At 39.6% G+C, this 60948-nt stretch overlaps 3 protein-coding genes across 7 annotated transcripts; 1 reads left to right on the forward strand and 2 right to left on the reverse strand.

Moving 5' to 3' along the window:
• Positions 1 to 5677: 5677 nt before the first annotated feature.
• Positions 5678 to 20607, reverse strand: LOC108014078 (dipeptidase 1). The gene is made up of 8 exons (XM_036819637.3): positions 20286 to 20607; positions 13381 to 14114; positions 12772 to 12841; positions 12529 to 12705; positions 12341 to 12425; positions 12179 to 12254; positions 11899 to 12037; positions 5678 to 6278 (listed from the first exon to the last, which is right to left on the reverse strand). Exons 2-8 carry the CDS (start codon positions 14034 to 14036, stop codon positions 6171 to 6173), a joined length of 1311 nt encoding a protein of 436 aa, XP_036675532.1. The 5' UTR covers positions 14037 to 14114; positions 20286 to 20607; the 3' UTR covers positions 5678 to 6170.
• A 1406-nt stretch (positions 20608 to 22013) lies between these two features.
• On the forward strand, positions 22014 to 30692 carry Ald1 (fructose-bisphosphate aldolase). 5 transcript variants are annotated; one of them, XR_010654170.2, is made up of 5 exons: positions 22014 to 22294; positions 26111 to 26927; positions 27186 to 27385; positions 27957 to 28107; positions 28285 to 28664. XR_010654170.2 is itself a non-coding variant. In XM_070996074.1 (5 exons), the coding sequence occupies exons 2-5, from the start codon at positions 26132 to 26134 to the stop codon at positions 29457 to 29459; spliced, it is 1161 nt and encodes a 386-aa protein (XP_070852175.1). In that variant the 5' UTR covers positions 22014 to 22294; positions 26111 to 26131; the 3' UTR covers positions 29460 to 30692. The 5 variants fall into 5 exon arrangements, 4 of the variants coding, with proteins under 4 accessions (XP_070852175.1, XP_036675298.1, XP_070852174.1 ...); XM_070996074.1 differs by lacking the exon at positions 27957 to 28107 and adding an exon at positions 29370 to 30692 and having other exon boundaries at positions 28285 to 28359; XM_036819403.3 differs by lacking the exon at positions 27957 to 28107.
• A 24569-nt stretch (positions 30693 to 55261) lies between these two features.
• Positions 55262 to 60235, reverse strand: LOC118878129 (uncharacterized). Its single transcript, XM_070996041.1, has one exon. It carries the CDS (start codon positions 59377 to 59379, stop codon positions 56944 to 56946), a length of 2436 nt encoding a protein of 811 aa, XP_070852142.1. The 5' UTR covers positions 59380 to 60235; the 3' UTR covers positions 55262 to 56943.
• Between the last annotated feature and the right edge of the window lie 713 nt (positions 60236 to 60948).

The raw sequence follows: 60948 nt of genomic DNA on the forward strand, positions 1-60948 counted from the left end.
TTCCCGTTGTCAACGTCGTTCGACCGCTTTCTCCCCCCGAAGTCCACACCCATGGATGCCTTCCTGGTTGGGGCTTCTTAGTGATTAAGCACATAATTGGATTCATTCCGGCGTAGAGCTCGTCTTCTCTCTTCTGAAACTTTTTGATATTTTACGATGCTGCGGCAGGATTTGTGGGGCTAAGCATTAATTGCCTTGCGGTTGTCAACAGCATATGTCGGTTCTGGGCAGATTTCTCACTTTTAAGCCACGGAAGTAAAAATTGTCATGCCTAACACTGAAAAAATATTGTCATGGCAACAAAGACATCATTCTGAAAAGGTGGTAAAGTTATACAGATTAGTGTTCATAATTTAAGGATACTAAATTGATAATAAACGCATGTGGACTTCATGGGAAAATGTTGTACTTTAGGAATATATTCATTGACTCATTGTTTCTCACCCTTATCAAATATTGTAAAATACTATATTAAAATATTACATTTAGTGTTACTTTACCATTCCTTCGCTCAGTGATTAAAATCTCCCCCCGCTTCCGAAGAATTTAAATTATCCAAAATTCGGTGAGCTCTGCCGAAGGACATCTAAAAGCGGAACAAAGCCTCAGACAGTGGTCATTTTTGGAGAGGGTGATGGGAGATGGCAGGATACAAGGACATCTGTTCGCAGCTTAGCAGGAGCTTAACCCAAATAGCGCCCGATTGTCTGAAATATGAAAATTGGTCATCACATGGAGACCCCAGCTGCCAGCAGGATATGAATGTGGATTCTATCTAAATGTCCCGTGACTGCATTATAAATTATTCAATTTACTTAATACAAAATCAATTCTTATAAATTGAAATGAGCTTTGGCGGAGCTATGAAAAAATCATGATACCATCATCATCGTCGCTTCATCATCATAACAATCAAAGGGCCATGTGGGTGAGTGTATTACACAATAAACATCATCATTAAATATAATTGCATGTAACAGTTACTCAGTTTCAGTTTGGATCGAAACTCTGCCCGTTTCCCTCAGTCGAAGGGGAGGGTGTCCTGTGGTTTTTCCGGGTGGTATTTCTCTGGTTGAACCAATGTGGAAAACCGCATTTGTTATGCAAACGCTCATTAAAATGTTTGCCGCGTTACGCATACGCGTTGGACGAAAATAAAATCGCATACAGTTTACTTTTTCTCCCCCTCAAATTCCATTCGATTTGTGTGATTTTCATTTCCAGTTTTCGCTTTTTTCCGGCTCCACACAGCATGACCACTTTTCTCGTTTTAACTTTTCACCGTTCTAAAGAAGACATTTTCACCTGCTGTTCTGCACTTTCCACTTCAACTGCAGTGAGGCCAAGAAAGGTTGAGTTGTTGTGCACTGACACACTGAATATTTCAGGAATTTCTTAATTGTTTAACTGGCAGCCAGAGAAAACAAAACAATCCTCGCATTGCCACTTTTTCTGCAATCCTTGTGTCCATTTAATAATTCAAAATATAATCGTTTGTTTGCTTGCACTGGGGAAAAATATTATTTATTTATATAAGTTTGTTTTGGGCATATATTCCTGATAAAGATTAGAGTACAATTTTAGATCAAATAGTTTTTCTAAAATATTTTTGTTTTATTAGTGAATACAATATTTATTTTGAACTAAATGGTATTAGTAATACTTTTATTCCCAGTGATTTTTGCAGTGTGCGCGTGTCTGTGCTTATATTTTATATTTGAAAAACAATTTTCCAGCAACGACAATGAAAATGTCGGCCAAGTTTGTGCGGAGGTCCTGTTCTTGGTCCAGTTGACCGGGACAACTCAGCATGTGGCTCAAAGTGCCCGAAAAAACTCGAAACGAAGCACTAGATGAAGCATAAGCAACACAGCGCGGAAAAACCATAGAAGGCGAAAAGAAACACAGAAAAATAATAAAAAGAAATTGGACAATAAAATACAACAATTTATGGCGTAGAGCAATCCTTTCTGGTGGCACTTTCTAGGGGAAATGGCGGCTGTGGCACCAAAAGTCGGAAAAAGGCGGCAACATTGTTTGCGGTGGGTGGGTGGTTCAGCAAATCGTCATTGGAAACTAAACGAAAATGTTTAGTATGATTTTTTATTTCACTTTGCCATTTTTCTTCCTTGTCCGCCCACTCACATACTTCTTTTTTATATTTATTTATTATTGCCGAGGTTTTTTGCTTTCATATTTTTGTTCCCCTCAGGGTTGGCAAGTCCAGATTTATTTTAAGAGGATTTGGAGTGGAACTAGTGCCCAAAGTATTTCGGGATGTCAAATCAAAATTAATGCTATAATAAGTTAACAGGGTTGGTTTTGTGGGGGAAATGAGTCTGGGAAGAAAGTATGTATTTGCAGAAAAGGGTAAAGCTAAATTGATAGTGAGTAATGTAAGTGTTATATACCTAAATACTGTTCGTGAAATAAACACTTTTCCCAACTTTTTTATATTTTACTAACTATTTTATATTTTAAATATTTATCTTTTGTTGTACAAGGATTTATCCCTCTTCATCCACAACCATTATACCATAATACGTACTTGGCTTTCGCTTCGAATCGCTCTGGTTCGATTTTTCCGCACTCGGTTTTTATTACTTTTATTAGTTTCCACTGGTAAGTGATGGCTGGTGGGGCTGCCAGTGGAATGGCTGCTGGTAACAAATGTTTAACAAAAGTTGTTGCCACTGCGGGTTGCGCTCCAGCTGCCAGCGAGATGATTTAAACGAGACGTGCGTTGCCAGCCCCCGGCAATCGGGTCCTTTTAGTGCCAAGGACGAGTTGCGAGTCCCGAAAACCGAAACTTTATTTCATTTAATTGAAATTTTATGTAAAACACACATTTCGTTTCGTTTGATGCATAGTTTTTTAACGCTCGCAGCGCTCCACCCCCACTGCCTCGACCAGAAACGATACAAATGTGAAATATTTGCAAGTTTTACGAGCATTGAGTTATGTGGTTTTGCGGCAAGCGGGATTCCGGCTGCTTGACCTTCGCCCCAAATAATAAAAATAAAAAAAAGCCAAAAAGCGGGAGATAAATTCCATGATTTCTCACTGTTTGAACTGTTTTGGCCACCAAAGAGCAAATAAATTACATTGGCAAGCACGGGAGTTTTATCTACCCCAGCTTAGGGCGTACAAAATGCGCTGATATAAACAAACTGGAACTGCAAATCCTTTTATTTTTACGTTCGAATTGACAAGCCAACCCCTGACAGATAAATGGGTGGGACAAGGACGTGGGATTGGGATCCGAGTGCCGGCAGGATGTGTGTTTCGAGTGCTATCATCGCAATAAGAATGTACCAAAAACAATGGGAAGTGCTGATGGTTGTTGAAGAGTCTCACTTACATTCAGTGATTTCCTCGAGAGTAGAGCTTCTTTTCCTGTACACACAACACCAAAAAGAATAAATCATCACTTAGTTAGTTTTATAATTTTTATGAATTTATTTATATTCCGTTTTGGTATTTTTCTGCTGGCCACTTACGACATCTTCCAATTTACACATATGAATTAATTTATTTATTCTCTGTTTGTTTTTGGTTATTTTCCAATTCACAACTTGACATACTTTCCATACAATTATTATTACTATTTGATCATTATCCATACAAATATTTACAGGGTGTTAAAACGCTGTCAGCATTTCTCAAGTATTTTCCTATACGGTTACAGTTAGGTTTTCCACTTTATTATAGGCTAATTGTAATCGATAAATTGTAGTTTTCTTTTCAATTTCCATCAGCAGTAAAAATGGTTGAATTTCTTTGTATTTTCGGTTTTTGTCAGTTTTTGTATGTTGTTAAACATTAAATAATTTAGTTATATATAAGTAGTAATAATATAGATCTGTAATTTAATTTTAGTTTTGATCACATGTGTTATTCTTTGCCTTTTTGTTTTGTTCGCCTCTCGTTTAACCATTAAATATGTTTTGGATTTGGATCTATTTCAACGTTTTTCTCTAAACAAAACAGTTTCATTTAATTTGTAGGTTGAGCTGCAAAAAGTTGGAGGCCAACTTCTTTTTGCCTATGCAAATTTGATGACTAAATTAAAACCAAATATTTGAATGTACATATCTATACATGAGTGAGTGATATAGGTGAGTATGTGTAGGTATACGAGTTAAATGGTTCTTGAACAAACGCGTTTACAGTTTTCCCATTTGCTCTCTATACAATTGATTTTTAATATTATTTCTCGCTTAATTGGTTTGCTTGTGAACTTATTTGCAATTTTGGCGGGTTGAATTTTGTATGGATCTATTAATTATACAATATGTTTACCATTCGCTGCTTTTCGTTTGCAATGGCAACGCTTTACTTGAATATTGATTAAAAGATTGGTATTTAAGCCTTACAAATGATGCAAAAAATGTGGTTACATTCAACTCGTGCATTGAATTACATTCCTTTTTTCGGTTGTCCTCGATTCCGCATTAAACCTTGGCTAATTAAATGTTTAATGTTAATTAACTAATTAAATGGGAATTTCATTTAGGTTAATAACGAAATTAAAAACTCTTTAAACGCATAATGTATTATAATTAAATCGTTTTGCTGTGCGTGCCGGCTAATGAATTCAGATTAACGAACTGCATTCGCTATCTGATCCGAATAAGCCCGGCAAAAGTCGCACGTTCGTATGAATTCAACATTTATTTCATTAACTATTAGCTATATTCTTTGTAAACTTTAATAACTTTTTCATAGAAAAAATACACGATGAAAAATTAGATTTTCCTTCTGTGCTAACATTGAGCTTGACTTTTGTGATTAGCCTCGGCTTTGCTTCGAATTCGCTTTCCACTCTGTTTTCGGTTTATTAATTTCAGGCTAAATGTGCTTTACTTTCGCTATTATAGGCTTTACTTTCTCTAGCTTTTGTGTGCTATGGTTTTTCTGTTTCGCATTCTTAATCCTCCTTGTTCTGCTTTCTTTTTTGCCTGACTTAGAACTAGAGCTAGAGATAAAAATAAACATGGCAATGATATTTACACAATGTTGGCCAGTTCGGGAATGGGAATGGTGATGGAGGGGGGCTAGGGGGTTCTTGGGGGCGTTTGTTGGTGGTGGCGGTCTCCTCTTGCCACTTTGTATTTGTTTACGGGCAGAGCCCAGCTGTGCACAAAGTTGTATGCACTGAGAAAAAACTATTTAAACTTTTAGATTTTTAAGAAATTATTGAATGAATGAATTCTGACGTTCTCATCTGAGCTGAAAATGTTCTTAAAAACAGAACGAAATTTTTGAAGTTGAAAGTGTTTTCATTGTTCTTGAATCAAGTTGAACTGGCGGTATTAATTATTATAATTTATATATTAATTAATTAATACCTCAATTCCAAATCTATTAGTTCAGCCAGTAGAGTATACTTATTAAGAAGTTGTTAAATAAACTCTATTTATCTGTTCTTCTCTCACCATTTCGTTTTAGTATTGAGAACTTTGATACCAAAATGTACTTACACGGTTTTTAAGAACGAATGTTCTCAATTCAAGAACAATGTACTTTCTTGAATAATTCTCTCTGTGATCTGTAAAATCTGTGCTTCTAAAGCCTTAACAGTCGCCATTTTTAATTTAAATTCTTATTAAATATTATTAGAATTTAAACAATATTAAAAATGTTTTTATTTTAATTTTTTTTGTCACAAATAAACCCCTTTATAAAAAGTTCTCTACATAATAATGAGTCTTAAATTTCACTGGTTGGTCATGAATTAGTCAAAATTATATTAACAATTAATTAGAAAGGGAACGTTTCTTACCATAATGTCGAGATGATGTTCAGTAACTAAGATTGTATCTAAATTATTAAAAAATTTAAAAGTGATTTTGAATCTACTTAATTATTTTTTCTCAGTGCAGCAACAGCAGTTGGCCAGCTGCTCGACTCCGAGCGATTGCAAAATGTCGGCGTTTTTTGCGAATGTGTGTGGTGGGCATGCGTTTGTGCAGCATCATGCCACACACAAACACACAAACAATCACAAAAACAAAAACATCAGAGGAGGAAAACTTTGTCAATTAACCTAAAACAAGTTTCACTTTACAACACGTACGCTTGACATAATTTTTTGCCATTTTCGCCACGGGGCTGCGATGAATGAGACGCTGTGTGCATATGGGTGAGCTCTACAAATGGAGAAATTATCACGTTCTTGGTCCTTGATAACGACAATAGGATCGGCCCATAATGTCTTCGGCTGGAATTGACTGATCAATGGGTGCCACTCGCAGAAGTTCCATCTGATCGCGCACCTGTAAGTAAATCGAATTATATATCCTTTGATGAAATTACCATTAGCCATTTAATAATTATTTATGCATGCGTGTGTGTGGGTGGTGTGTGGGAGTGACGACAGCTGCATTTGATTGATGAAAATTGATTGCATCGCGCCATTGCCAAGCTGGCACAACTTACAAAAGTTATTTAGCGTAATTGCCAAAGTTTTGTTTGAATTTTCAAATGCAGAAATGATTTCTTGGAACTTCTCGTGTACTCCTCATATGGCATTAATATTGTTCGCAAGTTTTTGCGCGGCGCTTAGGCAAGCAAATTGGACTTGGATATTAGTTATGGTAAACAAATTCAGGGAAATTACCAAATGGGTTTTACAAAGATTTATTACGCACTCTGCTTGTGTTTGAATTTTGAAGTGATTGTTTTTGAATGTTTTTAAATTTTCTAGATTTAACAACTAAATTGGAGACTAATTCAAAGTACATAATAATTTTTTAATAATTAGTGGTTAACTTTTTGTATCCTTTTTTATTTTTTAAATTTTTTAAATCATATTTTCCGCATATTTCTTATTTATTTTCTATTTTAAATATTTGGTTCACCATATTTGCTGCATAAATCTTCAAGCCCCTTAATGCCACAAACACATTTGCCTTTTTTGAAATATGGGAGGATTTGATTAAGTACTAAAGTGAAATGCTGTCACCCGACACGAGAACCAAGAATACAAAGAGTCAAATGTTTGTAGAGAAACCTCTTCCGCATGTCTAACTCGCCTGGCACTCACACAAACGTCCTGAATCCTTAAAGAGAGGCCCAAATCTGAATGCCAAACAGGCAGCTCTTAGTCCTGGCAAAAGTTGAAGCACATTTAATGCCACAAACACATAAAAAAGATTGCAGAAAAGGCAGAAAAGAGAGGGTGGGCGGAAAAACGAAATAAAATGAGAGAAAATGTTTTGTTTTCAACACCAAACACCTTTTGAGGGGCGGGCGGGGAGGCCTAGGTCGGCTGGGCCCATTTCCTGGGTTTTGTTTGCCATACAACAATCGAATTTACGACTTTTTTATGAGGCTTTATGTGCGCCCTGCCACACAAACAACAATAAAACGTCAGCTTTGGCTCAGTCATTGCACTTTGTGTGCATGACCCACTCACACAAACAGTCCCAAACACAACAACTATGGGAACTTTGAGCCATTTGCCTTTTGGCTAGACTCTTCCGGCCTTTGAGCTGGATTTCCCCACTCGCAGCCCTCCATTCAGTGGAAATGAAAAGCCCAGTTCACAGTTACAGTTTGAGTGAAGAGCTCAAAGCGGAAAATAAATTCCCACGCCACCACAAGGCAACGCATTTCCCAGCTAAAAGAACCCAAAGCCAAATCAATTGTAAGAAGGTCAGCGGTAACACTTTCACAATTTCACACACACAAAAATAACACCAGAAACTGATGATTATTAAGATGAGATTATCCAAAGATCATTTTTATGTTGGCCTAAATTATTTGGAGCACAACTTTTGCCCTCTTAGTTCTTAAAGATATATCTTTAATACTTTTAAAGTAATCAAGATATTGAATTTTATTGGAATATACTGATATTATACATTTATTTTATGTTATGAAAGCATTACATCTTAAGGATTGAAAATTCCAATATTACAAATCAGATTCTTAGAAAAACCTTCAAGCTATCTTTATTTATTTCAGTGAGTGTGCGTAATAAAAATTATCTTGTAACTCAGAGTTCTCCCTCCTTTTTTACAACAGGATCAGATTGACCCCCATTTCGAATCACTTTATTTTGCAGTGCACACAAGGCCTGCAAAAGATATTTAAATGAATTTGTCTCTCACAAATTGCTGCCATTTGCCGGGGACATTTGGCCATCCCCTCCCTGTCCCCAGACCCATCCCAATCCTCATCCCAAACCTATCCTATCCCTCAGATGAGGGACGAGGCCTGAGTCTCCGTTGCCGCCACTTGGGCTATGTGTCGTGCCAAATGCCGTTCCTCGCTCTCGCATTAGATATAAAAGGCTAAAATAAAAGATACATTTACACAAACACACAAGTGGGTCCAGGGGAGGGGACCCCAGAAATCCTTGGCTTTTCTTTGCCCCGACGAAGCTGCCTTTGTGTAGATAAAAACTGGCGTCGAGAAAATTATCATGTTCATGGGCTATGGCTATGGCAATGGCTCTCGGATCCGCAGATCCACTGGCCGCCTCCCACGCCCACAAATTTGCGGCCATCCTTGTTGTTCCTAATGTCCTTGGAAATGTGTTCCCAGAACCGGTTACTTTTTGCTAAATCTGATCGGAACGAAGCTAGTTTTCAACTGCTGCCCAGATATGCACTAAGTTTTGAAGCATTTTAAAATTTATGGGGTCATAAACCAACTCTGACACATAAAATCATTTTAAAGTGTTGGCAATCTTTTAAGAACGGTTTAAGTTCTCAGAAAATGTGCATTAAGCGACAAGCGTCTGAAAGACTTTTGTAATCTTTTAAGATGTTTTTGGGTAATTTAAAAAAATATACCTTATAATACGTCAAAAATAAATGTTTTATCTAAAAAGTATTTTAAAAACTGTCAAATATGTATACAAAGCTTAAAAAATAGTACAAAACTATATAAATATATATCAAATTTAGTTGTTAGTTAGTTATTATAATAAAATGTTTACTATACATACTTCCTAAAAAATTAAATAATTTCTTATATTGAACACAATAAATCCACTTGAGTTTCGTTACAATTCTTTCCTTAGCTTCATAGAATATTAAAATATATACACACTAATTTTTCATCGCTTTCGTAAATCCCCAGAAATCCCCTCGAAAGAGATTACGAGAACGCGCCGCCTTGAATTTTGAGCGAGTGCGTGTCCAGCCTAAAAGGGTATTATATATGTGCTGGGCCGTGCTCGTCCTCATTTTCTTGGGAGCGTTTGTGCGAGAGATGGCAATCATTAAAATGGCCTTTTGCCTAATTTCTATGACTTGCTTAATTATCACAGCCATGACCGACCCAGTCCTCCCCTGGGTACACACACACAACCCAAAACAGCATTAGGCTTCTAATAATTGAACATTTGACCCGCTTTCCGTTATTATTTAATTGCATTACGAGGCGAGCTCTTGGCGAAGTCCATAAGTAGGCTATAACGTATTTTATTTCACTGGTCTCGGAACTGAAACGGGGTATTGGGGACTGTGAGCTCGGTTCAATGAACTGGAGACTCCGGAAACAAAAGCAAATGTCATTGGGATAAGTGTATGTATATGGCCTGGCTTAAATTCCAATGCTCTGGGCTTTTTGGTCAAAGATAAAAGGCGTTGGGTAACATTTTTAATTACTTTTTACCGCAAACGGCGGAAAAAAGCGGGGTGGAAGCAAAAAAAAAACAGAAACAAACAGAAACGTATTAAAATACAATTCTTAATGAGCATTATGGCCATGTAATAAACAGCAGTAAAAAAAGAGTATTGTGTATATGGCTGGTGGCTGAGTGCAAAGCGCAATAAAAGCCCTGCGATTTTAATCAGTCGCAAGGACTGCAAAGTAGGCAATACTTTTGTGGCCTTATTTTTATGTTGTTACGATTATGCCATTTCATTTCTTCCCCGATGATGGGGATGATGGGGATGGCGTAAGAGCGGCCTGTAATAACGGACATTAAGTATTTCTATGCATTATATACACGCCCTGAACTAAAACTAATTACAATGTAGAGACTGCGGAGAAGGCGCGAGAATATGATTAAAGTTTGCCTGGGTCGTCTCTCAGTCAGCGCGAGACAAGGGCTAAATTAAAAAATGCTGCGGCATCTCTTTCTCAACTTGGTCAAAAGGGGTGGCTTAGGGGGTCCTACAGGGGGTGTCGAGTGGGCGGAACTTGAAGGAGGTTTTTATAATCAGCAAAAGCAATAAAATCTACGAGCACGGCCAGTGTTCAAGGGGCGTATGATTTATTTTTGTTATTAAATCTTTAAATTGGTTCAGCCAAAGGAGCTGCCAGCTTCCAAGATGAAAGGGGCAATTATTCAACTATTTTGATTTAGAGAGCAACGAGTAATCTTCATATAAATGGGTCTATCCAGTAACTAATCAGGCGAGATATCTACGAAATGTATAAATTACTTTTCCCCATTGATTAGAGATATGATAATATGAAATAGGTATTTAATCTGTAGAAACCTCTACTTTAATTCTTTAAAATTGCTATAATACTAACACTTTCATCTAAATACCTGACCATTTAATTACCACTCTACTTTGCCTACCAGTTAATTTGAAGAACTTTTTTATTTCCAATTCAAGAGCAGTAAACACACATCCTTTGATAGGAAAACCAGAGTACTGTCTGCATCGTTTAGCCGTACATCTATCTATCCATTCATGCGTCCAAGCACCGAACTATCCAACCGTTCGACTGAAAAACAAACCCACTTGCAGGCCTTTGAATGGCACTAGTCTCCGCTCGAGTGCCGTTCAATGCCGAGGAGTAACTTCCTCGAGAGGGGCTCCGGCCCAGGCCCATCCTATATTGATCTAAATTGAATGCTGCTTGAGCTTGGAGTGCCCAGACATGGTCGTCGTCGTCGTGGAGCAGTAAAAGAAATCCCCAAGCCAAGCCAAGCCAAATCCCAATCCCATTCGCATTCGCATTCGCAGGACTATAAGCTGTATATCCGAGCGCAGAGCAGACGGCAAACAAGCTGACCGCATCCTGCAAACAAACTGCAGACTGAAGCTGTTGCTTCGGTTGCGATGGTCAGGCTCGTGTATAAATATCGGAATAAGCATTTGAAAATCCTTTTAAAATTATTTCACAACTTGCGTCTTTTCGACGTCAGCCAATGTCCTGCCAGTGGACAGTGTTCCAGCTCCAGCTCCTGTTTCCCCATTATCCTTGCCTGCCCGTCTTCCATTCCAAGTATGTGCAAATTCCATTGCAAAGCCACATTATTCCTTTTATCCTTGCGAAAGGAATTTTCCAACTGCAATAACAACCGGGAGAAGGAGACGGCGAGGATACCATACCAAAGTCCTTTTCCAACTTCTTTGTTTGTTTGCTGTGAAATGTGTGTTTAGTTCTGGGGACTAGCTTCGACTTTAAGTCGGTCAGGTACGCGACTAATACCAAGAAAAAATAGCACAAAAATAATAACGCTGGGACAAAATTTGTAATACTCTCGCAACGCACTCAAAAGTCGGGCTAGTTTCCATTCGACCTCTATTCTCAAGAGGCTTAGGATCAATATTTGGAGTGTCAAAAAGTATGCTATGAATTATGTATTTTATGCAGCTAATAATAACACCTTAAAATATTTTTGAAGCACAGCTACAGCAAAATACACTGAGGTTCTCTTGTTATTTTATACATTTAACAAATATGCTGCATCCTTGGAGTTTCAATTAGAGCTACCCTTTCCCTAGGTAACTCTAGAACAGATAGGATTATCTTTCCATCACAAGTGTTTTGTTTTTTTGAAAATGTCAGACTCTAGAAAACAAAATTCAATACCCTTTGTCAGAGTATCTAAGTATCCTTCAGGGGCAGAATGTTGAACAATAGAAAAATGCCAGAGAAAAGTGAGCAATTTCTATGTGTTTTTTGCTGTGGACTCACCGCTTCGACTTCCTTGAATACACGTATTAGATTCCTGCCAGCCAACTTGGCAATATCCTCCTCCGACCATTTATCAGACTCAAGCAGGGCAGCAAAAAGATGCGGATATTTGGACACATCCTCCAGTCCTTTGGGCACTCTTAAGAGGAAAGCAGAGAAAGCGGCGAAAGTAGAGAAAAGCACAGAGAAAAGAGAGTTAGAGAGCGACCATAATTTGGCAAATGAAATGAAATGTAATTGGAGCTGCAGCAGAAAGCTGGCCGAATGTTGCCGCACTTACAAGTTGACTCCGTCGTAGCCAGCTCCAATGCCAACATGATCGATGCCGGCCACCTCCCTTATGTGGTTGATGTGCGCTGCGGGGTCAAAGGGTGGCCCGAAAAAGCACAAGTTTAAAGATTAATAGTGCGACCGGAAAGGGCCCCATGAAAAAACCACCTACCCACAACATCGTGCAATGTCGCCTGTCCCGAGCAGCTGACGAAATGCGGATAGAAGGCCACCATAACCAGACCGCCGTTTATTGCCTGCATTGTATGTGGAATGAGAAGCGGAAAGGGATCGGAATCGGAATCGGGGTATATGGATTAATGGGTGCCCCCGGAATTAATGTCGCCATAATGGACTCACAATGCGCTGCAGGACGTGGTCGGGAACGTTGCGGGAACTGTTGCAGATGGCGTGCGCCGAGGAGTGCGAGAATATTAGCGGGGCCCTCGAGGCGGCCAGGGCGTCCAGCATCGTGGGCACCGAGACGTGCGACAGATCAACAATCATGCCCAGTCGGTTCATCTCCTTGACCACCAGCTGCTCGATAAAGATGGGGATTTATTGGGATTTTACTAACTATATGGTCTTTGGGGCGCCTCTCACCTTGCCGAACTGCGAGAGGCCGCCTATGTGCGGGTACTTCCCCGGTTCGTCAACTTTGCAGCAGTCCGCCCTGGAAAATTATTTATTTTCAAATAATATTTTTCAAAAATTTTGAACAATTAAATAATAAGTAACATGCCAACGCCTAATGATAACAAGAAAAGGTCAAAATATTTCCTTACAAATTATTACTACTCACTAAAAACATAAATAGTATGGTATCCTTACAGAAGTGGGCCCTAAAATCACTTTTGGAAGTGTCTAAAAGTATGCAACAATATTTTTGCAAATCGAAAAAAGATGGCTTCATTCCAAAAGATGACGACCTACATTGCATACTTTTTTACACTCATAATGGAAATTTGTGAAATCGTATTATTTTTTGTAGATTCCAAGAAATATTCCTAGAGCATGTGTAATTTCCATTTCCTGGAAAATTGTGACATTTTAATTTCACTGCATAAGTGAGGTTTTAAAACGATATAACCAATTTGTAGGTTCCTAGAAATTATATTACGGATGGAAATCATATCCATTTTCCTAGAAATCATGTTTTCTTACACAGCCTGCTTTTAAATGATGCATTTTTCATTGTTCTGATGAACTTACCAAGGTGTATTGCAGGTGTGTGTGAGAGTCAGGTATCTGGCGCCCAGTTGGTAGAACATTCGCAGGACACTCAGGCTGGTGCCGATGGCATGCCCGCCCTCCACGCCAATGAGACTGGCGATCTTGCCAGTCCGATGGGTCTGTTCGATTCCCGAGGCCGTCGTGACCAGCGCCATGTGATGCGGATACAGCTGGACCAGTCGTCGGATCAGGTCGATCTGCTCCAGGGTCAGCTGCACTGCATCCAGGTGCTGGGATGAGCAGGGGGCGTAGGCGGACCAGAACTGGGCGGAGACCATGCCCTCTTTGAGACGGCGCAGATCCGTGTGACTCCAGGCACTCGAGGACCAGGGAGCCAACTCCCGCAGGTCGCCGCCAAAGTGAAAGTCCTTCAGCTGGTTCTTGAGGAACTTGCGGATATTCCACGGCAGATCGTTGTGTCCGTCGATTAGGGGCACTTCCTTCAGGACATTGCGCACACGCTGCATCCGGAAGTCGAAGTCGTCGGCGGTCTTTGAGCCCCCTGACCCGCCGGACGCCCCTGCTGCAGCTCCGGCCGAGCATCGCAGGATGGGCAGGACGAGCGGAAAGTAGACGAAGGTCAAACAGTTGAGGCCACAAAGCACGAAGCCCTTTGGCAGCTTCCGCGATTTCATTGCCCCCGAGCGGCACGGAGCTCTAGTGGAAGAGCACACAGTCCGCAGCACTCACATTGATGGTGTTTCGCCTTCTAGCTGGAAAAGGGATAATGAGAATTAATGTAGATCTAGTGCTTGGATAGAAATGTGTGTGGAGAGTAGGGACTTTATGTTCAACTTTTTAAAGGAAATCTAATACTTAGTAAATTAATCCTATAGACATTGAAAGAATTAGTATAAGTATATAGGGAATTCAACAAAAATCCCTTGAAAAGTTTATTTAAGGTGTCAAGAAGTATGCAGTGAATTAATAAATTTAAACTAATTTGTTGCATACTTATAGGCATTTACAATAAAGTACTTTATAACCAATGTTAAGCAAACTCACAATATCTTCAATCGTAGCGTCACACTATTAAATATTAATTTCAAACATCAAGCAATCTTAAATCAGAATACTTGTTTCTTTGCTTTTAGAAGGGGTTCTTCTTCCCCATATTCGATGCCTCAAAGGCGGGGAATTGGTTTAGCCTATCGCATGTGCGGGTGGCGTGATTGAGCTATTGAAAGTTGTTGGCAAACAAATGTCATAAATATAACGCCCACGGCTGTGCTACCGAATAACCCCGGCTCCTGACCCCGAACACAAACGAGCCCCAAAGCCACGCCCCCTTTAGCCCGGCTTTGCCACCCCACAAACATAAATAAAACTTTTCATATTTATTTCAGAGCCCAACTTCAAATCGAAATCGCGCACAAAATGCATAAAATGCACAATAAAAATGCAAAATTATTTATAGCAAAGTTTCCTCTCGATTTATATGCTTTTTTCCTTTTTAGCCAGCATATCACCGAACCCCAAAAAAGAATCATAGAAAATTTAAATAGTTTCCCCTGCTGTTCGGTGGAAAAGTTCCAGAAGAGAAATACTTTATCCATCGGTTTTATTTTGGTTGTTTTTCTTATTCGCATACGACATAAAGTTTGGCTTGAGCCTGGCAGGTGGCAGAAAACTAAGCGCCGAAGCCAGGGGAAAATCGAGAAAGCGAAGTTCTAAATATTTCCCCAAGAAATTGAAGCCCTGTTTGGTTTGCCGAAACGGGCCAAGTGGGTAAATATTTATATATGCTTTGTCCCAGAAAGTGAAATTAAAGTTTTGCCCCGAAACAGGGAAACTGAGCTAAACTACTTTAATAGTTTTCAACGCAAAAGTCGGCCAAGAAGTGGAGCAAAGTAATGGCCAAAATGAAATGGTAAGCTGGGCAAATGGAAATGCTTTGCCAAACTTGGCAATGTCTCGCAGGTTGGCTAAAAAGGATAGTAACTGAATTTCCCGATGTCAACAAATCTAATAAGTAAATCTCTAGCAGAGATAGCAGAGAAAAATATTCAAAATATACAAATCTACAAATCAAATAGTAAGCAATTTTATTTAAATTTTCCTAGAAATGTTTTATTTAAATTCCAAAAATTATTGTGCATTATGTATATTTGGTCATGGTATATAGTTTGCGTGACCATAAAGTAAGCTTCTTAAATCCCTCTACAAACCAAACCTTTTTTATCTTTCTTGTGATTATGTTAGCACTTGCTTTTCTTTCCTATTTTCTATTTATTCCATAGTATTTGTCCCCTATTTTACCATTTTCCTGTGCCAACTGTTGGTGTGCACTCTGCAGGTCACAAAGAAATACGAGTAGAGTTCCGAGCGAGGGGCCAGTGGCATCCGCATGTTGATTTTCATGCTCTGATGCCTGCGAACAAAATGAAAACATTCCACTGTGGAGAACTGGGGCGAAGTCTTATCTGCTTCCGCTTTTCCTCCCAGTTCTGCAACTGATTATGGATTCGGTTTCTTCGGGGTTCGATTTTCCGCCTCAGCATATACTTTTTCCCTGTGCCATTGTGCTGTGCGGAACAATCCTTAAGCTATCTGGCCAAACAGAAATTATGCAAAAATCAACAGAGTCGACGATGAGCAGGAAATGACAACATTGACAAGGGCAACGCGCCACGAATATTTTGCTACATGCAAAACGTGACTGAAACACAACGCACGAATTATTAATACAACAACGGCGGAGAGGAAGCCAAATTAGACCCAGTTGGGTTAACAGGAAGCAAAGGACGAAGGACGCAGGACTTCGAAGGACGGCAAACAAAAGTCGAGTCTCGGGCCTGTGAAATCGAAAACGTTTGGCGCTTCATTAAACATTGATGCCTTAAAACAAGCGGCATGCAAACCGAAATTAAGAGCCACAACATGGTATATTTAATTAAATTGAAGAGTCTCGCTCGCAGCAGGGGAAAAGTCAAACCAAAGGATGAAGCAAAATTTAATGTAATCCTGGGATCTGGGCTCACTTAAAAGTGCATTAAATATTTTACCAACGGAAGTGAGTACATCTGTGGTTTTAATAATATTTTATATGTTTTGTCCTTGATTGGTATAGCCACACTTTATTGATTGAAATTTAAGCCCACGATTAAAAAATATGAATTTTATTAAGACTAAACTAAAATAATACGATTAAAATTTGACTAAAAATATTCTTAATTTGAATAATTTAATATATTTACTTTCTATAAACAGTAAATAAAGATATGAATTATTTGTAAGAAAATACACTCTTAAGGATCGATAAATCGGGTTTAAAACACATCTCGTACCAGGTAGTGTGTAATTTAAGCCCTATTGAAGGATATTAAATATGGCGGGTGGGTTAATAAATTGTATTCCCTCTCCTCGCCGTTCAAAAGTGAGCGGCATACAATTGCAGACAGAGGACAAAATGGGCGCAAGGATAACTGCGTGCAACGCTGCGTATGAGCAATGTGTGTGCGCCGCCTTTATTTCATATATGCATTTCTTTTTTGTTGAGTGGCATGCATGGGCGTAGGGATGTGCCGGAACGAACGGCAGGGGTCCGGGGGAAATGGCATATATAAGGCAGCAGGGGATACGTACTGAATCGTACATTTATTGCAACATGAAACATTATTTTGTATGGCCTCAAAAAAAATAACGAACGTAGGAAAGAAAAAGGAAGCGCGGCGGTAAGGAAGTATGGGAAAAATAAGGAAAATGGGTGGGAAATGGGTGGCTGGTTGGCTAGAAGAAGAAACCGGAGTGCGCGCGTTGGAAAATTGCAGTAAGGAAATGCGATGTCCTCGTTGCAGTTGGAATTTCCATGCAAAGTGGCAAGCAAATAAATATAAAAATGCTTTTCTTTTCTACATTAGTGCACCATTTAAGGAAGTTGCCACGCCCCCATAGCCCCCTCAGATATTGCACGGCGAGTTTGTCGTCTTTCATTTTCATTCCATTTCCATTTTTCCCTTCACAACTCTAGCCGAAGCCGAAGCGGCAAAAAATAAAGGAAACGTGCCCGTAAACTACAGCAGACAATCAAAATGCATTCATGTGCGCTTACTTTACGTTATTTATAATCAAACCCCCCGTTCCGCCCAAAGTCCCTTTTCATTCAGCTCTAAATTCCATTCACTAGCGAATTGTAGCGAACAGTCAATGCGAATGGCGCCCAAACCACCGCCCCCTGGAGAAATTTTTTCTTCTTCCGAGGATTGGGTGTTTTTCAAGGGGGTCTGGGACTTGTAAGCTCGGCAGGAATGTGGAAACCCAGTGTGATAAGGTTTCCCACCCATAATGCTCAAGTTGCGTTCCCCGAGGCCATGCTGCTTTATGCTTATTCAATTTTACAAGGATAATAAAACGTATCATTAGAAGTCCTGGTAGTAGCAGCGGATCACATGACCAGACAAAGCCATTTATGAAGAAGGGGTGGGAGCCGAATTATTTCCTAGAAGATTATTTTCCAGAACTCTGAGCAAGAAAATTACTGTTAACGGTTATGGGAAACAAGGGATTACCTTGTTTTAATTTTTGTAAGTCTTTTGGCATTACCTTTGCATAAAACATTTAGAATTCAAGTTGTATGGGTGATAATATGTTTAAATCAATAAAAAATATTAAAATTAGGTCAAATTTCGTGGAACACTTCAAAAGATTCCTAAAATGAGAGAGAAATATTCCCATTAAGACTTCGTCTATACTTAACAGAGCTATCAACTTTTAATGCTGCTCAATGCAATTGACCTATTTATAAATAAATGTATTATTTTCTTTTCTGACATTATTTTCCCCACAAACACGGAAATCATTGAAATACTGAAATTTTCATGAATTGAAAACTTTTCCACATGTGTATTTGTATAAATTAATAGAATGGACGCTTTGAGGCAAAAAATGGGGCTCATATGGCGAAGCGAAATAAAATTAGAAACACAAAAGGAACCAAATCAAACTTTAACAAGGATGTTCTGTGTTTGTTTCGGTATATTGTGATGCTCCCTCGTTCTACCCACATTCTGGTTTGTCCGTAAACAAGCGAAACTGAACACGGGAAATTCAATGGAATTTTTTCGAGGACCGGAAAAGCGGCCACAACAAACCTCACAGATACCAACGAATTGACAACCGGCCCAGAGGCATGCGAAATGGCCTTAGAATGAATTGAAATTATTTTACAACATTTTCATTTTTCTTGCCATTTGTTTGATTTGCCTCGACCTTCGCTTTCAGGTCTCTTTTTTATTGTTTTTATTCCTTTTTTGTCCATAATTTATGCTCGAGTTGAACTCAATTGCAGGCGTAAGAATCAAATGAAGCCCTTAAAAAAGTTCTGACCCAAAATAAAACGACATATGTTGCGGAATGCCACAAGTAATCAGAAATTGAATCGCCCCCGCACATGTCGAAATAATAAGCAGTAGAGCAGGAAATTTAAGAACGATTGGTATATTAAAATGCTGGAAAAACTTCAAAGTAAATATAATACAAGCCAAATTTATAAAATATACAACTTCGGGAAAAATTTAAGCTGTTTGCCTAAAAATGTGAGAACAAAAAAAAATTATCAACTCAAAATATACTCTATTTAAATAATAATATATATTAAAATAAGGAAAAAACAAGCAAAGAAACAACCTTTTCAAAATGCAAATATAATTAAATTTGAGAGCCTTTTTCACTGGCATATTTTTCCCACAATATTCCTTATGAAATTCTTAACAAATTTAGTAGAAAGCAATTACTTTCCCATCCCAAAGTGCGTTGTAGAAATGACTTGTACCATTTAATTGAACTCCCTTTCGGAATATCTCGCCAAATCCAGACTGACAAACACTTGGAAATCGCAATTTGTACCATTTCAAGAGAGATTCCTGATCCAAGCCACAAAACTCAAACTGCCAGAGACCATAAACACTTTTGTCCCGAGACCAAGACTAAAAATGAGACGAGCAAAAGGTAACAAGCATTTATAAATGCCACAACAAAAGCCGGAGAAATGTGAGCCGGAGTCTAGGTTAAATTTTGGGTTTTCGGTTAGCAATACCTATAGCTCCAGGGGCGTGGGCGAGGAGGGGTCAGAGGGAAAGGGGCGGATAAAGCTCAAAGCAAATTGTTGCGGAAGGCAGGAATCAACATTATCATCAGCAGCCAGGATGCTGCTCAGTCGGCTATAGGATACTCATTCTCATTCTCATTTCGGGCAAATGCAGATGAGGTCGAGACAAAACACAGACACAATTTAGATAGGGGGAGTATTTTCCCAGAGTGTGTATATGGAGGGGCGGCCAAAAGGGGGCCGGAGTGGCAAGAGGGTGTGTTTCGTGTCGCCTGCCGCATATTAATGAGCCAAATGCCACAAAGCCAAGCTAAACGCGCTCTCATCAATTGCTCAATATTATGACTCTGGCGGGCGAAAATCTGCATATGAAACCCATATTCGTATGTACACTGAATACTCAGCAAAATCCGGGAAAACTATTTTGCATTCTTTGCTGCACACATTCTGTTTTGGATACTTTGTATTTGAAGCAACAAGGATCTTTAATCTCATCTTAAATTCTGGCTAGAAAATCTTCACAAGCGAAAAGGGCTTTAAAGAAAACAGAGTATGGTCTAGCAAGCTTGCTAATGGTATAATAATGGGTCTTGTAAAATCGTTTTTGAATGTATTCCATTAAATACCAAAATCTCTACTTAAAAACATATTAGGGCTTCTCAATGACCGCAATGTTGTATATATTTTGAGCATATCCATTTAAGGTTATATTTAATAACCACTTATCAAACTGTTGTGCTTTTATTTTTAACAAATAAAAACAGATTGTAAAGTTAAAAACAGATATATTTCCCATACAATCCTTAGTATTAATAAAAACACCCATTTATTTTCTTACCAAAACAGGGCAAGCAATTTATCATTCTTATGGCCCGCAAGTTCACACTTCTTTTTCGTATTTTTTCTACACTTTAATATGAGTTAAATCACTGCTTGAAGTACTGGCTCTGGGACACTCCACTCTGCGGCTCACATAACTAAAACAACCAGATATTATTTCGCAGTGGTTGCACCATACAATACGTAACGTAACGCATACGCCGCGGTGTACGCGGGTGAGGTCGAAGGAGACGCGCAGCGCAAGTGGAACGCAACACGTGTGGGGCGACAGGTGCCGAGCGTTTGGCACACAACTCGACCGGCCGACGCACGAATTCGAACTGAAAACTGAACCAGAAACGGACTCAGAATCAGAAACAGAATCAGGATCCCCAAACGACACTGGGAAGCGAGTGGGGCAGGCACCAAAAACCGAAAAAGGACGAAGGACGAAGCCACGAGGTGCAGAGAGCAAGGACAACGAAGAGCACTTTGGCTAGGGTTCCATTATTAGGTAAGAGCAGTTCTTAGTTAATATTAAACATTTCTATCAATTTAGCTAAGGAAACTTTAAAGTTAAATATCTATAAACTCCTTATAAATATTAGTACCATTTTTAAAGTAGTAACCCTATTCTTCAGTCATCATTTCCATTCAAAAATCTGTGCCAAGTGCTTTATAAAGTCAGAGCATGTCCTTCTGAAGAGCATATAGTTCTCTTTCGGCCAGTACAAACTCATAAAAAAAAAAATACTGGGATATTTTCTCTAAGTAGGCGCTCTCAATCAGCTGTTCGAGTGCCAGGGGGTTGAGTCCTTTAACATTGCAGGAGGTCAGGCATGGCGTGAAAGTCGCTTATCCTAGCTGCTGCTTCTGCCACCCCTCGTTTTTGTTGCGCTGCCTTTGGAACGCCTGATGCTGATGGTCACGAAAAATTCATTGACCGCTCCAAGTAGAGCAGGTCGCTAGTAATTAAGCGAAAAATACACCAAATTAATTATTCCTCTTCATTTTAAACTATTAAATCGGTAAAAGGGGAGCGAAATGTGGTTGACAGGCTATTTTAGAATATATTTTGCTTAGATAACGCTGTTTTAATTGAATCTGGAATATAAAAACAATTCGGGAAAATAGACCCTACTGATGTGTCCCGTTCTACACTTTTCCAGAGAAACAGCCCTTAAACCTGGGTAAAAATATTTAAAACATTAGGTGTGTTATTCGATTTGTTAAATTTGATATTTTTTAAGCTTGTACGGTATATGGCAAAGTTATCATATATATCATCTCCGATCATATTTTCTTGATATGTTCTTGCCCATTATCAACTTTAAATATGTCTTATATAATATTTTCGGAATAACAAACATTTATACTAATCATATAATAATATTTTCTGCTTAACTCTCTTTTCGAAGTTTTTTTTTTATGTACCTAAGTTGAAGAGGTATTAATAGTAAGTTCATTTTTTTTACAGGTTGTTTTAAGAGTCCCCTTTGCATTTATTTATAGGTTACCAACTGTACAGGTTTATAAATCTATAACTTAGTATTAAAATAATATAAAATATCGAAATTCCTAAACTTTCAATTTTAAATGTAATCCCGCTCAGTCTAAAGCTGAAGCAGTCCAAAGCTATCCCCAAGTTTTAGCTCGTTTTAACATCATCTTTGGGGTTCCCTCACCCACTAAAAGCTCCCCCGTGGAGCTTTATTTTGGACTCCGTTTGCTTGGGGATCTGGGAATTTTTAGCGCTTGGCTCAGTCGGTTGCCCAACACCGCCGGCGACGACCTCTAAACAACCTTTTGGGGTCTCGCTCGCCATGTCTCGCTTATTTCGCTTTGGAATTTCACGTTGACGGCGCAGTCGGCGGGAGCAGAGGCATCGGCAGAGGCGGCGGCAGCGGCAGCGACCGACTCGAAGCGAAAATAAAAGCGTTAACCGCTCTCCTCCAGTGCAGCAGCAGCAGCGGACCCAGCCAGTAGCCAGCAGCTAATCACCACATCCCAGATTCAGTTTCCAGTTCGGTGAGTGGGCGTGATAAAGTGGAGGAACCCCTGAGAAAAATCAGGAATATATCCCATAATAACTCATAATCTGCCAGTGCAATTGAAAAGTCGCGTAATCGTTCCCATTTTTCTGGGCTGTTTCGTAATCCCCAGTTACAGAACAACACAGAATCTGTAATCGTGTGAGTGAGTGCGTAGTTCCCATGTATTTCGAATACATTTTCATCTCACCACTGCCTCGTGCTCAAAACTCTTATGACAAGTTCTAGAACCTTGAGGTTCCCGAGTGCTGTTGACCTATGCCCCGTGGAAAAAAAGAGTGGGGCTACGGGAACTGCAGGCGATAAGAAACCTTATCGGGTGACTCTTAACTCTCGAAAGTAGTTTTTCTCTACCGGCTCAACCGGCTCTCTCTCTTTAGTTTTTTTATCCCCACTCGCTCTTCCAATTGAGTTCATTTGCTTATTGGCAAAGTTTCAACTGCAATTTGTAGTCGCCGCTGCGGGTTTTCTTTATAAATAGTTGCCGCAAATGTTAAATGTATGTACTATGCATCGGGAAATACATACATTTTCGTATCATTCAATTAGCCAACGTCATCGTAAATTCCTCGGTTTGTTGACGTCTTCCTTTTACTTTATCCGTCTTTATCTATTGCACTTTTTATTTACCTTTCATTGAATGAGTAGAAGACGTAAAAAAATTGAGAATAGGTGGGGTATAAATTCGTATAGAGGGACTTAAACAGAAGAGGGAGGTACAAGTTTAGGGGTTGTTTTGATAGGAACCCAGATATGTGTGTATATTAAAACGAGTTTTGGAGGGGCAAGGACTTCTCTTGAAGGTCAACTGCAGATACCTGTTTATGATATTCAAAACAAGATACATTATTATGATTTAGTTGTTTTTTTTTAAAACGTTTTTATTTTTTATAAATTACATTATTGGCTGTCAAGATTTCATAAGACACATACAATTATTATAACTGCACTACTGTAAATACTATTTTTAAAAGCTTATTATTTTTATGAAGCCCAAATCCTTATCGTAACTGATGTAATAGATCGATTAAGTATAAAACACCTTACTATCGTAAACAACTCGATAAGAATTTATTGCTATATCTTATTACTTGTATTTATAACCCCGTTAGTAAACAGTTACCACAGCAAAGTTATTGGGGTCACACAAGAAGGGCATATCGTTAGTAATACCAGGAGTACGTGACGAATCCAAAGTTCCCTGCCTTCAAAAATGTTTTTTATATAAAATACGTTGTATACCACCCATTTTTGCTGTTAATCTCTTGACGTCAGTTGGCAGTCATTCCATTCGTAGCAGTTAGTATTATCTCCCTTGGGTGATGTTCTTTTGACCCACTGTCTGCCTTCGAGGAGGCCGGACCTAAAATCTCGTTATGATAATACGAAACCTTTGGAACCGCCAGTGGGGGCTCGTTTTTTCGTTGTTTTTGATTCAAAATTTCCACTGATAGCTGATACGAAATGCGGCCACAAGTCGAACTTGTTTGTTCATCTTTCCGGAGCAACTTCTACCATATTCCATGGCACTTTTTAGACACTCTGTAGATTTTTTGTTCGTTTTTTATCAGCTTGTTTTTGTACAAGCACAGCCATACATATAGACCGACATGTGTCGGTTTTATTTTTATACACGGTTTCTTGATAGCAACGTAAATTTATTTTGATTGTATTTTGTTGTCATGCGTTGACTGTTTCTCTTTTATTTTTTGTTTTATCGTATATATTTCGCCTAGTATCCGAATCTTTTTAGTCTTCGATTGATTGCCGGCAAGTGTAGGTGGGTGTTGTCTCCTGAGTGAATCCGAACTAGCTATAGATAACTTATCCTATAGATACAAATTTATGCATAAAAGAAATTCGAGTGAGAATATTATTATCTTTCGTGAAGCTGTATGAAATTTTAATATCATCTGTGAAAACAAAATGCAAGAAATATAATTTCAAACTTTTTAAATTAAATTTTTTTTAAATACTTATAAAAATAAAATATAATTGAGCAAATAATTGTAAATAAGCAGCGTTAATGAAAAATCGACGAGAATTAAAAACAAAATATCATATAATCTTCAAAGTTTTTAGCAGGTCACTAAGAAAATTATATACCACTAAAATCGCCAGTTTTTCACGTGTATGCCAAGTGTTAAATATATGGCGTGGGAAATCTGGGAGCTGCGGTAAACAATTTTTTGTAATAGGTTGCGGTGGTCTAATCTATAGCGTGATATTTATGCCATTCCAGTCCTTGGCTCATTGTCAATGTCAAACAAGTAGAAACCGAGTTTTTAGTCACCGCAGAGTATTTCGCATCTATATCTACATATTGCTGGATAGTCGTCGGTCTCTTTTGCACTAGATATAGCTATCTCTATCTCTATCTATCACACGCGCCGCACGACTTTCGGTTTTTCAACAATATCTATTTGCCTTTCGTAAGCAACAAATTTCGCTAGCAACATGTGCCGCCCCCAGCCAGCAACATTGTTGCCTGACCTTGTTCAATGTCAAACAGAAATTCATGCGCCCTGTGTTGACGTCGCTGCCGGCGTAGCCGTCGACTGAAGCAGCACTGTGGCAGCGATAATAAAAGTGAAAGTTTCCACGTCACGCATTATGCGGGTGGGAGAGAGAGGCATGTAGGCAGTGAGAGCGAGAGGGAAGACTCCATGACTTTGATTACATCAGAGGAGGGAATTATTTCCGAGGTTTCCGTGACTTTGCTCAGTTACTAAAAATTCATCGTCGAGGTTGGTTCGCTTTTTCCCAAGTGCTCTAAGGTTTAATCAATCGTGCGGTTTTTGATAATAGTTGAAAAATTAACAGGCCTTATAAAGATTTCGGAAACTGGCAGTTCCTAACGAAAAACATTGTAGTTTTTTTTTGGAATAATAAGAAAGGAAATTTTTTTTAAACGTTGAAGTTTTCACTCATTCTATAAAAAATAGGCAACATTTTTTATGTAAATGTTGAAAGTGTGAGAAAGACCGAAAAAGTGAGAGAGAGAGAGCAATAGATATAGAGAAAAACACGTTTTCCGTGCATGCGCCGTTAATCGAGTTCAATCACTCGCTCTTTGCTATCAAATCAGCTGTGAGAAACACTAACATGCAAAGAATTTATTATCTGCAATGGAAAATATTCTGAAATTAAAAAAAATTCCAAGTGACATTGACCTGACACTGAAAATATGATGATATAATTTTGAATCATCATAACATGTGATATGTGTAGTTTGGAATTTTAAAAATATTTCACAGATATTAGTCAACTTAGGATCGGTTATAAAAAAATAGTTATTACATTTTTTTAAATTTTGTTGGGTATTTATTTCCAAAGGCAGAACCATAGTTCTTATAAATAAATTCTTAAAAAATATTATTGCTTGATATATAGATACATTTTTATTGACTCGTTTAAAAATAGACAAAACAATAATAAGAAGTGGGTCAAAATTGAATGGTAATCCACCTTCTGATTGATAGATGCCCCATTAGCTGATATGATCTATAAATGTTCAGAAAAAACATACACACCTTTGAGTTATTAGAACTGTACGGTCAAACTGTTTAGATCATTTTTACAAAATCCCACACAAATTTCTAGTTTTCTATCCCCCCAAAAAGTCTTCAAAATTCTTCGTTTAAGCAATGGGTTTTTATTTTCTAAGCCTCTACCAAATTACGTAGCCAAATTACTAACTTGCAACCTCCGCTCTTCTTATTTTTCCACCAAAAATGCACCACCTTTGGCGATTGGCGTTAATCCGCAATGGAAATGGAATCTCGTTTTGCAGAACTACACTCGAATCTCAAAAATGACCACCTACTTCAACTACCCCAGCAAGGAGCTGCAGGATGAGCTGAGGACCATCGCCCAGAAGATTGTGGCCCCCGGCAAGGGAATCCTCGCCGCCGACGAGTCCGGCCCCACCATGGGCAAGCGTCTGCAGGACATCGGCGTGGAGAACACCGAGGACAACCGCCGCGCCTACCGTCAGCTGTTGTTCAGCACCGACCCCAAGCTGGCCGAGAACATCTCCGGCGTGATCCTGTTCCACGAGACCCTCTACCAGAAGGCCGACGATGGCACCCCATTCGCCGACATCCTGAAGAAGAAGGGCATCATCCTGGGCATCAAGGTCGACAAGGGTGTCGTCCCACTGATGGGCTCCGAGGATGAGGTGACCACCCAGGGTCTGGATGACCTGGCCGCCCGCTGCGCCCAGTACAAGAAGGACGGCTGCGACTTCGCCAAGTGGCGTTGCGTCCTGAAGATCGGCAAGAACACCCCATCCTACCAGTCGATCCTGGAGAACGCCAACGTTCTGGCCCGCTACGCCTCCATCTGCCAGTCGCAGCGCATCGTCCCAATTGTGGAGCCCGAGGTGCTGCCCGATGGCGACCACGACCTGGACCGCGCCCAGAAGGTCACCGAGACCGTCCTGGCCGCCGTCTACAAGGCCCTGAGCGACCACCACGTCTACCTGGAGGGTACTCTGCTGAAGCCCAACATGGTCACCGCCGGTCAGTCGGCCAAGAAGAACACCCCCGAGGAGATCGCCCTGGCCACCGTGCAGGCTCTGCGCCGCACCGTCCCAGCCGCCGTTACTGGTGAGTCCAGATTTGGGTTGAGAATAGGTGTCACTATAGTCTGTGGAAGTTGGGAAATAATATATCAGAAAACATAGTAATTATATAATATCTCTGGAAATCAAGAGATTGTATAATACTATATTAGGAAACCTTATAATAGTAATTACTTAAGATTCAATTCCAAAGATTATTCTGACACCTCTTCTATTGTATCTGGAATATCTTTTCCACTGTATTTTCTATTACGAACGCTTTTTAATCCACTTTCTCCCTTAGGCGTGACCTTCCTGTCTGGAGGTCAGTCCGAGGAGGAGGCCACCGTCAACCTGAGCGCCATCAACCAGGTTCCCCTGGTCCGCCCATGGGCCCTGACCTTCTCCTACGGCCGCGCCCTGCAGGCCTCCGTCCTGCGTGCCTGGGCTGGCAAGAAGGAGAACATCCCCGCCGGCCAGAACGAGCTGCTCAAGCGCGCCAAGGTGAGTCTTTGGATAGATCAATCTATATAAGATATGGAAATAGTTAGATACTTAAGAGGTGAATGATCAAAAATTGTTGGTTCTTAAGCTTTGGAAGAAGGTATTGCCAAGGCTAATTGGTTTCGGGAATATTAAAAAAACCGCAATTTCAAAAATCGATCCCATTTCTATATCTTAATCCTTAGAGGAAGGCATTGTCAAGGCTAATTGGTTTCGGAAATATTATAATAACCGCAGTCCCAAAAATCTGTCCCATTTCTATAACCTAATCCTTAAATGCTCCTTATCTCACCCATCAACCAGTACCAATAACAAATCTAATCTATTCTTTTTCATTGAACTTTACCTCTAATCTATTTACGATGCTTTAATCATTACTTCCTTATCGAGCTCTAACTAACGTAACACTTCTAACTTAATAACTAGACATTGGATTATATATATATATACCAAACAGTAATTTCAATCAGCTAACAACATTCTTAGTACATTTTTTTTTCTTTTTTAATAATCATGAACACCAAAAAAACCCATAATTTCATCAAACATAATCACCTAACCCCATACCTAGGCCAATTCTGAGGCGGCTTGTGGTAATTATTGTCCTGGATCTGTGAAAGGGTTCGCTGGTAAAGATACTTTGCATGTGGACGATCACAAGTACTGAAACAAAGAAATCAAGATTGGCTGCTTTAAGATGCCGAAGAACGAACTTTAATGGGGTAAATTGAAGAACTAGACCAGCTTTTAACTCAAGCCGACTCATCACCAAAACGCCTAACAAATCGCTCTCATTTTCCTCATGCTTCGCTTGCTCTATGCCTAATCTCGCCTAATCCTGAAAAGCCATAAAGCTGATTAATCCCAACCGAAATCCCGCTCTCCTCCCGCTTTCACAGGCCAACTCCCAGGCCGCCCTGGGCAAATATGTGCCCGGCTCGATTCCGTCGTTTGCGGCCAATGCCACCCTCTTTGTTGCCCAGCACTCGTACTAAGTCCCAAAAGTCAAGCACTAATCCCGAACCAGAATCGAGCCAAGATATATCCCAAGCCGAAGCTAAGGCCAACTGCATAGCGCACAAGATACTGATCAAGGCCCGAAAATGGACTGATACTGGCGGCATTCACATTCCCCCAACAACGGAACTGCAAATATATTCCTTTTAGCCTATCGTATACCTTTTACCACATAAACTGACTAGATCATAAAGAATATTTTGAAAATTTTATGATAAACTGACAAGCAGAAATAAATTATACATTCTCTTTTGATACCTTAGTTGTAAACTTTGTCTTTGATTTTGATAGTTTAAATGTAGTACTAATAATAATAAATAGTATCTAAGTTTACTTTTATATTTTATTTTAAGTTTTTTATTGGTCAGTTAGGGAACTTATTTTATAGGTTTATTTAATTTATAGGTGACCAAAGGTTACCTCGTTTACCCAACTTAACTTTGTTTATGATAAGTAAACTTTTTGAAGGGCCCTGGCTAACTTTCTAGTGTTTATTAGTTAAAGTAGAAGTTTCGGAATGTCTGTAGCTGACAGTTGAGCTAAAATTATGTGGTAAGCAAAAGCGCGCGTGCAATGAAAAATATGGTCAACCTGCCACAGGCTCCTCCCCCGATCCCCAGCGCTATTATATGTAATCGAATCATAATTTTCCTGTAAAAGAACTTGCAAAATGAAATTTTCCCAAACTTTTTACGCTGTACGTAACGTGTATTCGTGCGCTTGGATGGTTAGAAAGTTTCAATAAAATTGCCGCAGGTGGCTGGGAAAAGTTTTTCGTGTGCAGCAGAAATCAGTGCGAAAACTTTTCAAGCTGGGCGAAAAACTTTTCTGCTGCGGCCCGCCAAGTTATAACTAAGTAATAATTAAGAGCAAGCGTTTGTAATTAGGAAAGGTATTTTCCTGGATATTTTCCAGGATATTTCCCAAATAATATTAACCGATTTCCCCGCCTTTCCTCTACCCCCAGGCCAACGGAGATGCCGCTCAGGGCAAGTACGTCGCCGGAAGTGCTGGTGCCGGATCCGGATCCCTGTTCGTGGCCAACCACGCCTACTAAGGCGTTTGGATTGGGATGGACCTTGTCTGCACACAATAAGAAACGCAACCACATACAACTAACTACGAAGCAGATTGCTGGAATCGTTTGGCAGTTTTGTTTATTTTTATCTTAGTTTCAAGAGCTAAGCAAAGCAAGCATTAAAAAAACCAAAAAAAAAGAGAACACGAAGGATTACATTTTCAAAACATGTTTTTTATGTGTAGTACGTCACATGTTTGCAAATTAATTATATGATAAAAATATTTAAGAGAACTACTAATTGATGAATGCAGAAGAAAGGAATGATTATGTTCGATGGAGAAGCAATTTTATCTTTAGTTTTAAGCACATGAACCTATTATTGTTGAAGTTATGAATTTTCTATTATATTATTATGATTATGAAAGATTTCAATGCGAACAAGCAAAAAGTGTCGTAAATCGTTAAGTTAAACAAACATTTTATAGTGGAAACAACAGCAACCCACTATCAACAACATCAAAATGTAAAAGTCTTGAGACATTGAAATCGCACAAAGTTTTATGAAATTTTTTAAAGTTTTATAAAAAAATCCTCTATGAAAACCGATGTTTTACCATTATTATTACTCTTAAACTTTATATTTATGATTTATAAGTATAAGTGAAAAAATGACGCAAATAAACAGAACACATTACAATAAACCCGAAAAGCCCCCAAAACAACTCAATTAACCATATTTACTTATATATACACTGTTAAAAACAAAATGTTGTTAAAAAAAGTTTAAAAAAGAAAGATCATGAAGTCCATTGGCTGCCATACTGTGCAGGGGCACAGTCTTGTTACTAGATTTTTCCATCTTTGATCCTCTATCCACATTTGATAGATGGTAACAAGTGCAGCACGTTATTGTCACAGTACATATTACAAACTGAAATATTGTACCAATCGCTAACACACATATTTATCAAGCATGTTTTACTTTATATGTTATCAAGTTGCAAGTTCTGCATATCGTTGTTAATCGCATACTTATTTGAAGTGCAATGTGAAAATATTACAAACACAAAAGAAGGATATATAATACTAACCGAAAGGATTAGGCTTAAAATAGTTTATTGTGAAATAAACATTAAAAGTCACCACCACAAACAGCAACAACATCCAGCTGTACCATTATACAAGAAATAAAAAACAACAAAAAAATAACATCAGCATAAAAGGGTGTTGAAATAACATCTTTCAATAAAAACCTAAAGAGCAAAAGAATACTAGTTGGTTTTATTTTACTGGGTTTCTCAAAAAACCATTGCATACGCTCAGGCGTAAGTTACAGTTGGAGAAGCACTGAGAGAGCTTGGCTTTAGCCATTTTGTTAGGGCTAAGACATCGAGTGAAGTCGTATAATCTTTAGTAAAGTCATATATTGAATAATGAATGAGAAAGATAAAAATAGTAAATTGCTATAAGGGACCTACTAAATTTAAAAGTAAATAATAAATATTGTTATTCATTTTATAAATATAGAATTAGGAAAACTGGTTGATCTGATGAAACTATAAACAGATATAAAAAACTTTTTTATATTTTTTTGTGAGACTTTTATATAAGTGATCTAACAATATTTAAAAGGAAAATAATTATATTTTATTATTCTTGTTTTTCTTAATCATAACAATTATTTAAAATAATATTTAGCATTGCCTTGAGCATTTATAAAGCAAAAGTTAAAGACCGCAAATCTTAGGGTCAACCCTGAATCTGTATCCCTCTATTTGAGGGTCTTTCGTAATTTAAATACACAATTTCATTCATTACTAATGCAAATGTAAGCACGGCGTGCAACAAGCGACGTAATCTGCACCGTGATCCCTTTCCAATTGAGTTCGTGGCATTCGCGGGGTGCAAAGTTCGTTTAATCGCACCCAAATCAAATGCACAATGGCCCAGACAGAGAGACTCGATGATAAGATGGCACAGGGTCTTTTTAAATAATGGAGAGGAATAAATATACACAGGAAAAATTTGTTAGTATAAACATTTATTTTTACAAGTAGAAATGTTCAATATTATTCTTAAAATTTTTATAAATTCGGAATGTTTTGTTCTTAACTTATTACTCTAGAGTTTTTTTTTCTGTGCAAAATTGATTGTTCGATTATGGTTGATTTAATTACGATTGTTTTTTGGAAAGAAAGGAATGCCAAAATTTATAGCGCTGGGATGAACGTATTGTTTACACCGTTGCGTCATTGGTTGTCTTCGATTGAAAGCAATAAGGAAATTTTGCAATCTTTGGGGGAAGGGGCCAGTGGCTCTGAAACTGTGCCGGAAATGTGTCGCCCAGTTTTCGGGGTTAACAGCCACAAAGGGGACCGGCAGGAGAATCCAACAAAAGGTGCTGGCATTTGGCATCCTGATCCACAATGCCCGTGGCTGTGTCAACATTTCCTATGTCGCACTCACACCCACACCCACCGACCTGCTGGCACAAAGATTGTCCACAAAAGTGGAATTAATTGTATTTGCATAGGATGTAAACATCATCACGTTGCCGGCAGGATCTCGTCCTGCAACGTTTCTAAACTGGATTCTCTGTGGCTCGCAGCCTTTCGCCACCTTTCTTGACAGGCTGCCCCCTCCAAAAACACCAAGGGAAACTGAGCTATGGGAATATTTAAGCTGTGAACTTTGGGTTTAAGATCAAATATATCATTGGAATTATAATAATACATTAAAATGAAATATATAGCAAGTATGTTTAAAATATAATTTATTAATATATATTATAATAAGTAATTTTTGAATATTATTAGTTTATTTAAAATGGAAACTAACACTAATTATTCAAAACTTGTTTTTAGTTTTTAAAGGATTTCAATTATTTCTTATTCTTTTTAGCGTATCCCTAGAGTACATCTAATATTCTCAGTGCATTGAACATTCATTGTATCCTTCGGCTTCCTGCGGTGCAATTGTGATTTTACCTTACCCTGGCACGTTGCTGATTACGCTCAAAGGAGAAGCGAGTTCTGTGTCCTGCGTTCGGAATCCTGAATCCTGAGAATGGGGAACGTGGCCCCGAGAACTGAGACGACAATGGCGACGACATAAATATCAACGGCACGTCATGTGGCGCCGAGGAGGAAGTGGATGTGGATGTGAATGGAGATGAAGATGGGAATGTGGATGTGGATGTGGATGGTGGCAAGTCGTCGCACACAACGTGTTCGGCCGGAAATTGACACACCGTGTGAGATGTGGCTGTGGACCCAAGATCTGGGAGCGAAGTAGTGGGGACTCCAGGACTGCGAAATGCAGTTGATTGAGCTTTGCATAATTTAAGCCACGCTCCATTAATTACATGCCCGTGCCGTCCTGCTCCGAAAGCCCAATCGATTGGCAGTCATTTCGCACATGTCCTGAGACACCGACATCCGGTGACAGCCCCTCATTGCCACGTTCCCACGAGGACCTCCGCCTGGCCAGCTGTAATTGCAGATTGCTTTTCCTTTGCTGGCCAGCCAAATGTGAGGGTGTGAGGGCCGTTTCTAATTAGCTGCAAACATCACTCGGGGGCCCAATAACAAAACCAAATGCGTGACACCAACACGCCAACGCAGCAGAAATAGCTCAAAACGAGCCCTGGATCCGCTGGACAGGCCATCGCCATCCACCATCAAAGAAAATCCTCCAAGGCACCGGAATCCACGCCGGACTACTCCCAAATGCATTACGTTGGCCGCACGGTGGAAGGGATCAATTAAGAAAGGACTCCTGTTTGCGTGATTTATGGGAAGGAAAAAAAACACATATTTATGGATGATTGGTGAAATGTAATCATTGAAATTAAGTGAGGTAGGAAGTTGGCAAGGGTACATATTGGTATGTTTACGTGGGACCAAAAATAATATTATTTTGTACATTTCCTTAAAAATATTTGTAATATAGTTTGTTTAAAATACTTTTTTTGTATTATTAAAATTATAAAATACATATCCCTTAAAAATTGTTTAGTATTCTTTATTATTTATTTTAAATTTAGGTGATAGTATAGTATTTAAAAACATTATTCCGGTTTTTTTTAAAATAGTTTTAAGATGTTGTACACTTCTTAATTATTAAGACATGTGGTCTGAAAGGAAGTTGTCTCATTTTTTGTCCCTTAGTCGGATATTATGTCTAATCTTTTTGCCTGTTTCACCTCCTCTAAAATCGCCTTAGCCCATTGTAGCCCACTTGGCTGGTCAGTACAAAGTCCGGTCATTTCTCTATCCCACTCTCTTTTTGGCCATGTTTGTGTGCATTTGGGCCATGTGCGTTGTCGCCGTCGTCATGGCGGCCAATGTGAAGGTCGATCGATCCGCGAGCGCCGCCCAGCCATTGTCCACCGCCCCTTTTTCCGACTTTTCCTCATTTTCCCGCCATCCCTTGCAATCCCAGCAGCTCGTCTTGGCAATTTATGTTCATTGAGTTGATGTTGATTTGTGCGCCGCGGCATGATTTTTTAATGGAATGTAATTTATAGTTGGGAGGGGACTGGGCGTGCGGAGTCGGTCGGAATCGGAATCGCAGGCCGGCAGACGGGCGTGCACTCGATTGCATTTTGGCCGAATGCACTGGCCGTGTGCCAAATGAGACGGCAAAAACGACACAAATTGCTTGGCTATCTGCTCCCCTCCCCTCCCTCAGCCCATCCATTTGGGCCCACTCGCTGTCTGGCGGTACGAAATGTGTTTCAAACTCAAATGGCATGTCAAAGAGCAGTGGCTCTTAGACTATGTAAATTTCAAATAAATATTGCAGATTTAAAAAATAGTATACTTTTTACAGGAAATAAACTTTAATATTTATATATAAAACTAAAAAAAATATTTAAAAAATATTAATAATATTTCTGTTCCATCTTTGCCATCTTTTTATGCACCTTAACTTTATAAGTTTTTATGTACCCAAAGAAACCATTACGGTAAGTGTAATTGATCTAACAGGAAATAACCCCGTAATTTGCACTAATTTATTGCAATTTAAAAATCGATAACCAATCCAAATGGCCAATTTGAAGGGTTAATAAAAAATAACTCTCCATATCAAACGCTTAAATAGAAGCTCTGTACATTTAAAACTTCAATATAAACTTGTATACTTTTTTTGTGGCCCATTTAACTTACGTTTTCAATAAAGTTACGTATAAAACTATTGCTTGGCTTTTTTCAAATGTATGCAAAAAGAGTTTCAGAGCAAACTTTTCCATCTGGACCGGAAATTGATTCTTGATGGGGAACATACTCGTTTTTCCCTCTGCTGAATTCAAGCATGAATAACTTACTGGAATCGGAACTCTTAATTAATGGCAGCACTTTTCTGTGCGCTCTTTAAGGAGTTGAATAACACAGTGCCGACAGTAACATGACAATGAGGCAATCACAACAATTTTGACAATTCCATTTATCTTATTTGCACGAATTCGCAGCCATAATCGACAGAACAAATAAATCGCCAAAAGGGGCATGAAGTTCTGAAGGGGCAAATTACTGCGAATATTACGCGATGCTCATGCACGATATATGCAGTGTAAAAAATCCCTATTAATTTAATAAAATATTTTAACAACATTTTGATTTTGTAATAAGTATAGCTATTAGTTATGAACTATATTTTAAAGTTTATTTATAAGATAAATGATATTTGGATTATTTTATGTTTTATAAAATGTATAATTTTATTGAAATATATGTAAAAACATTAGGTAGGAAATTTTTCTTTAAAAAAGATTTTTTTATAATTGTTAATTTTGTATATAAGTTAGTAATTTCTAATTTTACTGTGTACTTAAACAAAAATGGGGCCACAAAGAAACCGCCGGCTGCTGCTTTAATCGAATCAAACTGAGCAAATCCGCGGGGCGCAGAGATTCAGGTGAACGAACGACGAGACTTTGCCTCCGACTTTCACTCCCATTGCATCATAGAACTTTCTGAACGCCTTGACATTCTCCGTTCTCCAACCCGATCCCCCACCTTTCCCCCTTTGCCAGCCTTTCACTCACGTGCAATTAAAATGCCTTTGAAATGCAATCTGCGACGCGTTGCGTTGATTTGATTTGAGCCCGACATCGCGTGAGTCGAGCTGTGGGCTTGCATAATACCCCTGTGTTCATGGGAAGATATCGGAAGACTCATGGGGGGTCTGGGACTGGGAAAATGGAAGTAATTATATGTGCAAATATTTTCTAATGAGCAAGTGCAATGAGTACCATTTAATTCAAATGGGCAGAGCCGCAGAGCAAACGTTTTGCTGCCGCGAATGTGTAATGAGAGGGAACTTATTCTACTTCATATATTCTTAATCATCCCGCTGCCTTTGCTTTCACGCAGCTGGAAAATGGAACATGCAAAGCCTTTTAGCAGCTGGCAGGGGAATCCCCTGGCACTTCGCAGAGTAAACTAATGAAAGCAGAAATTTATCACACGGAGAAAGTCGCTAGCCGACAAGTAGAGTAAATTAATCAGTGAATTCCTATTTTTATATTTACATTGCCACGAATGCGATGTTGACTCAATTGAATATCTTATCTCAGGGAAATGCCCATTCATTGAAGACCGGAGACTAAATTAAGTACGAATGAATATGATAAATTTGTTGATAAAACAGAAAATTCCAAGAATTTATTGTGCCACACAATTGGGTCACTTGAGGGATACAAACAAAATATAAGATACATTTGCGAATTCAAGATATCATTTATATATTTCTTATTACTTGGGACATAGTTTCCTTGTGCTATAAATAAACCTTATCAAATCGTTGCCTACGTCACTTGCAGTTTAACAACTGTAAAGCCTAGCAAAAACAGCACATAAAAGCAAATAAATAAACGAATAAAATGAGAGAAAAGAGGCTTTTTTACGACTACAGGCGGCGCTAATTCATTGACCCACATGGCGTATACGCAATCAGCCGACCTTAAGTCGCCGACATTGCGTATACGACGTGGTGAGAGCTCAGCCAGGATCAAGGACAAAGCCGGCGACCAAAGGAAGCTCTGATTTCAGAGGCACAGAGCTACAAAGCCAGCTAATGTCCTTTTGTCAGCGGCAAATTCCCCTCTTGCCACGTGAAGCTGACAAAATATTTTGGCATAATTAACCCTGAAAAGCGGCAGAAGCTTGTGGCACTGTGCAATTAAAGTTTCTGGCATTGCGACGGATTGCACAAAAGGTTTTCACCATTTAGATTTTTCATTACAGATTCCTAAAATGGAACAAAACTATGGGAAACTGTTGAGTTTTCAACGCTTTTTTCCGGCTAGCGCATTTCCAGCGACAGTGAAACAGAAGCTGCCGGACTGCGAAGTATGACTTGCGCTCAGTTGATTTTTGAAATTAATTGAAATTGTTGAGGGAGTGGTGTGAAATGCCAGGGAAAGGGCTGGGGACTCGGCTCGAAGGATAAGGCTTAGGGCTCTGACGTCAATTTCAAATGCGCAGTTTGGCAGGCACTTTACGGGGCTCAAGTCCTTTTGATGAGTGGAATTTCGGTGCCGAAAAGGAGGTGCGGCGAACGGCTTGGCTTTGGGAAACTTTTTCCTAGATATTTAGCCGGCTGAGAAAGCAATTTGAAAAGGTTTCCGCACTGGCTGCCGGATTAGGTAAATTGTTAATTTCAAATGGGAAAGTTCGAGAACGGGGCAAGTGAAAGCCGCCTCATCCTTCATCTTAACTGCACCCACACGGCCGGCAATTGCGCTCGGTGTCCACATTTCAATTGGATTCAATTCGCACTGAGAGCTGCCGGCTTCCACACCCTCTGATTTTCACTCTATCCGATTTATCCAGTACACTTTTTACACTTTACACTTTGCCCGCACTCGATAGCTGTGCGTATGTCTAGAGCGCTGTTACGAAATCATTCTGCCAGCACGTGAAAACAGAAAGTCACCAAGGTACAGTGGTTACTCGAGGGATGGATAAAAGTATTTTTTACTTAAGTAGAAATATATTTTAAGTTTTAAGTGTTTTGTTATTAAGCCAGTAAATTAATATTGTATAATCCAAAAAACACCATAATTTTAACATTGTGCTTACAACTTTAAAACTGTATTGTTATCTTATTTATTAAAATTTTCTAAAATTCTTTAGGCATTTAATTTTATTAATTAATTATGAATTAACTTGAAATTAGTAGTATTGTAGCCATTTTAGGCTTATATTATTTAGACAATATTTACTATTATTCAATATTTTTAAGACCTGTACTTTTATTGCATAAAATTCTTTAAGCATTTAATTCAGAGTAATTACTATAGTACTTTGAAATAGTTAGCCTAAACATTTTTAAGGAATATAAATTTAATTTAACTAGTAATCATTCATTCATATTTATACTTTTTAGACTTTATTTATTAGTAAGACAGTTATTATGTAGCTTTTAAAGACCATATTGATTTAAGATTTTGTCTAAAATGGAGTAAGGCCTGTAGCTCATTTTCGAGTACCCACTGTACCAGCTGGGCAGTGCAGAATTAGTAGAACAACGGCATTTCCGTTATGCACTAAAAAAATCGGCCATAAAAATAAAACAAGAGAGTTTCTGTTGCGTCAATGCCATTGTCAATGGCGGAGAACGCCGAACAGTTTTGCATTCACTGCTCGTCTGGCCGCCTGCATTTCACATTTTGCCTTCAATCGATACTTTGAACCTTTGACTGGTGGCCGAGTGCCCGATTGACTGGCTGGCTGGCTGGCTGGGTCTTCGTTTTGATTCATTTGATTGTTTTGCATTCGCCTGTTTTAAGTATTCGCATAAAGCGCGAAAATTTCAGCGGGAGTGTGCGATTCGGATGCCCCAAGTTCAGGCGGCCGAGCAATTAAATTGCGAGCGAATCGAAGACTGAAAAATCAATCAGCGGCGGGCGACGCAAATCGATCAGCTCGAATCGACAGACGTTGTCGCATAAATTTCATTAAATTGCCAGCTGTCGCTTGAACAGACTCAAGACCCAAGAAAGTCGCGACTTTGAAACGGCTTCGGTGTCTGAGAAATGTATTGTTTTACCCCATTAGCAATGCCAAAAGCGGGAATGCACTCTATTTATAAGCGGGTAATGACTCTAAATTCAGAACCATTCTCTTCTTACACTTTCTAATTCAGTCTGAAACTGACTTTCCCTGGCTTTAAAAATTTAATTCTTTGTTTTTCCCACGTGGCTGTTGACCTTTGCCAGGCGGAAATTGTTTCGACCGCAAGAAAGTATAAATTCATTATCCGAAAAGTTTTCTCTTATCTATTTGCAGGCAGGAAGAAAGCAGAAAAATAAGGAAAACAGAATCCGACCCAAACAAGAAGTAGGGAAACAAGTTTAAAAGTGGCATTAATAGCTAATTTATTGGCTATTAAAACTTTTTTAAGGTTTTTGATTGAAGGAAACCCTTGCAGTGTAGCCCATATTTAACAAATATTTATATATTAATTTAAGTCTGTATAAGACACATTAATTTGTAAATTGGTCTCCTGAAAAGCAGGAGACAGATAGTACTTAGAATTTTTACATATTACTTAAAAACGTTTTACGTAAGGTCGAACAAAAAGTACGATTAGCTGAACCTTAGGCTAAACAGAAAATAAAAGCTAGTCAGAATCATAAGAAGCAAATGGCTGTGGCGGTTCCTAATGATTTCTTGTCCGTTACTTGATTTCTCTGTAGATTTCTGAGATATACAAGGGCAGCCCTCGGGGAATACTTGGCGAACAGTTCCCACCACTAGGCATTTGGAGCATTCCGCCGGTTTGTTCTTACCCTTCACAGCTTGGCAGCCCATCTCAGGGGACCAGAAGCAACATGTGTTTTGAATGCTGGCTAAAAATAATTCCTTTTATAATAACACCCCAACTTAACTCAACTGACTTATTATCTTACTTATTTCGGAGAAATAATGATCCTTCGGCAAACATTTCTTTAAATTACTTGGTATTATCGCATTTTCTTTAAATTGAACATGAGATGCGTCGGCGGGACTTTCGCAGAAAAATCCGATCTCTTCAATTTTGCAATCTTCATTGACCTTTTCACAGTCGGCGCACTCCATGTTTATAAATCCATCGTCTATGGGCTTGTATCCGTGTCTATATCCTTGTGAAGTAACTCTTTCTATTAACATTAAAATGAATATGCCAAGCCACAAAGAACGGTTCATTTTAGGGTAAAACTACAAATTTTGTCTGAAGAACTGATAAATTCAGTCATAATAAACTACAATTTCTGATTTTGAAAGAAACCAAGCCTATTTAGATAGCGAATCAAAGGGCATTTTTGGGCAGTATTTTAGAAGTCGTAATATTGAAACCTACAAGAATATTTTACGTTGAGCTCTGATTTATTATGCAGAATCTATTAAACTTCATTTAATCAATTTCAATATTTTAGTTCGGCTAAGCCCTTTATGATTTTAATTTATTCTTTATTCTCCACTTTTGCCTACCCGAAAGCTGGTCTTATGTAATTTCCAGCTTTGTTGGCCGAAACAATTTGTAGAGAATATTTTTTATTGACGTGACATTTTCGCATTTTTAAATTTTTGTTGGTGTAATGGCTGGCACTTGTCTATGCTGCCTGACTCAGTTAACTTTTCAATGTCTGTCTACAAAGGTTGAAAATAAACTAGTAAATACATGGTAAGAAAGATTGAAAAAGTTAAAAGATAGCCATGTTCAAAAGATATAAAATGTAAAACAAGAGGAAAATATATTTTTGAATAATGGGTTACTCATTTTATTTATATATTTTGGTATGTCTGTGTTTCATTTTATTATTTTCTATATTTTTTTCAACTGAACATGGATGACATAAGCCAGAAAAGTGGCCATTCTGCCAGGCGTTTTTCGTTTCACAAAGCTTAATTTGATTTGATGTATACATTTTGCCCATGCCTTTTGTGGGCCAGTCGCACAGTTTTTTGCCTGCACTTTGTCACTTTTTGTTTGCCGTTTGTGGGGCTGCCATATAATTGAATCAGAGCCATTGGGCGTGTCGTTGACGAAATGGGCAATTAAGCGGAGCCAGAGGAGAGTCGACCATTGTGGATTGGATCAGCCGAGATCGATTGGCAATCGCTGACTTCAGCTTTACAGAGTCCCCGGTTTAACGGCGTTTATGAATAATTTCCGTGGTCGTGGTCCCAGTTTGCCTTCGGATGGTTAAGTGTTCTGTGTATAACCAGTTACCAAATCTTCAAAGTCGCCTGCCTGTCTGGCAATCGAACTATCTGGATTTCGGCTTTACGCCCTGGTGGCTTTTAACTTGATTCGAGGCTTTATTTTTAGCAAATCTCATTATACAAGTTTCTCTGTCCGCAGCCCCTCTTCCCCTCCATTGATTTCATAAATATTTATTGTGTCGTTCGGTCTTATTTAATGCAAACACATGTTTCCCTTAGCGAGGGATGCCTCAAACACAAAAGCACAAAGTTTGGTATTTCACAACTTCGAAGAAGTGTCCAACAGTCTTACACTTTATCGCTGTCCAGTGTTTGTTCTTTCGATTCTTCTTAATTGGCTGGTTTTTATGGAAGTCCAGAGAGGAAAAATTCCACTTAATTATGTCTGATACTTTTGGTACTTTTCTGCTAGTTCCTGCAAAGTCATGGTGAAATAATATAACCTATGTATATCTTAGCTTCCTTAGGCGGAATTCTATAATGTTTATTTAAATGCTTCTAAACAATCCAACATTTCCCGTCCCTGCCGATAGGCTAATTTCTTCAAGAAAAAGACAGGTCAGAAATAAATAGCCGGCGCATGGATCAGGCGTTAAAAGACCCGCAAACATGTTTCGGCTTATTGCGGTTTCTTAAGCGAATACATACAAATACAATCAGTTATTGGGGCTCTGAATCAGAAATGAATTAGCATTTTAAATAATTAAAAACCGCATATAACACGCCACCAAAATGACGATGCTTAAAATGCTCTAAGACAGAGGGTTCAAGTCGGGTTTTAAACACACTTACCTTGTAGTAAAGGTATAAAATATTGTTGAAGCAGAATGTTTTAATGATTAATACAGTTTTGAAATATATGTACATAGGACCTTTTAAATGGTTCTTATACGCTTAGTAGTAATATAAAATTGTATATACATTTTTTTTATAACTTTAAAAATAGTTAAAGATATATTTAATTTATTTAAAACTCATTCTGGGGGAGGTATACCCCTTAGAAAGCGTTATTTGTGCTCATTGACCTGTAAATACCCGCGATGCGTGACCAGCGACATGAAAATTGAATTGAAATCCCAAATCCGCATAAACAGACACGCCTAACAATGGACACTCATTTCGCAAACAGTGCGTTAATCTATACGTACACTTCCACTTTCCGTGGGATTTGTAAAATCAAATGATATCGGCATTTATAGGGCCCTGCCCAAAAGGGCTCAATGCTCCCAGCACGCGCGCCGTCTCATTTGGAATGCCAATCAGTAGTCGCGTTTATTGGGATCCCCATCCCAGGTTTCCTTACTTCCCCGACTTCCCGATTCGGAAATGGATCAGAGCATTACGTGCAGCAGTTACAGCGGAAGTGGTTTTTAGGGCGCCTTGGCATTCTGCACAGCATTCGTGTGCCGGTCTCTATTGTTCGCATTGAACTCCCCTTTTCCATTTTTTATTTTTTATTTTTTTATTTTCATTTGCGGCCTGCTGCAATGGAGATGTGGCACCTCTTTTGCATTGCAATGAGTAAAATGCGGAAGCAAACCATTGAGTCACATCTGGAAAAAAAGGTAAATGGTCCAAAGAAAGGCAAGAATTGTAAAGGCAATTTTTGAATATACTAAAAAGAGCGGAAAACGGGCGCCACGAAAGGAAAGTCAATTCATTAATGCCCCAACGAGCCCACAAATCATTCAAAACGTTAATGTGAAATTGTTTTTGAATGAGACGGGCACCTCTATTACTCACACGCCGTGAGTTATGATTATTTTAACAGCCACAATTATCTTTATATTAACGACTCTAAATGCCCAGCAGAATCATCCTTTACGAGAAGCTCAGTCATTAATATTAAAATGTCAAATGTTGTACAAAATTTATTTGCCGCTTGCCCTTTACCCAGTTTCAGATCGCCAAATGAGTAGACAATTTTGGGTTTTTCTGTTTTTTATTTAAGCCAAAGGTGTTGGAACCACATTAAAATCATGACTATCAAAAAAAGAGCCCGCTATAAACAATTAACAATCGGTCTCCATCGTTTCGAGCCGGGCAGAGTCCACTGTGGTCAAGAGACACCTGGTCGCCGAGCCCATTCAAAGCTGGCCAAACAAAACCAGCCGTCAGCAGAGGCAATTGGCCAAAGTTCAACCCACCGATGACGATAGAGACATCTGCCAGACGTCAAGCACCAAAGGCACTCGAGTTTAAGGGCCGGGCCGAAGACAGTTCCAAGATGCATTGTCAAGTGCAGTGAACCCTGCCCGGTTAGATCATTTCCCAAGAACTTACTCATGCACAGGAAAAATAGTTCAGGCAGTTTATAGTATTACCTATTATTATTTAAATCAGCAACAAAGTAAACACCCTTAATTGGAGCCAATCTTGAGGGTTATTAGTTTGGTAATACATTCTAGAAATGTTACTTAATACCTACCCTGAGCACCTTATGCATATATAATTGCTTTTTAAATATATACACAAAGTAGTCTTATAATCGTTGCCATAATATTTAAATTTTCTTATTATTAAATAATTTTTATCGTTCAAAAGATTGATCTCTGACTATAAAATGATTATGGAATATTTTCCTATATTTTAATTATACATTTACAGAGGGTTTTTAAAAATTATAAAATAAGTATGCGCACTCCTAGTAAATTAATCAAATGTTTTGTATCGCAATATTTTATTTAAATAACAGATATTTACTCACAAAAAATTTAAATCACACACATTTTGTGATGCATTTTTTTCTCTGTTCATCCAACCGGACGTCGGTTAGCCTATAAAAAGGTAATCGCAGCCCAATTTGTTTTAACTGAAACTTATTTGGCTTCTGGCCGTAATTAAATTCTATTTTCAACTGCGAACGTGAGTTCGAGATCCTGTCCCGCCCACATGAACTGAAGCAGCTCAACCGACTCGTTTGGCGACAGTTGACCTGTCAAAGAGCAAAGGTCGCCGCTGAGTGACCCTCGATGGCCAGTGCATCGCCGCCGGAAGTGGAAGTCTACACTTGCGTTTAGTTTGGTCCCATTTGGCATGGTTATTTGTTTGGGATTCGTTTGCTGTTCCGTTCTGCTCAGCTCTTGCCTTTTTCTTTCTTTTCTTTTTGCTGTGAAAAAATCGCCAATTGTTTAAACTTTCCTCGCTGGGGAGCGAAACAAACAAAACTTAGTTGCCATCGACAATTCGCCGAGCGATTTACAACCCGTCGAATTTTTATTTGTTTTCCGCCAAAGAGGCTATCGCTTTGTTACTTTAATCGATCGAAGTAGTGCCAATTTGGCTTAGACCAAAATCCACACCCACTACAAGCGTTTAGCGGTGCCAAAAATCAAAAGGCCGATGCAATCGCAGCGATTTCTGGCTGGAAAACCCACAATAACAAAATGGAAATCTATTTTATTAATCATGATATGCCACTACAAATAAGCGGAATCACAAATTTATTATGAGCCAGCTTTTGTTGCCGCTGCCAACAACGGGCTTATTATACACATTTATTAATTCAACACAAGAAATTATTGTTAGTGCTGGATTATTGTTTTCATTTTTCCATTTTTTCAGCACTGCCTGCATGCGGTGCTTTGACCTAGAGGGCAAACTACAGTGGGACAATGATCAAGAAGATAAAAAAAATTATACAGAAAATTTCAAGGGTGTACTCTCACAATTTTAGTAATATATAACTATAACCCTAAAAACTAAACTGAATCTTTAAAATATTTTATAATTTATATGAATTTATAGAAAAACCAATGCCTTTGCCCCATTGTAGTAGCAATTCACATCAGCGCGATTTTCCAAATGTTGTCCATTCAGCGCACTACAATAATTTATTGGTAGTTCCTATACTCTTTAAATGGTAAGGTATTCTTGCTATGTTAAAATCTTTAAATAAATTGGGCTGAACAAATTTGGAATGAACGATACAGTTTCTTTCTAAGTATCAAGGCTGAAAAAAAAATTATATTAAACAAAAAATATAACTACGAAGCAAAATGTGTAAATCAATTTTTTTTAATTTAAGTAAAAAAGTATCTAAATTGTAAAAGAGCAACCATATTATAAAAAAAATTGTTAAGATTATATCTATTTAATTTTTTAACAAATAATACCATTTTATAAGGTATCAATTAAAAAACCTTCATATAAAAATCTTTCATTAGAGTACTTTCAAATTCGTTGTGTGAAAAATCCTAACACTTTGGTGTTTCTAGCAACTAAAGTAAGATGAAAAAAAATCCCAGGCCAACAACATGAACATAAACAAAACGCAGCGTCTAGTGGAAATACCCAAAAAAAAGGCCAACAACAATCGGCTTTTCGGCTGTGAACTTTGCGTAAATAAAGCAGGCGCTCTTTAAATACGTGGAAAAACTCCAATGACTGGCAGCCGCAAAAGGTATACCAAATGTTTGGCAATTGGCCGAATATTTTCAAACCAAGAGCAAGTGTCAGTCAATGAGTGAGTGCAGAGTGTCAGGAGTTTGACAGCTTTATGGAAAAATTGCCATTAGGGAAATATCCAGCGGAAATTTCTGTCGGCAATTTGTCAGAATGCGGCCAGAGGAGATCACCCATACGCCCCGTTGGACCGCTGGCGAACATGAGCTACATGAGCAACAAATACGAGCACGTGTCGTGCGCTTGACCACAAAATGTTGCATGTTTTCCAGCTGCATCAGTAAATTCAATTTCTGCCACATGACAATGCAATAAAACAACGGCCTCCGACTCAAATGCAACCGCACGCAAACAGCTGCCAAAGTTGCCCAGGGTCCGACCTTGACTTTGCCTGGCACTCGCCCATTTTCTACACTCGCCGGAAAATTGCAGTCATTTAATTAGGAGGTTACACGGAAAAATATATTTTTTAACGTATGTTCAAGGAAAGCCATGGCTACGACGTCAAAAAATCACACGAAAAAGTTCCTCTTTTTGGCACAAATATTAAACCCCAATTTTCAATCAAAAAATATCACAATTTTGGTCGAAACGACGATAAATATTGTCCAAATATGGAATGTTATACCGCGTTGAACTCGTTATAAAATTTTCAATCGATTGGCATTCAAACCTAGAAACTTTATTTTTTGACCATTTTTTCCAAAAAAATGTGATGTAAAAATCACAGCCACAATCAAAAATTGACCAAAATTTAGATTTTCCAAAATCTACTCAGAAGTGATGCAGATCGTTAGCTTAGGTTGTTAGCTGATCAAAACAATCATTCTTATTGCTCAGGCACTGTTTTTATAGAAAGGACGGCAAAAAATCACACAAAAAAGTTCCTTTTTTTGGCACAAATATTAAATCCCAATTTTTCATCGAAAAATATCAGAATTTTGGTCGAAACAACGATAAATATTGTCCAAATATGGAATGTCATATCGCGTTGAACTCGTTATAAAATTTTCAATCGATTCGCATTTAAACCTAGAAACTTTATTTTTTGACCATTTCTTGCAAAAAAATGTAATGTTACATTATGAAAAAATCAAAAATTGACCAAAATTTATATATCCCAAAATCTACCCAGAAGTGATGCATATCGTTAGCTTAGGTTGTTAGCTGGTCAAAACAATCATTCTTATTGCTCAGGCACTTTCTTTATAGAAATGACGGCAAAAAATTACACAAAAAAGTTCCTGTTTTTGGCACAAATATTAAATCCCAATTTTTCATCGAAAAATATCAGAATTTTGGTCGAAACAACGATAAATATTGTCCAAATATGGAATGTCATATCGCGTTGAACTCGTTATAAAATTTTCAATCGATTCGCATTTAAACCTAGAAACTTTATTTTTTGACCATTTCTTGCAAAAAAATGTAATGTAACCCCTTATGAAAAAATCAAAAATTGACCAAAATTTATATATCCCAAAATCTACCCAGAAGTGATGCATATCGTTAGCTTAGGTTGTTAGCTGGTCAAAACAATCATTCTTATTGCTCAGGCACTTTCTTTATAGAAATGACGGCAAAAAATTACACAAAAATGTTCCTCTTTTTGGCACAAATATTAAATCCCAATTTTTCATCGAAAAATATCAGAATTTTGGTCGAAACAACGATAAATATTGTCCAAATATGGAATGTCATATCGCGTTGAACTCGTTATAAAATTTTCAATCGATTCGCATTTAAACCTAGAAACTTTATTTTTTGACCATTTCTTGCAAAAAAATGTAATGTAACCCCTTATGAAAAAATCAAAAATTGACCAAAATTTATATATCCCAAAATCTACCCAGAAGTGATGCATATCGTTAGCTTAGGTTGTTAGCTGGTCAAAACAATCATTCTTATTGCTCAGGCACTTTCTTTATAGAAATGACGGCAAAAAATTACACAAAAAAGTTCCTGTTTTTGGCACAAATATTAAATCCCAATTTTTCATCGAAAAATATCAGAATTTTGGTCGAAACAACGATAAATATTGTCCAAATATGGAATGTCATACCGCGTTAAACTCGTTATAAAATTTCCAATCGATTGGCATTCAAACCAAGAAACTTTATTTTTTGACCATATTTTGCAAAAAATTGTGATGTAACCCCTTATGAAAAAATCAAAAATTGACCAAAATTTATATTTCCCAAAATCTACCCAGAAGTAATGCATATCGTTAGCTTAGGTTGTTAGCTGATCAAAACAATCATTCTTATTGCTCAGGCACTGTTTTTATAGAAAGGACGGCAAAAAATCACACAAAAAAGTTCCTCTTTTTGGCACAAATATTAAATCCCAATTTTTCATCGAAAAATATCAGAATTTTGGTCGAAACAACGATAAATATTGTCTAAATATGGAATGTCATACCGCGTTGAACTCGTTATAAAATTTCCAATCGATTGGCATTCAAACCTAGAAACTTTATTTTTTGACCATTTTTTGCAACAAATTGTGAAAAAATCAAAAATTGACCAAAATTTATATTTCCCAAAATCTACCCAGAAGTGATGCATATCGTTAGCTTAGGTTGTTAGCTGATCAAAACAGTCAATCTTATTGCTCTGGCACTGTCTTTATAGAAATGACGCCAAAGAATCACACGAAAAAGTTCCTCTTTTTGGCACATATATTAAATAACAATTTTCCATCAAAAAATATCAGAATTTTGGTCGAAACAACGATAAATATTGTCCAAATATGGAATGTCATACCGCGTTGAACTCGTTATAAAATTTCCAATCGATTGGCATTCAAACCTAGAAACTTTATTTTTTGACCATTTCTTGCAAAAAATTATCAAAAATTCTAAAATTGGCAAAAATTAGTTTTATTAATCTTGGCGAAGTTTTGACACCAAACATGCTTGATTCAAGCACAAAATACTGCATTTTTTCCGAGTGTAGGTCTGTGGCACGTTATTGTTAACACTCTCCCCCCGGGAAATGGCCAAAAATAATAAGTCGAAAGCAGAACCGCAGCTGCAGTGCCGTATCGATTGCCAGTCGCTCTGCGGTTGGGGGTGTCATTTCGATTTCGATTTCGCTTTCAATCACAGGTGCCCGCTTACACAGTTGCCAACTCGTTGGTGGTTGGTGGAACCATTTTAAAAACAATATTCCATCGCCACCGCTTCGCCACACCCACTGTGCTGGGAAATGGAAATGGGAAATGGAGCTCGGAACTGGGAACTGGGAACTGGGAGCCTGGTGACCCGCAAGGAGATGGAAAGCGTCGTTGCATAATCGTTGTCGGTTTTCATTTTCCCACGACGCCACGCAGCTGCGGATGGCAGAAGAAAAACTGTCAACACTTTGAAATTTTCGACTCACTTCGATGGCAGCGGTTGGCAGTGCAGAGACTCCATGTATTTTGTGATAAATAGCATGCTAGAAATGACTTACGTGAGAACTAAAAATCATATAAAAAATACATATAAGGAAAAATTCTCATAAAAATCTAAGAACCAAAAAAATACTACTAATAACCCACATATTTCATTCTAATTAAGCTAGACTCTCTAATTTTTCTGCTTCCGGAAGTATTTTGAAGGTCTTAATTCTAAGGCCTACTAATGACTCAATAGAACGATAAATATTTGCCCACAAACAAGTTAATTTAAAGAACACAATTTCAGTGAATCATAATATAATAGTTAGCTCCAATTATGAACGGCTTCTATCTATATTTTTGATGTAGCTACTGCCAGAATCCAATATCTGAGAAACTAATTAAATTTGAGAAACAATTTAGTATGGCCTATTGCTTCGCTGGAATTCCCCTCGCCCCAGAGCAAACTATTTCAATTACAATTTAGCTGGGGAAAATCCTTGGGGTCCCCAAAGAAATACTCGCTTAGTAGCAGTTTGGCGAACAACTCTTCACCTAATCACAGTGGAGCAGCGCAGTTTAGTCACTCCTTGAGTTTTACCATTTTCGCCGATGAAGTTGACGCTGACGATGCCTGGCATTCTGGCATTTCTGGGCAGGATGGCAAACAAGCTGGCAGGATGGAAAACTGGCATGCAGGCAGCAGGCATCAGGCAGGCAAAAACGCCATGAAGCATAAAGCAATGGCAAAGAACATTCTGGCGAGAGTGTTTTGGGCCAAAGTGGGCAAAGTGGGTGGTTCTAGGGGTTCTCGAGCTTCTGGGGGTTCTGGTGGTGCGGGTTGCCGTCGGCTGGCGGTTAACCCTAAGTGTTGTCACACCACTGCACTCCACGCCACACCACACCACCCTGCAACACCAACACCACTGCCACTTTCCGGTTTTCCGGCGTGAACGGCAGAAACCCAGTAATTTTCAATACCAAGGACGTCAGCTGCCGGGCTCGAAATGTTTAATAGTGGGCTTGGCATGCGAAGAGGATAGGGTAGGGCAAAGTAGTTTCCTTTGCTGCTTTTTATAGGTATAAAAATAGGTATACTCACCTAAAGAAAAATTAGCCTGGTGTATAAAAAAGGTCTACTATGTACCCTGAAAAACATATATTTCTTATCTTAAAATATATAAAGAATATATAAGCAATTAAAAAATAAATCCACCATCCACCATCCAACCATGAATTCAATATTTTAGATACAAAATGTCTTCTTTTTTAAGTTTACATCCCTGCTCTTCTGCTTGCCGCAAATCGAGTTCGTTTCAGTCGACACTCTTGTGCAACTTTAATAAACAATTCAGCCCGTTGTTGCCCCAATAGACTTGGAATTGCATGTAAATGCAAGTACATCCGGCGCCACTTCCATTGTTTTTCGCCTTTTTCTCGTTTTGCCCTCCTCTGGCCCCAAGAAGGCATACAAAATTCACGATTTGCTGCACTTGGCTCGGGAAATGAAGTCAGCAAACAAACATGAGAAAAACTGAATTACGAGCAGGGGAAAATGTCAGTCAACATTTTAGCTGCAGGCTGGGAGAAGAACTACAATTTAGATGTCATGACTTTATTGATCCATTTAAGGTTTATCCAAATATGGTTGCGACTTTGTGTTACATACTTTTTGGTTTACCCCTAAGTACTTTAAGTGCATAAAAATAAAGCACCAAGCAATCCACTCGCCTTAAGTTTCCCTCGGAGTGAGATTGAGATAGAATCAGTGGTTGCGCATTACGTATACGCCACCTGTGCCACGGCAGCTAGGCACGTACCGCCAATGTGTATTTCCATTTATTTTAAATCAGATTTGCCACAAACTTTCTTCAATGAAAATGCGCACTCTTTTTCCCTTTCTGCTGGGGCACTTTCCTTAACTCTACTTACAATGCCGTCGAAGTGGCGCCCCAAAAAGTAGCAGGGTGGCGAAAAAAATGAAAACAAACTTCCAGCAACTTGTATAAATAAAAATGTTTTGCTATACGAGTGATAATATGTTTTCTATGGCTGCTGACGATGCTGGCGAAGTTCTCTAGCTGGCTGAGCTGCTCTGAGCCGGGCTAATATTTGCTTAGCTGTGTTCAAGTTTGGTTCGACTCGGCTCGCTTTTGTGCAAACATGCAGATCAAACAGCAGTTTGAGAGCCACAGTTATGATACCAGTATTCTGGCCATGTTTCGGGAAACTTTTCTTTGGGCCTTTATTACTTCTAGCTACAGTTTTTGGCCCTCTGCCAAAGTGCATGGCTGAGTGCAGTCAACTGTTGGCCAAAAAGCCATTGGCGACTAAACTGCCGCAAATCAAATATTATTGCCCAACCGTTTTTCTCTTCGCTGGCTACTGTTTATTTAACCATAAACCTTTTTGTGCGACCCTCTTGTTAATAAATATTTAAACGGCAGATACAGCCATGCGGAAATGAATTTATTTGCGAACACGGGGGTGCCACAGCTGTGCTTTTTGGCTTGGCCAAGTCTAAATCTAGCATGGGCACCCGTGTGCATCGCATAGAAAATAGCTCGTCGTCTTCTCGGGTGCGACTCTTTGTCTCCGCTTACTCATAGACGGGTTCGCAATTTGGCAGCAATAATGAAAACGAGACACATGCCACCGCCCATCCGCACGCCCCCTCGAAACCTCCTGTCGATGCAGACATAAATTTAATTAAATTGAAAAATTGTACACTCTGTATGGCGACAATTGCAGAGCATACACGGCTTATTAGAGATGAATTTATTATAGGGCAGCACCTCAACTGTTAACAATCGCTTTTTCGGCACCGTATTTTCGTGTTCAGATTTACAGCTGTGCTTGCAATAGAGTACACAACAATAAGAGCTCTGAAAAATCAAATATTGTTCATTTCAAGTTAAACAGATTATTTGTTTTTAAAATTATGTTACTTAAGAGGTGTTACTTCCATTCTTACCATAAATATTATTGCAAAAGGGGATTGTTAAACTGGTTGATTTCCTCTTGGCTTGAAAATATACATCTTTCTTCATAAGAACGCATTTTTCTTACACCACAATCATGTGGTATTCATATTTTCCAGGAACAGAAAATCGAATACTTTCCATAGGAATCCTCAAATGGAGTGCCAAGCCCTTTCACTTTATCCCCTGCGATACTCACATAGTTCAACCAGCTGGCAAGCAGCTCGTCAATAAAAGACCCCTTCAATTGCGGGCCAACATTTCCCGGAATCATTTGGCATTGCCTCCTTGGAATTGCAAATATTATCAACAGCATAGTCTGATATTTAGTGAGTGTCATCTGGATGCTCCTGCTTGAACACGAATCCACACCTGACAGTTCCTGCGAAACGCAATAAAATATTCCACATTTCTCTTTTCTCGGCCTTGGCACTCACTAATAAATTCATTTTTGTCAGCCCCCCGAAATGCACTTGGCCATTTATTTCCCCGTACTTAGCTGCACGTGCCAAAACAGAGCTAAAAATAATTTAAATGCAAATGGGAAAGACCGAAATTATTGGTAAATTGTGGAAATTAATTTTGAATTTTGTTCTTTCACGAAACAGAAGAACTGCCAAGTGAGGCGTCTGATAAGCAGGGGTAAAATAAAACTTACAAACAACTAGGGGGAGGACAGCTCCAAGATTTCTGCTTGCCGAGCGACAATATTTGAATCGTGTCATGGAATATTCCATGAATCTGTGCTGAGAACTTGGCTGAATGTTGACGGGTCCGGGCCACAATAACAGCCCCGGCGACACATCCCTTGGCCTCGGCTCTATATGAGTTCAAATATTACGCGGGGAGGTGGGATATATATACTTTCGATGTGCCTACATATGTTTCTATTGCCAATGTGACGTCACCCGGGCTGAGGGGGACTACGAATCAGTGAATCGTGAGTTGTGAATCGAGAATGGGTAGTCAAGAGTCGCGAGTCGCGAGCGGGTTAACTGTCAGCGATAAGTCAGAGGCAAAAACAGAGACAGCCAGCCCGACGGCATATTTATGGGCCCATTTCCCCCAAACAAACCCCGGCCGGAATATATAAAATATACATATAGAAGATAAAACCGGCGTAAGCTGCGTGAGAAAGAGATTCTTTCTTCTTGGCCTAGGACTGCGCCAAAAACTTGACTCTACTTTTAAACTTACTGATGAAAATTCGAGAAAAACAGATCTCGTGTGTTTCTGTGTGCACAGGCAAATATATTAAATCATTTTGATTATGCTGTTAGATGTTCTAGTGCCCCATCAGCGATAACAAAAATGGACTGATAAGGCCTGTTATATATTTGCATATTATACGAGTAACATGGCCTGACTTTGTTATAAGTCTGCAGATTGAATTCGGGCAGTAGTTCGTGAAAAACAAAGCACTCAGAGTGCAGCTGTCACAAATACACGCTAGAAACGCTATTCCCCAAAAAATATATAAGTTGAACATAACATATGTAGATCCATAGCCGTATCTCAGAATCAGATGCCGGTGTTGATTTTTCTACCCGCTCAAGGGTGTGCAGCCCAGAGTCAATGCACTCGAGTGATTCAAGTTCACATGCAAATTGGATAAATCCAAAATCGTTTAGATTTATGGGCGTATTGATATTTAATTCTTGGCGAGCACCTATGATAGATTAAGCCCAGACTTCCGTGCGGTTCGTTGACATCCCAGCGCTTAGATTATCTCAGCTCAGTCGTTAGTTTTCCGCTCTTTGACATCATATGTGTCATACCTGGCTGATCGGCGGGGGGAAAAAAGCTGTCGTAGTCGAAAAGTTTATTTCCTCTTGTCTAATCGACAAATTTGCTTAAGATGACAGCAGCTTGTCCACCCACACGGTCTTCTCTGCTCCTCACCTGACTTTCGACAGTTTTTAGCATTTAAATCCAATTTATTCGTTGCTCGGTTGTATAGAGAATGACACAAGAATATATCGAAATCTGTGCCTCTGTGCCAACTGCCAAAATCTGTTCTAATGACATTTGGCATTCTTTTCCTCTTTGTCTTGTTACTCAGCGGGTTTACAAAAATGGTCTTTTAATGTTGTTTAAGTTTTATTTAATTATGCAGCTATTCAAATTAATATTTTTATGGCTTTACGCCACGGAAGCAAGTTGACTTTTTGGGTAATGTTTGAGGGGTTTATCCATATCGGAAGATATTAGTTGATTTTACGAGGGAGCTTATTTTTAGCACTCTTATAGAAAATTGTTTTTTAATTTATGCATCTTTATTCTGTTTAGCTCTTTAATTACACAAGTATTCCCACGTAGCGTTGCTGTTGCTGCGTTTGACTGTTTCGATGGCTCTTCTACGCGCTTCTCATCAATCCAAGTCAAGGGCCCTTCTCGGCGCTTCTCAATTATTTTAGTTAAGCGACTAGTATATGTTTCGCCTGTTTCCAACTCGTGTAAACGTTTCAGGTTTCATGTTTCACACAAGAAAGACCGTGTACCTAATTAAAAAAAGCTAATATAAATGCTAATTTAATCTGCGATATTTTAGTCAATTTGTTCACACCGCCTGCCATGTTCGAAACTGGAAATTCTATTTTCAGACCACAATTGGCGAACAAGAGAAGTCTTTTTTACGCCGACTGATGGGTAGAAATGTCAGAGGCCTCACCGAGGCATATTAAACGCACCATAGAGCGAGACGCGCAGTGAATCATAAAATAAATAAATAAGTGCGACGCTCTCGGTGACCGATTTGTTGAGGGACAGCCACGCATCCGCTAGATACTCACTGGGGGTGTCCGAGAGTTTGGTCTCTGTGCCTCTGTTCCGAATACCTACTGCTTCGGTTTTGATTTTGTTTATGTGCCGCATTTTTCTGTTGAAAAACCAAACAGAGACGTTCCGTTGTCACCGCATTGCTGCAAAATTAGCGTGTCTATAGGGGATATCAGTCGCACTTATCACGTTTCTTGACTTGCACTTACCCAGGGCAGCAGGGTGAGTCAGGTGTTGAGGTAAGCCATGGCTCTTTGATATTTTGCCCGTGTCTAAACCATTAGTCACTGCACCGCCCAGTGGCCCCTTCTCTAATCCCCTAATACCCCAGATTTCGATTGGTTTGGTTTGACCAAGTGTGGTTCTAAGTAGCAAACCCGTACTCGTACCAATCACCGACTCCCATATACAGAAGACATCGTGACAACTCTTTCCTCTTTCCCCTTCTCAAGAAATGTGACAATCAAATGGGTTGTTCGCTTTGCGGAGGGGGTACATAGAGAAAAATGCAGATCAATTTAGCAATACCTTGTACAATCTAGGCTGAAATAAATCATAAGTACTGAAAGTATTTCTCTAAATTTAATAGGGTGTACAGAAATATAGGTATTATTATTTTTGATTCATTTTTATTTTGTTGCTATTAATTTAAAATATATTTAAAAGTAATTTTTCTTAACGTGTACCAATCATTTTCATTCTGAAATGAAACACGCGTTTGCCGCAATCAGACCGAAATAAAAAAAAAAAATTAAGAATTATATATTTATTGTGCCGTTTCATTTCGGTTTATGAATCAATTAATACGGGCATGGGTGAATGCTGAAATGCTGAATGAAATGGTTAAGTGTTTGTTCGTGTTCTAGAGCTCTTGGCGGTTGTTAAGAGCAGGTTGGATCGATAAATTCATTCGAAACAGTGGTATCTCCATTAATTGCTTGGTTCTTCATACCAAGGGTCTCAGAACTCTTTAAACCAACCTCTGCATCTGCAGATCTATAGCCACATCTGCGTGGGTAAGTTTGAACCGCTTTTGAAGCCCCCAATTGAACTGCCCCCAGTGAAAAAGACAAGATAATTAATTCTTTTAAGACACATAATCTTTTATTTGAATAGTTTCTTGCTCTTTTTGTGGTTTGGTATGGTTTGCTGTGTTTCAATTTCGTTTTTTGTTTAATTTATTAGCAGCTTGGCTGGAATATACCGGATTAGACTTGCATCATCCACCAATTGTTGCTGTATTAATTCATTTTCTTTTCGGATTAAAAGCTAATTTGTCACATTGAACTTTTCGTTTTACATTTGCGTTTTTGCTTACATCGAATGGTTTAGCGAATGACGGTTGAATAAATTTGAAAAAATATCACTATTTAGTAAAGGTATGTATACACACACACACATAAGCTTGTATATAGTATAACTATTAATACATGTTTTAAGTTATTTTTAATGCATTTCGAAATTACATTCTTGGTTGCCCCCTTGCTCAACATCACAATAATTGGTTTTGAAATATTTTCTTTGTCCGACACACATGCATGAATATTTATAGATATTTCCTATGCACACACTCTATATAAAATATAAACTTTAGAAATATAAATTCGAGGTTGTTTAGTGTTTAGTGTTGTGTGTTGGGTTTTCTTTTGTGTGCAGCCGAGGGAAATCAAGCGGGGGAACTTAAGGTATAAAGCTTTCTGGCCTGGAGCGGACTGACAAAAGCCGGGGGCCATCGGGCATTTTACCATGCACTATTCGATGGCTCCGACCTTTGACCTATTGCCGCCGCTCTTCTCGCACTTTAAATTAAAACTAATGAGGTATTTAGCTGCACGCAATGCCCGCGGAGTTCTAGAAAAAGCAAATTGACTTAATGGCTCGATAGCCGGTTGGCTAACCAAGGGTTAACTAACTGCTGACTGACACTCTGGCCAACTGGAAGGCCGACTTTGCACCGGCCAAAAGGCATTTTCAATATGAAAATGCCGCCTGCAAAGTTGGCCAATCAGTCCAGTTGGCCATGTGTGGAAAAGCACTGCTCGGCACTAGGTGCTCGGTCTAAGACTACTCGGCTCTACAACTTAAACTCTAGAATACACATATGCTTTGCACATTGACTTAATTAACTTATGAATTGAATGTTTGCGTCTCTTCTTGTTTTTAGCCAGAATGTCGTTTGGAGTTAAAGCTTTGCGGCGTGGATGTCTAATAAATATTTACAATCGTTACAATTATACAATAAATAATAAATTAGTAAAGGGGAGCTCGAAAACTGTGCTGTCTTTGCTATTACATTTTTTCGTTTGTGCTTTCATTTGAGTAAAAACATTAAATGTTCATATGCTTGTTGCTTAGGTACATTGATTACGATCTCGACTTGGCTTGGTTTGGTTCCACTTTTCAGTTTGATATCCACCCTAAGATTATAACTCCTGTTCATCCTAACTTTGTTAATTTGACTTGTACACAGTTTTTTGTTGTATTTTTTTGAAGGTACTTTGTTTTTTTGTGTATTACTTTAAAGCATCTCAAACTCTTTAGTTTGACTTTCTTTGTGTGTGTTATGTTTTTGTTTTTTGGCATGAGAAGCTTCTAGGACAGCATGATCTGGTCTTAAAACTCAAATTCAAACAGTTGTCTTTGCTAATTGCTAAACTTACAAATTACGAATACTGTTTTTAGAATTCTTCAGCAAGCGCGAGTTTAGTGTTTATCTAAGATCTAAAATATATCATACATATAGTTAAGAACCCCTGGTGTTTAGACCTCTGTGGGCAAACTCTGGCTCTGGCAGCCCGACTGCAGTTTCTTGGAGCTGCGGAAGAACATGTCGAAGAGTCTGGCCCCGCGATGCTGGAACTTTTGTGGGGTGGTGGGTGTTATAGCTATGTGCTCCACGATGGTGATGCCCCTCTGCAATTTGGGGCGCATTGGGCGGGCAACGGGCGGTGGTGCAGTCACCGCAGGGGGTGATAATTCCGGCGGTGGCTCGTCGGATTCGGCTGAGCCCCTAGCTCCTCCTCCACCAAAGTTGATGATGGTGCTGCAACTGCTGTTGGGCCTCAGGGTCAAGGTCGTGTGCACTGGCACCTGACTGACCAGCGAGGTCTGCGGGGTCAAGTAGCGACAGCTGTTGCTGCTGTACTGCGACAACTTGCTGCTGTTGCGCTGCAACTGTGCTCCTGAAGCACCTGCAGTTGGCCCATTGGTGCCATTGGTCTTCACACTGCTGCTGCAGTGACGCTGCAGGCCTCCTGAAGGTTCCAGACCAAACAGACGCTTGACCCCACGTCGCACCCTCTTGTTTCTGTAGGCGAAGATGAAGGGCGAACTCAGGTTGGCCAGCAGGATCATGAAGATGGCCAGCTGCGAGGATCCCCCAAAGTTGGCAGCCGACAGCCGCGATTGCAGGAGCACCAGGAGTCCAAAGGGGAGGTACGAGACCACGAACATCACCACCACCAGGATGCTGATCCGGGCAGCTCTCGACTCCTCGCGGTACTTGAAAAGCGAACTGGCATTGCTCAGACGATGTCTCAAGGAGCTCATGTAACTCAGGGCCTTGGGGGAGGCGTGGATGGCGGGTATCTGGAGGGCGTGGCCGTGCTGCTGCTGGTGGCGCGGCGAACTGAAGTGCGGGTGATGTTGCTGGTGGTGGTGTTGCAGCTGCTGCTGCTGGTGTTGCAGGTGCAACTGCTGCGATTGCTGCTGCTGCTGCCGCTGGGCGTGGCCCAGAAGATGAGGTGAACCACACTCCTCGCTCAGGGAATCCTGCCTGAGCTCCGTGTACTTGTGGAGATTTGGCGAGCTGTGCACCTGGCGAATGCCCTGCAGACGATGAGCCTCCCGGAGGTCCTGCGAGGAAGTGCCCAGCAGTGGCAACTGCCTGGCGGAATAGTTCCTCTTGATCTCTCCACTGGCTGTTTGCAGGGTCAGCATTATGTTCTGATTCCTGTCGGATAAGGAGTGCTCCTGAACAGGCATGAGTTGTACACCAGCTCCACTCTCTGCATCCACATCTGAGCCACCATCATCGGAAATGGTGGGCAGCAGGACTTTGGCCGCCGAATCCCTTCGTAGACAACTGGGCGAGCTCCTGGGCTGTGACCTTTGATCGATTTGCATCTGCAGACCACCCAAACCCATGCCCAGACTGCTATTTCCGCCGTGCGAACTAGCAGAGGATATGGAGTGCCTGTGGACACACAGGCTATTGGAGAACTGGTTCGCCTGGGCCGCCTGCTGACCAGCTGTCAGATTCAGGGCGCTCTGGAGGAGTGGCGACGAACCATTCTGGCGCATGCGCAGCCCATTTCCGCGAGCCTCACTGAAGATCCTCCAGTACATGCCGCACACGAAGCCAAAGGGCAGGAGTATGATCACTATGAAGTAGACACTGGCGTAGATCACTCCGAAAATACTGTTTGTACTGCTGATATTAAAGTAAGTGACTGCCAGTCTACGCTGTCTACTGAACAAGGCATCTGCATCAAAGTCCAGAACCCGAAAGGCAGAAAGGGCTCCGAAGAGTATGCCCACCACCCAGGTGAGGGCTATGAAGATCCAGGTCTTTACACCCGAAATGCGACTGTGATAACGCAGGGGATCTGTGACAGCACACCAGGTATCCCCCACCACAAGAAGAACGGCCAGAGCTCCCAGGGCCGCAGTCATATCGATGGACCAACATCTCAGTTGAACTGGCGGTGGGATGGGAGACTCAGTGGGGGCACTCTCGAAGGCCGAGAGATTCTCCTCGTGGGTCTCCGTCTCGGTGATAACAAAGCCCCCATCTCCACGCTCGTCGATGGTCAACTCTCTGCAGTAGGTAGCATTGCACTTGAAGAAGGTCTCCACCAGATCGCCGTTTTCGCTGATATTCTTGCGCAGCACCACGCCGTCCTGCTCCACTAGCTGGCCATTGCGACGCAGGATCACCTGGTGGTTCCCAGGCTTCGAGAAGAATTCGAGGGTTTCTCCGGCGGGAGAAGCTAGCTCCGCAGATTTGCCCGGCAGTCCCAGGAACAAAGTGGGGGCCAATATGCAGCAGCCAATGAGATTAATGGCCAGCAGATTGATGGTGAAACGATTGGCGGTGGTCCTCAAACCCGGCGTTATCCAAAAGGCACACAGCGCCAGCAGGTTGATCAGGAATGAGACGAGCAGCAGGGCCAGGATCAGGAGGTCTATGGCCATTCTTTATGCTGTTTTTCGATTACCACACATCACTTTACAGTTTCACAGTCACTTCTTATGGCCACTACTTTTATTTTGTTTGGCTTTTTCAGTTTTATTTTGGCTTTGCTTATGACACAAATTTCACTCGGTATATCCGCTGTCTCTCGTCTCTTGAACAATTTTTGGGTTTCTTGTTTAATATCTTTTCTGTTACTTTGTAATATTATGTGTTTTGTGTGCGGCTTGTTTCTTGCGAACGCTTGCTAATTTACGTGCGAGATTTGTGGTAAAAAACAATTTCAGTTTCAGATTTTTTTTCACTTGTGTTTATTTTTCGTGACTTGGGTCAATTGTTTGGGGATTTCTTTTATTTTCGCCGTGTATTTTTCACGCGCACCGATCGGACGAGCACGATCTTCACTCCGAAGCGTTCCAAGCACAACTGTCGTGAGCGGTCGCCGCAACGCCTCCAAATATACGCGACCGCTCGCCAGGGAGTGCGAGCGAGAGGTGCCCTCTGCGCGAGAGCGAGACGGAGCAACGCCAGCGGGAGAATGGCGAGCGGAAAGAGCGCCAGGGAGAGCGACGAGAGCGCCGATGTTGCTGCCGTGCTGCGATGATCGTTGCTGCTGTTGCTGCCGTCGTGATTTGCGATTCCCACGCTCCGACTTTGAAATTATGTTGCTGCAAGTGGCCGCTTCTCTGCTGCGATTGCTGTTGCTGTTGCCAGCCGGTCTTTATCAGTTGCTGGTGTTGTTGTTGCTGGTGTTGCTGCTACAGTTGTTGCTGTTGCCGCTGCAAGTGTTGCTGTTGTTGCTCATTCACTGGTTGTTGCTGCTGCTACAGTGGTTGCTGTTGTTGCTGCTACAGTTGTTGCTGCTGCCACTAGAAGTGTTGCTGTTGTTGCTCCTACAGTTGTTGCTGTTGCTGCTGCTGCCGCTTCAAGTGTTGCTGCTGCAATTGCAACTGTTGTTGCCGCTGATGTTGCTGCTGTTGTCCTAGTTCACTCCAGCAGCAAAACAAATTGTATAATCTGTTTCTTTTTTGCAATGCCAATTGCCGCTTCACTTTTGCTCTGTATTACATCACTCGCTCAATGTTATTGCTGCTGCCGCTCGTGATACTCGGGCTTTTCCATTTTCCAAGACACATTTTCTTCTGGCTTCTGCACAATTTCCAATGTGCAACCCAACGGCGGCCGCGCTCTATTTTCTTAACCATAAAAATTGCATTTTTATTAGGCCGACTGCCGCTGTTGCCGCTGCAGAATAAACAACAACAGCTGATGAAATTCCCACCGGCGGGCGCCAGCTGCAAAAGGAGAAAGAAAGAGAGGGAAAATCAGAAAAAGAGCGAGATAGCGCACATGAGATATGTCCGTGAGATAAGGAACTTTTATTATTTTTTCTGTTTTGATTGTGAAATTAAAAACAAATACAAATACTTGCTGGACCAAGATGATACAGCAGTTTCGCCAAGGCTTCCGAAACCCGCTCCAGAATGACTCAGAAAGTATGATAATTCCATTTCATTTACTTGAAAAAACGGCACGCTCCCGTTATGCACATATGAAATTTCTTATCGGTA

This window comes from Drosophila suzukii, chromosome 3 (genome assembly GCF_043229965.1).
Source record: "Drosophila suzukii chromosome 3, CBGP_Dsuzu_IsoJpt1.0, whole genome shotgun sequence".
Classification (NCBI taxonomy): domain Eukaryota; kingdom Metazoa; phylum Arthropoda; class Insecta; order Diptera; family Drosophilidae; genus Drosophila; species Drosophila suzukii.

Bases quoted from the DNA above. Each gene is read 5' to 3' on its own strand.
- LOC118878129 (XM_070996041.1), bottom strand. From the start codon at position 59,379: ATGGCCATAGACCTCCTGATCCTGGCCCTGCTGCTCGTCTCATTCCTG.
- Ald1 (XM_070996074.1), top strand. From the start codon at position 26,132: ATGACCACCTACTTCAACTACCCCAGCAAGGAGCTGCAGGATGAGCTG. The intron at 26,928-27,185 runs GTGAGTCCAGAT...TTTCTCCCTTAG, and splicing joins CGTCCCAGCCGCCGTTACTG to GCGTGACCTTCCTGTCTGGA. The intron at 28,360-29,369 runs GTTGCCCAGCAC...CTCTACCCCCAG, and splicing joins CGGCCAATGCCACCCTCTTT to GCCAACGGAGATGCCGCTCA.
- LOC108014078 (XM_036819637.3), bottom strand. From the start codon at position 14,036: ATGAAATCGCGGAAGCTGCCAAAGGGCTTCGTGCTTTGTGGCCTCAAC. The intron at 12,842-13,380 runs GTAAGTTCATCA...ATAATTTTCCAG, and splicing joins CACACCTGCAATACACCTTG to GGCGGACTGCTGCAAAGTTG. The intron at 6,279-11,898 runs GTGAGTCCACAG...ATTTACTTACAG, and splicing joins TATTCAAGGAAGTCGAAGCG to GTGCGCGATCAGATGGAACT.